This window comes from Talpa occidentalis, unplaced genomic scaffold (genome assembly GCF_014898055.3).
Source record: "Talpa occidentalis isolate TD23 unplaced genomic scaffold, MPIMG_talOcc4v2.1 talOcc4.18, whole genome shotgun sequence".
In the NCBI taxonomy this organism is placed as follows: domain Eukaryota; kingdom Metazoa; phylum Chordata; class Mammalia; order Eulipotyphla; family Talpidae; genus Talpa; species Talpa occidentalis.
The window spans coordinates 15,759,258-15,830,910 of NW_023601851.1; the positions used below are offsets into that span (position 1 = coordinate 15,759,258).

At 47.9% G+C, this 71,653-nt stretch overlaps 2 long non-coding RNA genes and 1 pseudogene across 2 annotated transcripts; 2 read left to right on the forward strand and 1 right to left on the reverse strand.

Moving 5' to 3' along the window:
• Positions 1-25,244: 25,244 nt before the first annotated feature.
• On the reverse strand, positions 25,245-27,610 carry LOC129146184 (uncharacterized). Its single transcript, XR_008552700.1, has 3 exons — positions 27,511-27,610; positions 26,672-26,784; positions 25,245-25,336 (listed from the first exon to the last, which is right to left on the reverse strand). It is a non-coding gene; the product is annotated as an uncharacterized LOC129146184 (long non-coding RNA).
• A 19,087-nt stretch (positions 27,611-46,697) lies between these two features.
• LOC119250728 (SH2B adapter protein 1-like) lies at positions 46,698-52,611 on the forward strand (annotated as a pseudogene).
• Positions 52,612-56,797: 4,186 nt separating this feature from the next.
• LOC119250731 (uncharacterized) lies at positions 56,798-57,563 on the forward strand. Its single transcript, XR_005126414.2, has 3 exons — positions 56,798-56,835; positions 57,153-57,170; positions 57,505-57,563. It is a non-coding gene; the product is annotated as an uncharacterized LOC119250731 (long non-coding RNA).
• The last annotated feature ends 14,090 nt before the right edge of the window (positions 57,564-71,653 follow it).

The following is a 71,653-nucleotide window of genomic DNA, read 5'->3' on the forward strand; positions in this document are numbered from 1 at the left end:
CTGTGGGCAGCTTCGCAACCCAGCGCTCAACCACTGCACCATGGGGGAGGCCCTACCTACACACCTTCTTTCTTAGACTTACCCTATGCAGCTCTTGCTGCAGAGGCCATGGATTTCCCGGAAACCTGTGGACTGAGAGTGACACAGTCATTGCCCAGGCACTTTAAGCAAGAGGCCTGCTGAGACACAAGGACTCTGCTTCTCCATTTCCTCAGTTTTTCTTTCCCCACGGCACTGGCCACAGTCACCTGCAGAGGTTCTCAGAGGCATGCACTTCCCTCCACAGCAGAGACCTGTCAGTTCTTATTTAAATATCATATCACATAAGGCTCAGAATCCTAATACATGCAGCAAACTCCGTCTCATCATTGTGTCCCACTTTACCTGCTGAGCAATAGGAAAAAAGTTCTGCATCCAACCTGTGCTATCAGTGTTACAGGCTTTTCCAAAATCCTTCTGAGAGCAACACCCTGGTATTCTCACCGCACTCCCTGGAACCTGTGTTTCTACTTTGTTCATAGCAGCTGCAGTTTTTACGTCATGTGTGATTCTCAGCTACATCACACTGTCGTCGATTCCTTTACTTTCCTCCCAACGATTCCCACGAGAAGGTGGAACTGCACAGGTCGCACTGCTCCCCAAGGTATGAGCCCCCAACCTGGAATTCTTGGTGCCATGGCTTTAGAAACCACCACCTCAGGTTCCCCCTCCTATGTCACAGAACATCCCATCCCACGCTGAACAATTTCTGGGTCCTCCTCAGCATCACAATGACTATGTGGGCGGTCACAAGGCTTGCCCCTGAAACACTACTCATGTTCTAAATAACTCTCCAGTCAACACTGCTCTATCCCTTTTGAGTTAAGTCACCTGCTCAGTGACATCTCCAATAGCAATACACAGCCTCTAGCCCAGACTGCAGAGGGAACTATAGATATGACATGTCAGTGCAAGCCATTCACCTCACCTGAGCTCTGAAAGAAAAGAATTAATCTCTGTAATGATGTGTATGGAGCACACACACAAAAACAACATCCTCCACAGCTTTACCTCTCTATTAAAAAATGTATTTATTATATATTCTTTTCTCAGAGTGTATAACTTAAGAAAGCAAAGATCATTTCTAGTGAGTACTGTTGCTCTCCCCTCTCACAGAAAATTTACCACTGGCTAAACTTCCCATGAACATACAGAAAGAATAAAAAAAAATCCTGAACAGTTACCTAAAGAAAACAGTCTGTGAGAATACACTAAGAGAGAAAACAGAGAAATGTGATAACTGCAGAATAATCCCCACAGTATCAGAGACTGCATACTGGTTTAAGTACATAGACAACCATCATTAAAAGAGCAGGACGAAACTCACAAGAGAGCAATATTTGGGAACTGAATAAAGATTCAGTTTGATATATGCAGACACACTGTCCAAGGTTGGACACTGGAAAAGCACCTCAGTGTGTCCAATATCACTGGCCTCTCTCCCAGCCTCCTCTCAGCCTCCCGGCCTGGCAAGCACTGACTGACCTGAGAGGTCCCGGCTTGGGGGATCGTCCACAGACCACGGCTATACTCCCTGCTCCGACCTGATGCTCTCCTCAGGATCAGGAACACAATGCCCTGTGATGAGAAACAGCGTTGGTCTTCGATCAAGTTCAACTTCAGTCTTTGAAAACTAACAAAAGCAAAGTGAAGAGCTGTGCAAAAGAGGTCAATCTGAATCTTTCCTTAAAAAAAAAAAAACAAAAAAAACCTAAAACTGAAACACCCACAATGTACACTGTCTGCCATGTTCAACCTCACCAGCACTCAGTTTCATAAGCAAGTGCATACTTATTGGTGCAGAAGACAGCACTACACTCGAGTGTTACACTGGCGCTTCCTCACCTAGGGACACCAGGTGACTGCAGGTCTCCAGCATCACATCCCGGTACAGGGTCCTCTGAGCTTCACTCAGGCACTGCCACTCCTCCCAGGTGAAGTTCACAGCCAAGTCTTCAAATGACACCGTCCCTTCTGAGGGAACATTTCTCATCTCAGGGCCGGCAGCCTGGGTGAGACAGAGCAAGTGCAAACACATATTATTTTGTGGGTCTTTGGTCTTGTATAGGATGTACAGAATTCTCAGTTGAAAGAGTCTTGCCTCTATATTCACCCGTTCGGTACTAAAAGCTTACCTTATAAATTTGGAAGTGTCTATGATTCTAAGAATAAAAGGATGAATAAAATTTGCTCCTTGAGGAGCTGATAGCCTGGCTGGCAGGTGTAACAGACACACACCCGGAATCATGTGCTAAAGGAGCTTCATAACAAATTAAAAGCATGTGCAAATTTGTGACAATATTTTACTCCTGTGACCTCAAAGCCTGGTATCTCCAACTCACAGTAAACAAAAACTGAACCCGAAACCAGAATGTTCAAGCAATGAGGGGGGAAAAAGCACAGTTAAGAGATGTTCAACTACAAGCAAGTATAAACCAGACACACACTACGGGGGGATGGGGGGTGAAGTGGGTAGGGATTAGGGTCAAAATAAGGGGAGTGGGAATTGTATGGGGACTATAACCAAGATGAAAATGCATACCTCGTGCAAAAATGAAAAATAATGTAAAATATATATAAAATAAAATTTTAAAAAAGATGTTCAGCTGACAGAGTCAGAGAAGACAGAACAGGTCATCACTTCTAAAATGGAAGGACAAAGGGGAGGAGAACTCGGTAATAACTCGGTGGCTGAGGTACGAGGGAGGTTTTCCTAATATGCTGTCCGCATGACGGGCTGGTAGACACTGGTATTCCACACATAACTGGACATGTGTGTGATAGATCAGGAACTCTAAGCTGAGAACAGAAATTTGGGAATCAGGGCCCTCCCTGGTGGCTCAAGAGTTTAAGTCTCAGTACTATGAAGCTATCAGCAGCTGCTGCAGCATGAATTTAATCCCCACCAGGAAGCTAACCACAAGGCACGGATCTCTTCTGTCTCACCCGCTGCTCCCCTCAGGAGTGTGATTTGTCAGTCTGCCTGTTCTGTTCCCCACTCTGTCTCTGGTGAATCCTCTCACCCCCTGCACCTGTGGCCTACACCTGAGCGTTTATATGCATACATAAAATAAATATTAAAGAAAAGAAAGAATTTGGGAATCTCCAGGATATTACTGATAGTTTTCATCACCGTAGGGGAAAACACAGTGACCAGAACAAAAGGTATCAAAAGAGAGGAAAAACAACTAGAAGAGAAAAATATTTCTTTTGGAGAAAGGAAAAAAAATAGATCATAGCAATGAAAGAGTTTTGAAAAGTAAGATATTCGGTATAAGAAAACAAACATCTTAAGAAATCTGTAAATTTATTCCATCATCTCATTTCCTGTATAGAAGAAAAATCCTATGTACCTCCACATACATATAGAATAGGAACCCATAAACATAAATTTCTATTTGTATTAGCTAAAAAAGGATTCAGAGGATTTTTCCTCAACACAAAACAAGTCCTTGACACAGCCACAGGTGACATCAACATTCACAGTGAGAGAAGGGCTAACAAAGATGCTCACTGTCCCCTATTCACAATGGGTTTGGGTGACACTACGTAACAACAACAACAACAACAAAAAGACAACATACATAAAAATGGTCATATCTAGTTATAATCCATTCTTGGAAAACCAATGAAAGCCACAGTAAAGCGACTCTGGAAAGGAAAACCCAGTGAGCAGACTGTGAGTATAACACACACCCGTGTTATACAGGAGCTCCTGTACGCTGCCAGTGAAATGACAACAGTAAGCAATGCATGTAGCGGAACCAAGGGCAGAGACTCCCTGGGATAAACAAATCTGGAGGATTAAACAATGAAGTAAACAAATGCAAAGACACAACAGCATCCAGGACACGATGAGCCTGCTGCACTGACAGCAACTCTCGCAAGGTAACCCGGCACATCCCAGTTCTAGGAAAACAAAAATGCATTTTTCTTTATAGGCTCATTGACGAAAACGCTAATATGAGAAATAAAACAACAGCAGAGAGAAGGTGGATGGCTCATGTCTGTGCACAGAAACTCACAGGACCTCCCAGCAGGAGTGGGCTCAGGATGCCATAAAAGGACCGTATGACGAAATGGGACAATACAATCCCCTCGCGCTTTCGACCCTGTTCAAAATGGAAATGCGCAGCCACGAGGAAAGGACTGGAACACACAGCTCTGAAAATCACATACCCAAGCGGGTCCTAACACATGAACGTGCTCAATACGACCAGTTACGAAGGAAAAACGAATGAGAAGTACAAGAGACGAGATTTTACATCTGCTGGGATCGCAATGATTTAAAAAGAAAGAAAAGAACAAGTACTGGCAAAAATTGGGACCTGGCTCCCTTGCGCACTGCTGGGGCAAACATAAATGATGCAGCCAGGAGGGAAGACAGGAAGGTGATTCTTGGGAAAAGGAAACTCAGAATGACAGGAGGACCCACCCCCACCCCGGGGTGTTCACCAATAGCAGGGACAGCAAGGATGGGCAGAGACGTCTGCTCACCTACGGTCACGGCACCACCAGTCATTACAGCCCAAAGCAAAATCATCCCAAGCCTCAGCTGATGGATTAATGGATAAATAAGACTGGTAGATACACATAAGAGAATATTAATGGGCCTCACAATGGAACTGAACAATGACACACACTACAATATGAAGGGACTCCTGTACGATACCTATGAAATGACAAAACAGTTAACAAGGCAATATCATAAGAGATTCACCAAGAAAACAAGGTGTAATAAGACTCCATTCATAGAGGTCTGAGTTGTCAAATTCTTGAAAACAGAAAGTAAATGGTGGACACAGGGGCTGAGGGTCAGGGCAGTTGGGAGCGAGAGTTTCATGAGTACAGTATTTTATTGCTGGGAAATGAAAAAAATCTGGAAGGTGGTGACGGCTGTATAACACTGTCAGATACAAAATGCCAAAGAACACCACATGCAATAACAGCAAAAGGAGACTTTTTATTTTACATTTAAATAAAGGGTCAGGTCCTCCCTGGTTGCACAAGGGTTAAGACACAACCTATGGAGCTGTCCGCAGCCACTGCAGCACGAGTTCAATCCCTGGGCAGGGAGCTACCGACATAGCTTGGTAGACCTCTCCTGATTCACCCACTGCTTCCCTCAGCCTTGTATTTCAGTCAGTCTTCCTGTTCTGCCCCCAACTCTGACTCTGGTGAATCCTTTCCCCGCCACACATCTCTGGCCTGTACCCCAGATTTTGTATGCATAAATAAGTACACCTTTCAAAAAATGAATGAATGAATGAATGAATAATTAAATAAAGGGCCAGGATTACTAGGAAAAGGAGAAAAAGAAGCAACAGTCACGCTGGGCAGAAGAGCAGCCAATGCTGCTCCCCACAGTGCAAAGGTTTATAAAATGAAACACTTGCATGGTCACAAGTGACAGGATAGCTGCTAAAATTAGGTTGTAAAATATAATCATTCTAGCAATACTCTATAAACATTCTATCAAAATTAAAAAAAAAAATCTACCATTAACCATAACTTCAGCAAAAATCATACATATGACTAACACACACCCCCCCCCACTGTACTCCAGACTCGATGACAGAAATGTGAAGCTCCTTATTAAAAACTAAATTTAGGATCACTGACATAAACTCCCACCAACCAAAGGTCAAATGATGAACATTTGCGCTACCTGGTTTTACTCAACGAGTGTGTGTTATGACCCTTGTTCAAACGTGTCCCACTGACCCGAGTACTTTCTCCCCCGATCTGAGGTATCACCACACACTGGCCTGTCGGAGGCAGAAAAAGGAGCAACCTCATCACTGGGAAAATGCATCCATCAGGTTTGGCCAAGAGTGAGAACTGTAATGTGAAAGAAAGTGAACACACACACACACACACAGCAGTGCTGTTGTTAGCAACCATTAAGATATTAGGTAATATTGAAGAGTAACTTGCATTGGATGAAACTGAACTCTGGAATAGAGAAATCCCTTTCTGCTGGCAGGAGACCTGGGCTGAGAAGGATCTAATTCCACACGGGAGGGCACAACACAGGACGAGGTTTGCATGTTGCATGAGCGGCAGCTGCCATCGGGCCAGCTACAGGCGCAGTCAGGTGGGAGCCGAGCCTGTGGCAGGAGGACTGGGCAGAGGCCCACGCTCAAGTGTAACTGGCAGAAATGGCAAAACACAGCTGACTGACTCACTAAGGAGAAGTGCAGACTAAAGACGGGAGACCAGATCGCAACACAGGGATTAGCTACATTCAGGAGCACAGGATACTCAAGCACTCAGGGACATGGAAAAGAAATCATCAGAGAGACCATGACAGAAGCAAACACAAATAAATGTCATCTTCCGAAACACTGAAGACGGAGGAAAACTCACCAACACATACCACGAGGTCAACATTGCCCTGATCCCCCCCAAAAAAAGACAGCATAAAAGGGAAAAATAGACCAACAGCACCAAAGAACATAGAAGCGAAAATCCTCATCAAATTCCACCCGACTTAATACAGCAACATGGGGCCTCCCTGGTATATCAAGGGGTCAAGGCAAAGCTCTATGACACTATCCGCAGCCCCTGCAGCATGAGTTCGATCCCCAGTCAGGGAACTTACCCACACAGCACACCTGACCTCTCCTGTCTCCTTGCTGCTCCCTTTAGTAGTGTCTTTCACCAGATCTGCCTGTTCTGCTCCCCACTCTGTCTCTGGTGAATCCTCTCACCCACCGCATCTCTGGCCTGTAGCCCAGCTGTTATATGGGTAAATAAATCAATCTATAAAATTCTAAATGGATTAAATACTGGGTGATGTAGCTGACAGAAAATATAGGGACACACTAAGGACAGTTGCCACAAAGTGCACTAGGGAACACAACCCCAACACCAAAGGAAAAAAAAGGCAAAAATCAACAAGTGGGACAGCACCAAACCTAAAAGCTTTCATGCCTCAAAAGAAACCAACCCAAAAACTGAATGGCAGTCTACAGAACAGAAAAAGAATCTGCATGCCACACATGCGACAAGGGATTCATTCCAAAATTTATAACATCCCCAAATAATCTGATGACTCAATTAAAAAAGGACAAAGGGGGGCCGGTGGCCTGAGAAGCTGTCCACAGCCTCTGCAGTGCGAGTTCGATCCCTGGCTGACAGGGAGCACCCATATGGCACAGCACATCTCTCCTGACTCGCCCGCTGCTCCCCTCAGCAGTGTTTTTTTAGTCAGTCTGCCTGTTCTGTTCCCCTCTCTGTCTCTGGTGAATCCCCTTACCCCCTGCACCCCAGTTCTTGTATGCATAAATGAACAAATCTCATTAAAAAAATGGACAAAGGAACTACATAAACTCTTCTCTAGAGAGGGAATTCTGACATCCTAGAGACAATAGGAATGTTCACCTTAACTTACTGTAAGAGAAATGTAAATTGAAAGCACACTTAGATGCCACCTCACCCTCTGAGAAGGCCCAGATAAAAACTAATGGATTTACACAAAAGGGGGGTGGGGGTGGGAATTGTATGGGGACTATAACAAAGACAAATATGATTACACTGTGCAAAAATGAAAATGATGTAAAAATATATAAAATAATATTTTAAAAAGTGAAAGATGAAAAAAAAAAAAACCCATATGGAATGAAGAACGCTGGAGAGGGTGCAGAGAAAAGGGAGCGCTCACCCGCGGCTGGTGGCCATGACAGTCTGAACAGACCCTGTGGATGAGGGTGCGGAGGTTTCTTAAGGAAATAGAAACGGAAATTACATGTCATCTGCAATACTTCTACACACTATCCTCACGGGAAAACTGAAACACAAAAAGATTTATCCCACCCGGGAGCAGAGCAGCTCTGTTCCCAACTGCCCAGTCATGGCCCAACCTACATCCCTTCAGCAGAGGCGGGGCAGGAAGGGCGGAGCACAAGCAGGGGAGCACTGCAGGGCTGTGAAGAAGGAGCAAAGGGTCACAATGAGGATAAAATGGGTGGGCAAGGTGGTGATAGTCTGTTTTTTTTTTAAGAAAAGATTTATTTAGGGCCTCCCCGGAGGCGCAGTGGTTGACAGCTGGGTTGCGAAGCTGCCCGCGGACTCTGCGCGCTGGTTCGATCCCCGGCTGCTCCCCGGCCACCTGAGGAGGGTCCCACATGGCGCGCGGACCTCTCCTGCCGCCCGCTGCTCCCCTCAGCAGTGTACTTCGGTCCTTCTGCCTGCTCTGCTCTCCACTCTGGCTCTGGTGAATTCTCTCACCCTCCCGTGCTTCTGACTGTACCCAGTGCATGTATAAACAAAACAAAAACAAATAAATAAATAAATAAAACATGGCTCTATTAAACAAAAAAAAAAAAAAAAGAAGTTCACATATAGTCTAAATAAGACATTCAGATACTAAGCTACATTTCATCAAAATCAAGATTCAGGTATTTAAGAAGCATCTTGACCTTCTGATATCTGGATCACAAAGTCGGCGTTCAACGTAAAGATGCTGTGCTTAGCTAATGTGAACGCACAAGAATTCCACGCTGTTATGAAAAGCTCACCTGCTCTTTCATCACATGCTTGTGAAGATTTCTTTTGGCAACAACGTCCAATAATATTCATGGCTCTATTACTACCATGAAGACACATGAGGATATTAATAAACTGTTAGTGTATTTCCTGAAGGAGAAAATGATGAAATGAGTTGAACTTCAGCACGTTTCCGTGTCTAACTTTTATGCCCACAATGAAGTCCACGACTCCTCTGGGTGATTGAGATCAATCTCTTCAGTCAGCCACAAACAGCATATCCATTTAGATTTTCTTCATTCAAGATACATGACACCATCATAAATGTACCCAAGCAATTAAGATGTAAAGAAACTCATCACCTGGAGGAGGGTCCCTTAGATGTTTGACGCACGAAAGTCAAATACATGACTCCACGTACATATCAGGAGAAAGCAATAGAGTGAAGTGATTTAGGGCTGAATTTTATTCATCAGGTCTCTTCACAATATCTCAAGTATGGTTGATAAAAAAGGACATAGAAAATAACTATACAGCTCCCCACATCATTGTCTTGAACTTTTATTTACTTTTTTTAAAGATTGATTTTATTCATTTATGCATACAAGGGCACAGGGGTAGGCCAGAAGTGTAGGGGGTGAGAGTATTTGCCAGAGTCAGAGTGAGGAGTAGAACAGGCAGTTTAACTGAAATACACTGCTGAGGGGAGCAGCAGACCAGACAGGAGAGGTCTGCCACACCATGTGGCTAGCTCCCTGGCGGGATGGGAATCAAACTCGTGCTGCAGAGGCCACAGATAGCTTCACAGTGCTGTACTTTTAACCCCTTGCACCACCAGGGAGGCCCACATTTTCCTTTCTCACAGAATATCACTTCAACAAAGCAAAGGCCACTTCCATGATTACTGTTCTTACCACGACATAGAAATTTTACCACTATCAAAAACTTCCCATGAACATACTGAGTGAATAAACAAATGCCTGAAGAAGTACCTTAAAGAAAACAGTCACTGAGAATAAACTAATAGAGAGAACACAGAAAATGTGACTACCGCAGAATAATTCCCTGCAGTATCAGGGACTGCATACAAGTTAAATCCGACATTAACAAACATTAAAAAAAGAGCAGGAGGACATCTAGGAGAGAGCTGTGTGTGGAAACTGAATAAAGAATCACTTCAATAAATGCAGATAAACTGTCCAAGGTTAGGACACTGGAAAAGTAGCACAGTGTGGGCAACGGGGGAAAGAAGGGAAACCAGGTGTGGAGCAAGACCCCGTCCTGGGACTGAGAATAAGGCGCAGGACCCGGGGTGTGCACGCACCCTAACAGCGGGCACTGCACAGGGCGACAGCCAGTGTTTTGGACCTGACAGCCCTGGAACTGAGACCTAGAGTGCAGCATTCTGGGGCGGGACCCACACAGCTGCGGGCAAAGAGACAGGTGAACGCGCGGCAGACACAGCACCCAGCTTGAACGACAGCCCCTGTGTTCAGGTGCCCCCCCCCCGCCGGGGAAAAGCACAGGTCAGCAAGTGCAGGTCTCTGGCGCCACCCGGTGACCAGAACAAAGCCACCGAGGAGCTGATTCCCTGCTGGAACTGAGCAAACCCAGAGGGCGGGAACCGCAAGGGGCAGAACCCAGCAACAGGACATCAGCGCCCTGGTGGCGTTTTGGCTCGCGGTGCTGGACTCGGTCCGGTGACCATATGTCAGCAGGTTGACTCTGTGTTGAGGACTCTCCAGGCCAACTATATGGAACTTAAGCATCTGTGCACTTCTGCGATCTGCTGGGGGTGTGGGGGTGTCATTCCTGAATCCAATTCCCCCAGATACCAAGGGATGACTATAAAGTTTCTGGGGGCTGAAAAGTCCTACATGGATTTTCCACCGCCCAGGATCACCGCCCCAACCCCATGCTGCTTAAGGGTCAGTCAACTGTAAAATCAAAACCAATCATGATAGCAGAAAATACATGTGGTTCTGCTGGCAGGACAATCACAGACACTGCTACTACAACTGTAATTTGATGCCACGATTAAATAAAACACTACATTTCAGTTAGAATTAGGGAAAATCAAGATGCATTTTACCTCTTCCTGATTCCATACTCCTGTCTGATGGAAGGATAAAGGCAGAGTTCAGTGAACAGGGAGTGTTCAAGGTGGGGAATCTGAGCAGGTTGGAGACCAGCTCCAGCTAGATGTCCTGTCAGGGATCTCAGCAGGAGAGGAAGGCTTTGGTGAAGTTTTTCGGAGGACTGAGGGGAAGTGGAGCCAGGTAGGAGTGAGGAAGACATGGACACCTTCCTTCTCTTGTGCAAGTATCTCCTCCTGAGGGTCTCAGCAGGTCTTTCTTTATACCTTAAGGCCAGCAGTGAGATGACATCAGCATAAGCATCAAAGCAGAACAGAGACCATCATTACATATTTCCTCATGAACATACAAAGACCCTCTTGATCTCATACCACAAAAGGACACTTCCTTAATCTGATTAAGAAAATCTACAGGGACAATGACTCCCCTAGGTACAACTCTTTTTCTAATGTAATCCATTGTCTAAGACAGTACAATGTTCAGTAACAATCAATCACCCTGTCAAACCTTCCTAATTTAGGAGTGGACATGAAAGTCCATTGTTATGCTAAAATCAACCCATTCCCTAGTACTCAATTCCTCTAGCCCATTATCAATTATTTCAAAGTGATCTAAAGTAACTCATCAATACTGTTTAGTTCTACAGAAATCTAACTTTCAACTAGAAATGCTGAACCTCCACACAAGCTGCACAGTGTTAACTTTTTTTTTTAAAGATTTATTTTTATTTATTTATACAAGCACTGGGCACAGTCAGAAGCACGGGAGGGTGAGAGAATCCACCAGAGCTGGGAGCAGAGCAGGCAGAAGAACCGAAGCACGCCGCTGAGGTGAGCAGTGGGTGGCAGGAGAGGTCAGCGTGCCATGTGGGACCCTCCTCCGGTGGCCAGGGAGCAGCTGGGGTTCGAACCGGCGCTGCAAAGGCTCCAGGCAGCTCCGCAACCCAGCCCTCAACCGCTGCGCCACCGGGGAGGCCCACACACACTGTTAACTTTTCCCATACAACAGGAGATGTACTGTTGCTGCAAACAGGTACCCCCCCCCAGGTTAGGCTATGGTTTCCAAGCACAGCTGGTTCAGGGCAGCTTGTTCTCCAGAGTTCACAGGGCCAAAACATTTCTTTCCTAACTATATCTTTAACAATTTTTACTTCTTTTGTGACAGTTCATGTGTAAGAACAATAAGCCAATTGTCACCTGGGTCCGATTTAGGTTTTCACAGGCCAATGAATAACTAACTTACTTCAGCATTAACCAGGAACAAAGAGGAGTAATTTAGAAGGCTTTGCCTTGGAGACTCCCTAGTTCAGATCTTCTTTGGGAGGTGCAAGGACTCCCGTCTTCTGGGAAGTACAACTTTGCCTCTTCGTGGGAGCACAGGGACTCCCCGCTTCTCGGGGGTCTCCCCCAAAGCCCGGACCACGTCAGGAGACAGCATGGGAGGCACAGCCTGCCGCAGAGCAGGCTGGGGAGGATGAGACCTAGCGATAGAATAAAGAGGGCTGCCTTCACCTCCTCATGCAAAGAGGAGGATACCAATGTACAGAAATGTCCGGAAAAACAGGTCCGGAGGCCCATGTCCGAGGCCTCAGTTCCAATGAACGAAAGCAAGAAGTCATTGTAAACAGGTGGGGGACACACTTGGAGGCCACAGGCCAGCTGATGAGAGAGAAGACCCAGGAGAGGTCTGAGGACAGAGCAGGGAGGCTCAGGACAGCTGAGACCAAAGACTGACACAGCTGAGGCAGGTCCACTCCTGCTGGGCTCTTCCCAGGGATGTTCTTCATAAATGCTCCGGTGCAGTGGCAGGTGATGAAATGTTACTCAGGGATCAAGAAAGACAAACTCTCGCCATCTGTGGTAACAAGGATGGAGCAGGAAGGCTACCCTAGCCCATGGAGTCAGAACGAAGAAGATAAATACCGGATGGTCTCACTGATATGTGGAATATAGAGAAACAAAAAAAAAAATCAGGAAAAAGACAAAGCTAGCAAACTGACCACAGAGCTGAGGTACAGAGCAAAGGAAGGAGAGTGAGGGGGGCAAGACAGGAGAGGAAAACATAGTGATGGTTCACTGGTGATGTGGTGGTGGGAGAGCTATGGGGACTACTAAAATAAAAAGAAATGCTCTGGTGCTGAGTGAGGTCTGGAGGCAGGGCATCTGAGAGCTGAGAGGAGACAAGAGGCTGCCTACACAGAACAGCCTTTGTGACTGATGCCTGAGGGGAAAGTTTGTGCAGGGGCCTGGGTTAGGGGACTGATGGAAAGGGTGACCTGGCAGGCGACAAATACTTGAAGACTGCAGGTTTGGGAAAATCACAACTGGAAAGCACCATAAAGGGAGGATGTGATCCAAGGTCCACCTGGGGGGTGTGGCACTCCATATATGGTTGGTTTAAAATTCTTCTAGCAAACGTCAACAGCTTGATAGCTTTGATCAGCTCTAGAAGTGGATCAGCCAGACTTTTGAAAGTTCCTGTAAGAATTCCTCCCTCATTCCTTCTCATGTGCCATTCCCCTCATGCAAGCTGTTCTCAGAACACAGATAAAGGCCCGTCAGCCAGAGAGGAACCATATTCCAGACATCTCATGTAATGCTTACTTATCTCCAGAACCTTCCATGTCTTAGATGTGCCTTTCATCTGTTTCCCCCTGATCCATTTACCCTTGGCATGGACTCCAGGTTAGCTCCTTCCCTCTAGTTCCCATGCTGCCTCCCATCACCTCCAGTGATCCTCTTTTCTCATCTCTTCAATCCCACTGCTTCCTCTCTAATGCATGTAGTTCTAGCACTTCAGAGCCAGACTGATTCACAGCTGCTCTTCCCAGATACTCTTTGGTTCCTGAAGAAACCTAAATGTCAAGTCCAGATTCCTTAGCCCAGCACACTGAAGATTGACCGACTTCTCCAGGCTCCCCTGTGAACTCCCACATACCAGGTGAGCAGCCTCAGAAGACCTAGAAAGACTGGGTCACAGGTCTTGTTCCCACCAATAATCTCATTAGCTACTATTCCTGGTTGTCCTTGATTTTGGGCTCACAAGTGATTCACCAGGCCCAAGGCAGTCTCAAATAGCCCTTGTCTGATTTCCACCCCTCAGTGTGCTTTAAAAGGATATTAGAACTTGGGGGAATTCAAGAGTGAGGACTGCTAAGCATCCGCTGGCTTTGTGGACATAGTCCCTATCAGCTGCTGTTACTAAGGACCCCTTGGTGTTCTTAAAAATTGTCCAGTATGTCCTTCTTCCAAAGCATTGATTGCCAGTGTGCACAGGTCAGAGACAATGGGACTGACATACATAGATGTTCTAGAACATAATTCTGGAGTGGAACCCCCATCAAATTTGAGCACAAATATTGATCAAGAAATGAATTAATCTGCAACTGCTTGAGAAGCGCTCCTAACATTTTTTCGTGTTTCATTTTCACTCAAGGCCGAAGGGAAAGTTTGGTTGGATCCAAAGAAGTAAGAACTTGAGTAAAATCAGGAGAGAAATGTATTTCCGTAATCAGGATGGCATTCAGAGGAAGTCCAAACACCAACTTCCATATGGTGATCTTATCTTTCCCAGCCTTGGCTAGACCACATCCCTGCTGCAGAAGCAGTCACAGGTCAAGTCACCTCACAGGAACTCACCCAGCAGATGTAGACTCAGAGATCGTTCAAGAGGAAGCCTGAACTTGAATGAACATGACAAAGGACTCTGAATGTTGTGCATCAGCATTTTTGTAGAATGTAGAAGTTTTGGTCACACGCACCGTACCACACATACCTGGTTGTGACTTAGCCCAAATTCTGTGAAATGACATCTTTGTCATCTGTTGTCTAGAGTTCTCTGACAATCTTCTGGCAGGGGCCGCTGGAGCTGCGAAATGTAGAGACGGCCCAGGTATATCTAGGCAGAGGGATCTTTTCTGTTTAGGTGAGATTAAGGTAAACATGGGTTAATAAAGTGGGAGACTACTACTTGGAATGAGGTAAAGTTCTTCATTTCCATACAAAAGTCGACATATTCCAGGAGGTCTTCACTGTTCTTGTAAGAAGTGCTGGAAGCCACTCAGAAGGGCCACCCCTGAAATTGGGAGCACTCCCTGTCTGTCCACTTTCCTCCCAGGGAGAAGCCGGCCCAATGGCTGCAAAGTCTGCAGCCACATTGTGGAGCAGCACACCTTTCTTTCTCTGCCCTCCACCCTAGCTCCAAAGGGGAACTGAAATGCAGGGTGAACTCTTGATCTTTTTTGTTTAATGAGCTCCCACTTCCACAGCCTCTGCAGTAGAAAAACGGAGGCAGCGGGTGGAGCAGAGTCCTCAGGCAGTGGAGCCCTAGGTCTGGATCTAGGATTGGGGTGGGGGCAACCTAAGGAGAGCTGGCCTCAGGAAATCCAAAAAGTAAACATGTGAATTGCTGTCCCTGCTCTCCCTACTATAAGACAAGTCAGAGAGAACTGTTCACCTTACAATCACAATGGGAAAGTTTAAACAGTTAGTTTTTTGGGTACAGTCCAGCCACAATTGAGTTTCTAAAAACATTCAGTCAGCTACAACAGCTCAGGGAATGCAGTCCATAGCAGGTCTGAGTTCTAGCTGCAACTCGTACACCAACCAGCCAGGACCTCAGATGAGTCACTTCACCTCTGAGCCTCCCTCTTCCTATCAGAGAGCCCCCAAATCCTGGTATGAGCGCAGTGTGACTTAGAAATCTGGGTGACAAGTGGTACCACTAAGAAGTACTGTAACCTTGACCATCATGTCACCTCCCTAGGATGTAAAATAAAGGAACTGAATATGCTGGACAGAATCCAGGGCAAATGGATTCACTTTCTCCACAGGATATCACTGGCCACAGCTGAAGTGACCCCTTCCTGGCCCAACCCACCAGAATAAAGACAATCACATCAGAAACCTAATGTATAAGCACAGACCACATTCAACAGCTTCTGCTATGAGACAAGATAGTTAAAAGCGGATAAAGGTATGAATTCAATATACAGCTAGCAACTAAATCACAAATGAACTGTAAAAGCTCCACTTCCTGAGAAAAGGCATATTCCCATGGGATACACCCAGACCACCGAGAACACATTTGACAGTCATTGGTAATAACCGGCCAAGAACATTTGAAAATCCTAAGTCTGAGGCTTGCTGCATCACCTACACTCAAAATCAACTTGGGAAGTCAATTTTTCAAGGAGTTTAGCGATATTTCTGTTTCGGAAGGGAAAGAAAAATCAACTCCTACTTGCAGCTCTCTCACTAACCTTCTGGAGGAATGTGAGTGTGGCTTCCTGCTCAACAGGAGGGTGTTGACAGAAGTGCTGAGAGCCCCATGCAGGTTGCAGTGAGCCCTTATCACAGCTGCTCCACAGGGCAGGAGGGCAGCCCCCTACCAAGTCCGCAGGGAGTGCTTTCCTGCCCAGGAGAAGTACAGAGTCACAAATCCTTCTACTAGGGAGGCAAACTGGTTTGATGGAGAGGAAAGGCTTTGGAGTCCATTTTGCTTAATAGCTGTGGACTTTCAGCAAGTTGCTCTTCCTTCAAGTCTCAATTTTCTCATGTATAAAATGGGTCCAGCAATACCCACTACTGAGTGTGGTTTACAGATGAATGAAATCACAGATCTACAACACTGCACACAGTAGAAAAATCAAGAAATGTTGGCGCAAAGGGGGGTTCCTCAATGGCTCTCTGCAGATAAAGTGTTTGGGAGGAATTGTCTTGAGTTGCAGAGGGCCAAGGTTGCCCCTGAAATGTCCAGATACACCTTAGCTAGGTAATGAAGGCCAGGCAGACTAAGGAATGAGGCTGGACTCTGCAACACCTCTCCCATCGTGGAGAGACTGACAGTGATTGCAGACTCTCCAGAAGAAAGCTCAGAGAATCCAAACTTTCCAAATAAGCCCAGTGCATTTCCAAACACTGGACACCAGTGGATACCAGAACATCAGACTTACACCCACTTTCAGGATTTGGAATTTGGGATCCCTGTGAAAGCAACCAGTGGCATCAGCCATATTGTCAGTACTAGAAGCAACCACACGAGGCAGAGAGTAAACCAGGGAATGGCAGAACTAGATGTGAAAACCTGAAAGTGCTGCCTCCATCCCACATGTTCCTTGCTACATCTTAAAGCCGAAAGGCGCCGGATTATCACCAGGAGTTAGTCCCAGGTCAGTCAGTGGATGTGCCCAGACACCTAAGGGCCCCAGGCCCTAGGAGAAGGGTCGTGCCGAAACTAGGGTCCCGCGGGCCCCAACTTCACTCTGGGGCTCGACTTCACTCCGGGGCTCAGGCGGGGCGCGCGGGCGCGGGCAGGAACACGCAGGTGCTGCCGGCAGGTGCGCGGGGCTGGCACACCTGGGCGCCTCCCGCAGGGCCGCCAGTCGGGGAGTTCCACCCCGAAGGGAGGAAACGGCCCGTGTCTGCTCCGAACACCGCCATGGACGCGTCGGGAGCCTTTCGAGGGGCAACAGGCGCCTGTCCCGAGCTGGGCACCTGCTCGGGATTCCTCAGCAGGGACCGCAGACGCGCCAGACCGGCCCTCGAGGGAGAGACAGGTGGGCCCACTGCGCTGTCGGGAGGGGGCGCCATGCACCCGGCTCCCAGGCCAGCAACACACCGCGCACTCGCAGCCCCGCGTTGGCGGCATCCCAGCCTCTGGGCACCGGGCAGAGCGGCCTCTTCTCCACCCCTGCTGGGCCCCCGCATCCTCCACAGCCCGCCCCACCGTCCACCTGCAGCTGCCCCAGCACAGTCCAGGGACACGGTCCACCTTCCTCTGTCCAACCGTCCTCGCGGTTGGACTTACACATCGTCTCTAGCTATTTGTTACTTCAAGACATGGCTGGTGAGTACTGTCATACTCGAAGATTTTTTCTGCATTGGAAAGCATCTCCTCAGGTCATTCCCCCCAAAAAGACCGTATCCAGCAGTCTACACATTCCAAATGCACAGCTCTCTGCAGGAGGATGGCACAATCTCATTCTTCTCTCAGGAAGGAGTGGGGGGGTGTATCGCACCGCACCGTGGCCAACATGTCCCTCCAGGTGTCCAGGGCTGGGAGCACCCGGTCCACGAGAACCAAGGACACAATGAAGTGTCATTATAGACAAGAAATATTTCACTACTTGAGACCTTCAACAATACGCAGCATTGGCTCCGGAGTACAAATAAGGGAAATACTTAAAACCCCCTGAATTTTCGAGGGTGAACAGAGGACTCAAGGAAGGAAGCGAGCAGAACGGCCAGATGCTCGCCGGCACACGGTCTCTGTGCACCACAATGAGATCACATCACGGGTCTCCACCGCAGCTGTGCCTGCGGGAGCTGTAGCCACCGAGCAGGGGCAAGAGGGAGGTCTGCTAGTGAAACCTAGGGGTTCTCAGCCGCTCCCCTCCTGCCCGCGGGGCTCCAGCAACCATCCCTTCCTCAAGACTCTTGGCCAGATCTTTTTAAATTTATGCTTTCTTTAAAAGATTTATTTATTTATTTATTTATTTATTTATTTATTTATTTATTTATTTATTTATGGAAGTATTAGGTACAGTCAGAAGGGCAGGAGAGTGAGAGAATTCACCAGAGTGGGGAGCAGAGCAGGCAGAAGGACCTAAGCACACTGCTGAGGGGAGCAGCGGGCGGCAGGAGAGGTCTGCGCGCCATGCGGGACCCTCACCAGGTGGCCTGGGAGGAGCCGGGGATCGAGCTGGCGCTGCAGAGGCTGAACGTAGCTTCGCAACCCAGCGCTCAACCGCTGCACCACCGATGAGGCCCCTTTTTATGCTTTTTCTTGATGCAGCAGATGGCAGACCCTTTCTACAGTGGATATTCTGGGGGCTTTGCGGTCCCCCCCCAACGATAGGACTTTTTAAATTCCCAATTTCGACATCACGCCCCCCAGAAGACGAAGGAGGTGAGTAACAGACACAGAACCACCCCCGCACGCACTCGTCTCTCCACACTCTGAGGACCGCCACACGCCACACTCCGAGGACTGCTGCCTGCACGACCCCTGGGTCGAGGGAGGACTGAGAACCCAGGAAGAAGCGCGCAGGGAGGATGTGCCCGGAACAGGCTGACGCTCCAGAGGCGCCAAGACCTTCACAGCGCGGGGAGGACACGAGGGTCAAGGGGGCGCGAGGGGGGGACCCAGGATGGTCCATCCCCGCACGGAGCGCCCCGCGACGGCCTGACGGTGCCGGGGCCACCTCTGCCAGGGCGGTAGGAGCCCCCCTCCGCCGCCCTCGGCTTCTTGTCACCCGGTTTCCTCCGCGGGCGGCACCCCCTGCCCGACCCCCGGGCCTCGCCTGCTGCTGTGGAGGGAATCCCCCGTGAGCGCCTTGAGGACATTCACGCCCCTGACTGAGGAATCCACCTGTCGAGGGCCGCCTCAGCACCCCGACTCCCCCCTGCCCCGGAACCTCCCCCCCCTGTGAGTTTGGGACTCAGGCCCCAGGAGGCAGCGGCTCCAGCTTCCCCGGACGGCGTCCCTGGAGGGCCAGGAGCCGCCGGAGCTGGCACAGGGCTCGCCCCAGAGGAAAAACATTCCTGGGCTACTCAGCCTTTTCACAGACTTCACGTGTCCTTCACACTGTTTCCTCAGCTCACCCCGAAAGGCCACCGAGCAGGGTGCACAGAGTCACGGCGAGTCGGCGTGGTTTTTACCTTTTCCGGGAGTCTTCTGCTGGCCCTTACTGTGTTGAGTGCAGTGTAGGCAGGAGTTCAAGCAGATCTACTTGCACCAAGTTTCTGTCTTTAGGAAGTGGGGGCGCTTTTCCAGGGTGTTTTTTTTTTTTTTCCCTTCAAGGGAGCTTTAATCGCTTTGAATAAATACTCCCTTAAGTGGCCAAAGATAGGAGAAAGAACACTTTGATTGTTAAAGAAGGGGAGGAAGAGAGACCTGCCCTATAGAGTGACTCCCCTACACATTAAAAATAGAGAGTACTTTAATAAAGCCCTAAAATGTCAAGATTTGTTCAAGATAAGACGCTTCTTCTTATATCTTGGGTTGCTTCAGCTAACTTTGGGTTCTGATAGTCGAGCGGTTGGTGGGTTGTTTGGAAGTGGAAATGTTCATACTACTTGCAACCCCCCTTCCCTTTTTTTTTTTAAATTAAATTGACATCTGCACTGCCTAAGAGCAGCTGGGTTGGTCTTTCTGATACCTATACCCTGTTCTCTTCTGGGTTTACTTCTCCCTCCCTGAAATCAGGTTAGCAGCTCTTTGACTTCTCAGGATAGTGGCTGTAAATGATGATGAGACAGAAATTTGGCTGTTGATAATTCCTGTTCTCTTTTCCTTTTCGGTTTCAAGGTGCTGTGTGCATGGACAGGAGGAGAACAGGGAGGACTGAGGGAAGGCAGGTGGGGTTTGCCAGGGTGGTAGGTCGAAGCTTTAGTGTTCTTGGCTTCTGCTCGGGGTTTGTGTGTACGTGGTTTGAGTCTCAGATTCTTTTATTGCGAAACCGGGAGTAGCTTGTAGAAGCTGGAGGTCATTTCGGCAGGAAAAATGACTTTGCTGCATTGCTGTTTATTTTTATTCTTTGAAATCGGGGATGATTATTAAGATTTCTTTGAAATTTGAAAATCGTCCCTAATTTCTACATATGTATTTAAAAGGAATTAGGGAGTGCCTCACAGTAAGTTAAACTGAACAGTGAGTATATGTGTATGTGTACAGTGCACACATTGAAATTGGTGCTAGCTTACACTACCCTGTCATCAATTTGTACACAGAATTTGCCTTCTGGTGTGCAAGAAAACCCTTTTATGGACTTAAAAGTTGTTTCAGTAATGGCCATCATGTGACCCTGGGGATAAAAATGCAGAAGTAAGTTTTACGTTACTTTACTGACTCTTTTTTGAGTTTTGTATGACAGATTACAAAGAATCTGACTGCCCGCATTGTAGCGGAGACCGATGAGACACTTATGCTTGACTTAAGCACTAAACTAGATATGCCACTTGTCATTAGACTTTTATATGTATGTGCATATAAACTCTCAAACTTTGTATGTGTTGATCTGTTACCTATGTTCTCTTTAGTCAAGAATAGAAAGGCAGAGATAACTTAGAAATTTGCTGGTTTTCTAATAGTGACAACAAAATAATTGCCAGAAAGCTGGTATTTTGCAAGAATATGATAATGAAAAGTGGACAAGTCTTTTTAAAAGTTAAGGATTTTATTAAACTCCAGATGTTTCTTGTAGTTATACTTTAGAGTAGCCTGCACAGGTAGTGTGTATTGTTTGATATCACAGCCATTCCTGTTAATGATTAACTGTCTTCAGGAGATTCTAAATCAAATGGCAGTATTTAAGAGTTGTTATAATTAGTTTGTTGTGTTGTTAGTTTCTCTTGGAATAAAAAATTAAGTTGTTCTAATCTTGGAATAATTTTATTTAAAAAAAGCTGCATAATTGTCAGAACTAAGAAATGATTATAGGTACATTACTGTTAACTATACTATAGACTAATTCAGACTACTGTCCCATGATTCAATCCAAAATACTGCATTCCATTTAGTTGCCATCTATGTTTGCTTTAAATGGTAGTTTTCCTTTAAAACTGGCAGGTTTGCACAAAAAGATGACCCCTCCCCTCACAGAAATTTTTAATTTGTTGGTGCTTCTACTGTTTAAATTTTGTACTGAAAGTGTAAAGCCCTGTATCTATTTAATTCTGCTAATAAACCTTGTTGGCAAAGATTTGCTATTTCCACAGACCAGGTTTCAGTGTAAAAGTCAGGAATTTTGGTTTTGAATGTTTTGGTAGCAAATCAAATTGTTTGATCTTTGCTGTAGCACTCATTAATATTTCTGGTCATTGACACTGAACTCATATCACTTAATAGGGAACAGATTGATCCAGTATTAAGCTCCTGACTGTTTTTCATATGTTGTCTCTTTTAAGCTTCACAAGTGCTGGGGGAGGTACTTGTCATCATAATCTCACAGTTGAGGAAAGTTAAGTGTCTTACCCAAAGTTTGCAGCTAGTGAGCATTAAAATTCATATATATAGGACCTCCCTTGGTGGTGCAGGTGGTTGAGCACAGCACTGTGAAGCTGTCTGCAGCCTCTGCAGCGCAGGTTTGACCCTGGCCTGCGAGAATCCCACATAGCACAGCAGACCTGTGCTGTCTCACTTGCTGCTCCCCTCAACAGTGTATTTCAGTCAGTCTGCTTGTTCTGTTCCCTGCTCTGTCTCTGGTGAATCCTCTCACCCTCCCGCGAATCTGGCCTGTACCCGGGTTCCTGTATGCATGAATAAATAAATCTTAAAAAAATTCATATAGAAATGTCTAAAACCCTTGTCCTTTCCAATACCTTTAGTATTATTTTTGTCCCCAGGAAACAAATAGTCTGTTTGAAAAAATAAGTTGGTTAGATATGTTTTTAAAATAAGCAACAACTAAATTTATTCTTTACAAAATACACAAATAAATAAAATGATTGATTTCTAAAATATCATCTTCCAATTCTGGTGGCAAAGGGAAAATGGAGTTGCAATTAGGTTGGCTGTGACAGAGCTGCCAGAGACAGTCATTTCCCAACCAGGTTCATGGGCCACTAGGATCCAAGAAAGTGACAGAGACGAGGCTACTGGGTCTTGCATTCTGGCATGTCAGACCCAGAGGAGGTGAGCCAGGCACCCGGCTGAGGGGCCACATTCTCTGCTCCGGTGGTCTGTTCTTCTGAGGGAAGAAAGCAAAAACAGAAACAATCATATTAAAAAATACACAGAACCAAATACAACTGGGAGTGGAAAGGATGCGAGGAAAGCAGAGATAAGAAAAAAGGAAAAAGGCCAGGTGCCCATTAACTTCCTCTGGCTTGGCTAAGAAGCAATCCTCACGTCGCCTATTTTGGATAGATGTATCCCACTCTCTCTCTCAAATTTTTTTCACAAGTAAAAACCATATCTATAAAATGAAGTAAACTCTTACTTGGAATTCAGTAATTTGAGATTCAAAGTGATCAAATAGATGATTTTCTTTTGACTTACTTTTAGAAAAATAGTGTGCTAAATAAAGAGTATGTGTTTTAGAGACAATTTAGCCACCTTTGGAAAACTTTGAGACTTTAGAAAGCTCGCTCAGTCTCCTCTATTGTTTAAAAATAACACTCATGGGCCTCCCCGGTGGCGCAGCGGTTGAGCGCTGGGTTGCGAAACTGCCCGCGGCCTCTGCGGCGCCGGTTCGATCCCCGGCTGCTCCCCGGCCACCGGAGGAGGATCCCACATGGTGCGCAGACCTCTCCTGCCACCCGCTGCTCCCCTCAGCAGTGTGCTTCGGCCCTTCTGCCTGCTCTGCTCCCCGCTCTGGCTCTGGTGAATTCTCTCACCCTCCCGCGCTTCTGACTGTACCCAGTGCATGTATAAACAAGACAAACAAATATAATAAATAAATAAATAAAAACATGCCTCTATAAAAAAAAAAAATAAATAAAAATAACACTCATTTTTAAAAGTTATTATACTTATTAAAGTAAATTGAGTATACTTGGTTTTAATAATTAGGTTGTTGAGATAATTTAGATTACCTTTTGTAATTAAAATTAATGACTGACATTAAACAATTTTTAGACTCATTTTATAAATTCAAGCTGGAACTATGTCCTTTAACTCTGAAATGTCAGTTTTTGATTTACGTATTCCTCCAGGCTACTTTTTATTTACTTCACTTAATAAACAGTACCAGAGACAGTCATATATTGATAAAATGACAGGCATTTTTATTTGTTTGGAGTAATTCATATTTTGCACGTGTTGCCTCTGTCACTATCAGATAACTCAGATTTTCAAGCCTCCTAAAATCTCACGTGTGACATAGTCCAAGCTCCCTGTGTTAGCCAGTGGACAGTTCCTAAATGTTTGTTAAATACTAGTTGGGGGATATACCCCCCAAAATGTCCTTCCTGTCCCCCTCAGAGCATGTCCAGCTGCTGACATGCTCTAACTTTGGGGTGTAATAGATGTATACGGCCTCAGACCGTGCAGCTGTGCTCAAGGCTTCTCCTGGTTCAGCAGCCCCTATCCTCAGGCCCAACAGCTGCTGCAGCTCCCGATGGGTGAGGCACCGCCCCACAGGACTCTAGCTGCACATATGGGTCATGTGACAAAGGTTGTGTCACCAGGAAGGTGACAAGAAATGCCTGTTGCCCAGAGCCTCCTGCCTCACCCCATCCTGACAGCACTCATGGGGAGGGTGGGTCCTGATCCCCTTTCTGCCCCATGCACTGATTTTACTCTCACATTTCTCTCATCTGTCCTCTCATGCTGTGTCACTTCCTGCTGCACCACTGCCACACACTGCTGTCACCACTCACTGTTCAGCAGACAGCACAGGCTGTACCACCTACAGGCCTGGGGTCTGGCTCTGCTCTCGGCCCCAGGTCCACCTGCAGAGGCCTCTGTGCTCTGTGGCCCTGTTTCTGCCCTCCCACTGGGGCCATCACCCACCTGTAGGTTAAATAACTCATGGTAATGCCCTTCAAGGAGCATTCTGTTCCTTTCAAGGAGCACCTCTAGTATACCTAAAACAAAGGTGGTGACATATCTCCTGGCCCCTGTACTCTAGAATTTGTCCTTTTCTGGACTTCCCTGTTGCTGGACTGCTCCCCATGAGGGCTGGCATCATGGCTGGTTCTGCTCTTCAGTCAGTGTCCATCAGGGCTTAATGCCTGACACACAGTAAGAGGCCAACATATGCTGCTGACTGGGTGAATGCGTAAGTGCACAAGTCGCTGTCTGGCTTGTGTAGCAGGAAGGACATGAACACATGCCATGGAATTAGTAAGAAAGGCCTTTCCAAAGAAACTATTTTGTTTATAGGGCATTGTCTTTATGTTTTTGGGAAAAGCTGAGCATTGAAGAGGCAGAATAAAGACTGGACTTGGAGTGAGACATGGCCACACAATAGTGCTATGGGGAATCCTCCTGCCACAGGTGCAAAGGGCACAGGCAGCTGCCCAGCCATGCCCCTCGGGAATTTTTGGTGCGTTTTCACATGGGACTGTGGGCACGACCCTTGCACTAAGCATGTGTGAGAAGAAGGTTGGGTGGCCCCGCCCTCTCGTGGCCAGGGCATTGGTTCAGGGAGCGGCCTGCCAACTAGACAGTGGCCAAGTCCTGTTGCATCTCTCTCCCCATGTAAAACGAAAGAGACAGAATGTGGGACAGGGTGGGCTGAGGACTGTTTACGCAGAGACTTGATAAGCTCTGAAACTGCCCACGCTATACTTCCAAGCAGATGCACAGGCCAGCATGCACTCTGCGTGCCCAGCATGGACAGTAGCTCCTGTCTACATATGGCCATAACCTGTGAGACACAGGTCACGCTCTTAGGAAGGCTGCTCCTGCCTTTAGGGCTTTAAGTCAGAGCATCTTCACCATCACAAACAACTAAGACTGCAAAGGTAAAAATTCATATTTTTCAAGACTATACAGTGATAAACAGTGGAACTATGTCTACAAGGAAAAGTCTGAGGAAAAGACCCCAGGAACACATCTTAGAAACTGTTCTGTGTCCGGATCAGGCAGGTTTACCGAACAGTTAGGTGCAGGAGTCTGAGAGATGTCAAGGGGTTGAGACGTAAATGGAAAGCCTCTTCTACTTACTTGAGGTATCTTGGGCCTGTTGATTTCTTCTAAGATTTTCTCTCAGTACCCGTATAACTTCTTTTTGATAGTCTAAGGTGGCTTTTACAGAAGTCATCCTAATAGAAGAAGAAAAGAAAGACTTTAATGGCAGACTAAAAAGACCTGTAGACAAGAATTTTCTGCTGAGACCATCACAGTGACAGAACATCCCCAAGAGGCAGGAGTGACGTCCTCATGCAGCTCCTGCAGGGGAGGGGGGTGGTCCTCACATGGGGGCAGGGACAACATTCTTAACTACTAGCTGGTACTGAGCAGTATATCTGGAGGGACCATGACGCCATTAGATGTTTACCATGAGGTCCTAGAAACAGCTAGAAGGCTCAGCAATTCCCTAACAGTTCCCTTCCCAGGATGTCAGGGAAGCCAACACAGGCTGTGGCCTGGAATGCGAACTGCTGATCCGCAGTGCTAAATTACAGGGCTTCCTGTCTTTCTCAGATAGTATCTTTTTTCAGATGCTCTGAAAGTATCTGCTGACTCTGAGCTGTAAGTCAAACTGCTTTTCATAATTAACAGGTGCAAATGCCACTGAAACCAACAGACTTAGCAAGAGGAAGGCTAGTTAAGTGAGACAGCACCAAGGTACAGAGAGCCACTTTGGGGCAGATTAGTTATCATTAAATATTTATCAGAGGTTTAGGGAAGAATAAAGAGTTGGGGGTCAGAAGGGCTTTTAAGAAATGCTCTATTACTGGGCCTCCCCTGGTGGCGCAGCGGTTGAGCGCTGGGCTGGGAGGCTGCCCGCAGCCTCTGCAGTGCCGGTTCGTTCCCCGGCTGCCGGCAAGGGTCCCACAAGAAAAAAAAAAAAAAAAGAAATGCTCTATTACAAATCGAGCTTTGACTATTAAGGTTAGGACCAGAGAGATTCAACAGTTTGCTGAAGTGATACCTTAGTAAGTGGCAACATCTCCCTTCTCACTCAGTTTCCCTGCCTGCTTAGTATCTTTTCCTGTGCTGCTTCACCAAGGCCACGGGCATGCTATCACACAGCACCGTGCATAGACAGCCCTAGAGGAGACTGTGCTCCTGGAGACAGGTGCCACAAACGACAAGGAGGTACAGCCCCCATGTGACACAACAGAAAGACCAACACAAACCTTAGTCAACGGCTAAACATACAATAACACTTTCAAGCCACACAAGGACTGTTCTTGAGCTGTTACTATGATTGATAAAAAAACACCCCAAAGCACAGTGTTGTTAATTGATCACAATTGTCATTAGTTGAAGAATTTCATATGCTTAAAATCTGGATGTATTTGTTTCAAAGAAACAATTAAGAGTATCTTCATAAACCTTATTTTAAAAAGTTAACTAGTGCCGATAAATTATATAGTATAGAAGGGGGATTTAAGTCACTTAAATCATGTCCGATTAAGGCAAAGACATACTCCTTTTCAAACTCCTTGGTGAGTTTCATCTTCTCCAGGTCTACTTTGACCAGCTTTGTTTTGAGATCTTCAATTTCTTCTTTATAAGGTTTAGCTCCCAAAGCGGCCTTGTCCTACATTTTTTAGGGAAGACAAAGACAAAGATGATTTTAAAGTAGTTTCAAAGAATCCCCTTTGAGTGGGTAGGACCATTTAAGAACAGCCAACTCCAAATAAATGAAAAACAGGGAAGATCACTTAACAGCAAAACAAATAACAACTAGACATTTCATGCGAAGAATTTCTAAAGCCGACATGTGGTTAGAGAACATACAGCTTTTAGATCTTAAATTCTTTTCCAAGTAAAAAATGATGCACCTGAACAAAATGAAACCAAAAGGCTGAAAATCATGGAGTGGTTGGTGTCATCTACAAGCCCCCCAAGTGTTTTCTCCGCGTGGACACCTGTATCCATCCATTTATTTGTCATTCACCTGCTCCCAGAAACACTTTAAGATCCCCATGTGCAAAAGAAGCGGGACCTGCTCCATCTCACTTGCGCCCGGTCTCTCTCCACTGGTCCCACAGCTGGGTCCCCACAGCTCTGCTCTAGCTCGGAGTCCTCCCCAGCTCCCTAAGTCATTGCGCATCTCGGGGTCCCAGAGGCACCTCTCCTCTGGGTGCTCGGGCCTGAACCCCAGAGTCATCTCATTTCTGGCAGTCGTTTGCTTTCTCAGTGTGAGCACAGCCCTTCACACAGGTATAGGGCGATGAGCAACAGATTGGAGTGCCAAACCTCCCGCCACATTCAACAGTAACAGCAAAAACCTTTTTTTTTAAATGAAAAGAGCTTAAGTCACCTGAAGGGCTTGCATCATTTCTTTTGTTTTCTCAAGGCATTCATTTGATTCATTAACTTTCCCTTGAAGTTTTGCTATCACATCAGTCATCATCTCAAGTTCTTTCTGAATTTTTATAATCTTGCTTTCTTTATGCCTCGCGCTGTCTTTAGCTTCACACAGTGAGGCTTCCAGCTCCTGAATCCTCTATGAGAAACATATACACATTTAAGACGGAATCACAGTAGATGAGTTTGAGACAAAGACAGTCGCATTTAGGTATTAACTTTTCACAGACTGCGTTAACAAAGGATAGAAAATAAGGCAAGTATCTATCTAGAAACTGGTGATGTTTGGATTAAAAATGCCCAGATTTTGCCTTCTAATGTTTATTTTATTGACTGGTTAGCACACTCCCATTTCAACACTCACAGAAAGCACTTTTGCCAGCTGACTCTTTAACATGTATAGTTCACATTTCCCTTTATTTTTTTATTTTATTTTTTTTTTATAGAGGCATGCTTTATTTATTTGTTTGCTGGTTTGTTTGTTTGTTTTGTTTATACATGCACTGGGTACAGTCAGAAGCGCGGGAGGGCGAGAGAATTCACCAGAGCCAGAGCGGGGAGCAGAGCAGGCAGAAGGACCGAAGTACACTGCTGAGGGGAGCAGCGGGCGGCAGGAGAGGTCTGCGCGCCATGTGGGACCCTCCTCTGGTGGCCGGGGAGCAGCCGGGGATCGAACCGGCGCCGCAGAGGCCGCGCGCAGCTTCGCAACCCAGCGCTCAACCGCTGCGCCACCGGGGAGGCCCTTTCCCTTTATTTTTGAGTTAAATTTTTCAAATTGAAAAATACAAGAGAAAAATTCAAAATTCATTCAAGGCATATAATGAAGAGCAAGTTTCCCGAGCTCAGACCCAGCTGACCCTGATACAATGGCCACTGAGTCCTCCGGGGTCCCCTTCCTGAGATGCCTGTGCTTCCTGGGGCGTGCTGCACGCAGCTCACCAACACCAGCTGCATGCACAGCTACACAACACACACCCTGCTCTGTTCTTTTTCACTTGAAAAGGTATATTCTAGATCCTTCCATTACCGGCACAGATAGCTCTCTCACGTTTCTGTTTTTATGGGCTTTGTGGAGGTACCATAATTTGGCTAAGCCATTATGTAATGGTAAATATTTTAGGTTATTTCTAGGTTTTTGCAAGTCAGAAGTACTTGAATATAGTTACCTGACTTTGCTTGTGGGTGACAGAGTATTTACTTGCACATACATGGAGGTTTCCTGGATAAAGTCTGCGTTTTGGGCCCACCTATCATTTATTTTTTTTGACTCAGGTAGGAATCCAGGCTTGCTTTATTCCCGATGGCTGGGTGGTGGTCTTGAGCCAACAGAGAGGACCAGCTCTTCCCCATGACAGGGTTGTCACCATGACCAGGACCCAGTGCTCAGGCTAATCTAGAGGCACTACTGCACACTCTGCTCTGTCCTGACCCCACACGCCAGGCTGCTCTAGCTGGGAGGCCCAAGCAGCAGCATTTTGCTCTGTTCTCCGGAAGGCACTTCCTTGGGTCGCTGAAGAAGGAGTTTCCCTGTTTTTTTATCTTACTGCCTTTGGTTAGTTGTGTTTCATATTTCTCTTATTTCCATCTCTACCAGCTGAGATGGACAACTGACCAACAAATCCACATGCTGTACATTCACATTCTAGTTTCCACCAGCAAATGATCATTGAACTGTGGTCAATGTTAAAAAATGACATATGATTATTCGTGTTGCCCACCAAGTCATTTTGTGTGTTAATAAAATAGTGTGCTTACTTAACTACTCCCAGGTTAGGGAGTAGTGACTGGACCATTCAATTAAAATACTAATTCTTAGACACAGTTAATCTGCATAAGAAATATGTTGCATGTTTAACCTCTTAAAGCTTTATTTTGATTAAGAATGAATTTATTTTTCCCTTTAAACCAGTTCTGTATACAGACAAGTTATAGTTTCATTGGAAGTCATGTGATTTTGGAAATTATAATCTAAGATACTGCAAGATAGTTCTGTTTTATAATCCAAAGGGCAGATCTTACATAATAGGACTATATGTAAAAAATAAGACACACATGGTACGTGTTTCTTAACAGATACATTCAGTGCTATAATTTTTCTCTGAAATGTTATACAGATGCACTGTGACTGATAAAACTGCTATTGAAAAGATAAGGAATCACATACCTCTGAGGTGGGCTGTGGGGCTCTGGCTATAACATGATTCTTATCATCTTGGGGAGCAGGGTTGACAAGGGCAACAGATGTCTGGGGGATTTTCAAAGTTTTGTAGTTTTTAAACAGTTTTTCATTTATCTCTTTCATTGATTTCAGTTTCTGCTCCCATTCTTTAGCGACAACAGCCTTTCTTACCTCAAACTCTGTTGATTCATTCATTATAGCCTAATGGATAGTGAAAACACAATTCTGGCTCTAAAATTATAGATTACAGGTATATGTTGAAATCCATTATTCAGAATGTTTTAAGGGCCTCTCCGGTGGCACAGTGGGATGAGCGTAGCACCATGAAGCTGTCCGCAGCCTCTGCAGCACAGGTTCGATCTCCAGCCAGCCAGGGAGATTCCCACAAGGCACAGCAGATCTCTCCTGTCGCACCCGTTGCTCCCGTCAGCAGCGTATTTCGGTCGCCTGCCTGTTCTGCTCCCTGTTCTCTCTCTGGTGAATTCTCTCACTATCCCGCACCTCTGACCTGTACCCCAGCTCTTGCATAAATAAATCTTAAAAAAAAGAAGAAAAACCTGTAGGTTGTAATTGAAGAGGAAGTGATATTTAAAAAAAATATATATTCTAAAACAAAACTTCAAAAGAATGTGAATTGTTTCTGGTTTGCATTGGTTCCCACAATTTCAGATGGTGGAAGCTGATGATGCAAATTAAAGAATAAGGACCAGGAGGCCTCACTGCTTTGCAGGATGACAGTCTCACTATTAGCTCAGCACTGAGGCGTGGGAGGACTCTGAGTTGTGCAGGGAAGGCCATTATCTATGTCATGGCTAAAAACAGAACCTTAGAAGACATCAGATAGCATGTCTGATGGGCCATCTGACAGCTGATAAGCTTAACGACTGTCCTGCTTCATTTTAAACCTCAGTGTCTATAGGGAAAAAGGTCACTGATATTTGGTAAGTGATGTGAAAACCCTGCATTCCCGTGTGGGACAGTAGTCAGACCCCAGCCTCTGTGACGTGGGGGACGGACTGAATCCACCCTCTTTCTGCCTTTGCTCTTACTACGAGGACTTGGCTGTCACCTGGTGACTTTATGTTATTTCCATCAGACGTGTCTGCTGGGTGGTATATGGCTGGCAACCTGGACTGTCCTGGGGTCTGCCCAGCCTCACACCAAGCAAGCTCCCAGTTTCCCTGCCTCAGACAAATGCCTCCTATCTACACTGGGGCCTCAACAGCATAGAAAAATCAGTGATTACAGAGATGATCTTAAACAGACATTGGATCTATGCTTTTCTTTGTTGATCATGCACTTTTTTTGGGAAACAGCCTATTTATTTTGTTAGCTTTGGGTAATCAATGAAGAGGATTAACGACCCTTGGGAAAACTTTAAAAAAAATAAAAACTTTATTTCCATGGGATTTAAGTGTATTTTCCAGATGAAATTAAAGTGTCGGGAAAGAATCACCCAACAGGTGAACGCACAAATCCAGTCCTGGAGGCACTGGTGTTGACCCAGCTCCCTACTCCAGTTGCCTACTCTGATCTCTGCCTATTTCACCAGGTTGTGTGGGGGCAGGGAAGACTCCAGAAGTCAGACTGGGTGTTCTCATCAGAGCAAAGTGAAACAGAAGAGTGAACTGACTGTGAGCAGCCTCAGGTCTTGGGAATCTGTCCCTGGGCCGACCACCCTGGGAACAAAGATCCACATTTGACCCACCAGGTGGCAGGGCCAGTGCAGGCGATCCCAGCAGCGGCACGGACATAGGCGGGGCCCCAGGGCATTTGAGTGGCCGCCAGCTGGTCTGTGTGGCCTCCCAGCCTGCACCATGCCTGCACCCACATCAGCTGTCATCACGGGAAGGCTCACTGCCCACAGGAATGACATGTGAGGAAGGGTGAGGGGACTCCCCATGCGGAATCTGAGGACAACACACCAGGGTCCCTTCTCCATGAGGATAAGCCCGGGGCCTGAGTGCCTTAAGGAAGCATGACCTGTGAGGGGGAATAGGCTTTACCGTCACAATTTTTTTCAAAGCATAGATGAAAAATGAAAGAGCACAAACTTAACGTTAAGTCCTTTTAAGAAGTAAAAAATTGGAGCAAACAACGAAAGAAAGAAAGAACACAATAAAAATTCCTACTTACAATTATCTTGTTATTATAAAGGTTATTCACTTGACTGGGCCTGTCGTTTTTTCTCTGGATACCATTTTTAAGCTTTTCTGTGTCAACATGAGTATTTAACCACTCTTTCAAAAAGTGGGTCATCACTTTCCTATTACTTAGGACTTCTTCAAATTCAGTATTTATGTTGTGGAAGTTATTTTCTGTGAGATCACTGAGAATTTCCTGGTGAAAAAAATTAAGCAACGAATAACCCAAACATGAGTGAAGTTTTAAACCAAACACCGTAGTCAAATATAAAATAAATACCATAAAAAAGGGGAGAGACTACAATGCTGAACTGTCATTCTTACTAGTCTGAAGTAAATACAATTCTAATTTATAATTCCGTACTTGGATGATAAAACGTTAGCATTGAAGGCTATGGACAGGGCACGTCTGCTATCCTACCCCAGGGCTGAAGCCCGGGGCCATGTGAGTGTGCCCGAGGGCCGCAGTGCTAGAGGAGCCAGGCAGCTGTGCATGCACACACAGGCCTGTGGAGGGCCAGGCCTTACTCTGCAGGGACCACAAGTCATCCCACATGTGGTCACTGTGGCCGAAATACCAGATTCTGAGCAGAAAAGAAATCCAAAAGCATATCCTGGGGTTCCAGGAATCTGCACTTGCTGACATGAGGTCAGTTTTCCTATGCTGTGGGATTCTGAAGGAGCTAGTCCCCTTCTTACATTCTCTGCACTTGGCCAGCTGCCGCTTGGTGATGTACTTTCAATTTCTGATAAAAGAAAATGGCCCTGAGCACAGGATAAGGTAACTTTCTCCCTAACTAAAAAGGCTAAATGTCTGAACCCATTTTAAACAAACTATACCTCAGCATGTAGGTCCAAATTCTCAAGGTCCCCTATTTCTATGGATGGTTTGTCACAGTCTGGCTGCAGGTGCTGTATCTTAATCAGCAGCTCATTTTGCTTTTCCACTTCATCCACAACAGCCATTTCAAATTTATTGATGGATTCATGGTTTTCTTCTTTGATCTTTGTGATGTGACTTAGTACAAACTTGGGGAAAAAACATTACACAAATTGGGATTGAAGCTTTCGTCACATTTAGATGAAATAATTCTATTTATTTGTCTTCCTTTGCTTTCCTTTTCTAGGTGAAGTAATTTTAAATCCTCGGGACTGTGAGGTGGGACAATATCTTCTGTTCATCCATACCCCCTGGTGAGTGAAGTGGCATGGAGCCTCCCCCCACCTCTTCTTAGCTTCTCAAGGGAAGACCTTCTGGGCTGCAAGTTCCACGTGCCTGACTTCCTACTGGACCTGCCTCCAGGATTCAGTTTGCCTAAGATGTCACGTGCCCCTTTCTCCAGAAAACCACCTTTCTGTTTCTTTTTTTTGGCTAATTACATCACCAGTGGTCCACTCTTCCCAGCTGGGCACCTGAGGTTCCCTTTCAGTAGCCCCTCCCGCCCGCAACTGGGCAACCACCAGATTGGGCAGCAACCGTCACCCATCCTCAGATGCTCGGCTTCAAGGTGACAATGGTGACAGCGCCATCTGTGACATGGACCTTGAGAATGTGCTATGGACACCCAGCTGCCAGACGTGGGGGCATGGGGTATTGGCCCCTACACCTTCCACTCACAGCTCCGCTCGCCTCCTCCACAATCACTGTTCCCAATCTGGCGACAGGTCACCAAGAGCTGGCTAACGTGGGTGGAGTGTCCAGCCCATGCCTGCTGTCAGAGTTAGCTGCCCTTCACCTTGACACAGCCTCCTGAGCTGCATGGGACACCTGTGCGTGGCTCTCTCCTGCCCCCAACTTTTCTCACCTTGAACCTCTGAATGGCTCTCTCCCACTGCACTGCAGTCTACTCTCCTCTCCTCACCTTCACTGTCACCTCACAGGCCCACTATTTTAAGCTGCGAGGCATTTCTTGAATATCTTTCATACACTCTCTCCCTATGAGCCTTGCCCTGTGGGGCAGCACCCTCGACTCTGCTCCTGCCACTAGGCTGACCTTCCAACTCAGTTCTCTGTAGAGACTCATTGAAAATGCCAGTATGGTCAGCTCACTGTCACCACTGAGTCACTGTCAAGTGAGGTCCTAACCCGATGGCCCTGCCTGGGCCCTGCTGTCATCTGTCTCCTGTCTCGTCTCCAGGAGTGATACACACCTGCACACCCTCCCGTCACCACACTACCCCTGCCTTGTGATAGACCAGGAGGCATGGAGATGCTGTGGTACTGCCCTGAGTGCCCGGTGGCTTGGGGAGTAACCCTCTCCCAGGAGGTGGGGCACACACCTGCCTCAGCCCACATGAGCTCCCGGTCAGCAGTGAGACAAGGCAACCAGTGGCCCACTCTGGATGCACAGCAGACCAGCGTCTGGACTGAGACGCACAGCACTGTTACAGGGGTACCAGTAAAGGAGGCGGTACCTCGAATTTCTTTATGACCCGGAGGAATTCCATGGAACATCTTTGGTTTGCAGCGAGAAGATTTTGAATCTCTTTGGTTTGTGGAGATGGAAGCGGGAGGTTTGCTTTTATTCTAGCTGAAAGCTCTTTTTGGGTTTCAATTTCCTTCTCCAGGTGAAAAGATAATCTGCTTAAGCATTCATACTGATTATCCATCTCTGGGTATTTCTTCAGAAGTTCCTAAAGAAAATAAGAATTCATTCAAGAACTCACTCTCATTTAATAATGAATAGTCCCAGCCCGAGAACTGTAACAAAATCTGTACTTTAACCCTTTCTGTTGCACAGAAATAAATTAAGACCTGTGTGTGGAGGGAAAAAAAAGAAATTATTATTGTTGATTCTGGAAATAATGTTAATATGGAAATTTAAACAAATTTATCAAAGAAAACCAGGTTATCATTTTGACCATTGTTATCATTTTGATGGCTGTTCTGTTTTAGTCTTCTGAAATCTGTGATTTAAATAAGCCTTTGCAAAATCTGTAGTGAACTCGGAATGAGGTTCTAGCTGAAGGCTGATTTCTGTGAGAGCCGGCAGCGAGGTAGCAGATCAGACAGGTGAAGAGGAACCAGACCAGCTCCCTGCCAGTCGGGGGGCTGCTGCAGAGGCTCCTTCCTGTTACCTGCCTGGAATCGGGTTCCCTGAGGTTTATCAGAATAAGGGGTCAGGTTCTAGCTCTGCCACTTCCAGACTGGGGGTCACGGGTCCATTATGACAAAAACAACAAGAGCAACAACAACAATAATACTAGTAATAATAATAAAGACTACATGGTCACCACAAAGTCACCTAGCAAATCAAGTACAGCAGCACTGTGTAATTTACTTAAAGTACGTACATATATTCAACGTGTGAAATACACAATACATCACAGCTGGAAGAAATGCTGGAGCACACCTGGAAGTGCCCCAACACCCATGTTTTAAACTGAGACAGGGTCAAATCCTGACTCTCACAATCTTTAGCCGTGTGACGGGGCCATGCCTCCCCTCCTGCACTCGCTCCCTCGGATGTGATCTCCTGCTGTATTGGTAGAGCAGAGTCCAGCTCATGACAGAAAGTGGCTGCAGGGGGCTTGGGTGTGGTGGACATGCAGGCTGAGGCCCACAAGCCCAAACGTGGGGGCAGGCGGCAGCCTGGGGAGAGCAGGTGAAGTCAGGCAGGTCAAGGTGCTGGTGGCATCGTGAGATGACCCGCATGGCTAGTGCAGGTGCTAACAGACAAGAGGCCCTGACAGTAACCATTCTCTTTCCACCAATGCAAGGTAAAGCTTGCCATTCCCTGACCTGGGATGCTGGTGGCCCTGCCTTGGTTTTAGGATCAGCTGCACCATGGAATCTGACCTGTGGCAGCACCGCAAACAACAAAAGACGTCTCTAGGGATCAGGCAACAGGAGCCTCCTGGCCTCACCCTCAAACGATCACCACGTCCACTGCCAGCTCTGGGTTAAGCCACGTTCTCTCCACCTGGACATTGAGTTGGTCTTCCTGCTTTCACCCCGCCTTTCTCAACAGCAGATAGTCACATCTACGATGGTCCGTAAGGCCTGGGCTCCGCGTGGTCAAGGCTGCCACGGGTCTCCACCTCTCCCAGAGGAAAACCCCAGGTCCTGCCTCCTCGCTGGGAGTACAAGCCCTCAGGTCTCACCAGCTGGGCCCTGCCCAACTCCCTGCAGCCAGCAGGCAGCCTCTGTGCTGTGTCCAGGCCCCTGTGAGGTCGATTCTCTCTCACAGGGATCTGCTCAAGTGTCACCTTTCAGTGACACTGCAGCCACAAACCACCGTGTGTATGTGTGTGTGTGCGCGTGTACATGCATACTCACACCTGTGCTAGATTACCAAATTAAGGAAAATATTGACCGTCTCCTATTCATTACACAGACCAGTGACTCCATTTTAGGCTTTTAGAAAGGAATAGCTATTCACCTGAATTTTAATAAAGACACTTACTTTTATTCTAAAGCACTTCTCTCTCAGGTTTTCTGTAAGGTGTCTTCCATCACATACTGACGTTTTTCCACATTTGACCACCACTTTGTGGTTCTGCTGGTCCTGCTGTGATACAGAGAAGTAACAAGGCTTCAGCTGGAACTAAGTTCACACATAATGTCTAGTCATATAGTGACCTGACAGTTTTTTTTTATCATTTCAATAAAGGAATGAAATGATACACTTGTAGCTTAAAAACATTGTTGATACGGTTAGAGAATGAACGACAAAACAAGTGTTTTTGGAGGCAGGATTTATTCCTATGACCTTCAGGGTTACGAATTAGATTTTCTATTTGTCCCTGGTTCCTACTCTTCCAAGTCTCTGCATTAGCATAACTACCGCCAACCAACCACACCCCAAACAGCCCACCTCCCTGCCGGGTCCCCAAGTCTGCGCTCGGCCTCCCCAGCACCCCATAGCACAGAGCCCACCTCCAGACGGACTGAAATCCTGCTGGCCAGCTCCTCCACTGTGCTCACTACAGTGCCCGGAAGAATGACTAACGTTTAAAACATTTCTGTGAATTAAATTTCATTATAAAATCAGGCCCCAAATTAAGATGGTTCCTCAGAGCCTGACATTTCTATTGAGATTGCAGGTGATTTATGAGAAATAATTTTTATAGGTTTCATACAATTTATTTGCCCAATTTTAATGTTATTTTTTAGAGGGTCCAATTAGGTTTTTAAAGGTAAATGATTCCAAATGTCTCGGAAAATGAGACTAGAGTTTCATTTTTATGTTCTCCTTGCCTTTGAACTCCACTTACAAGCCCCTCTCTCTGCCAGCAGAGGGAGAAACTGGGTCTTCAACCTTTGGATATTTCTCCATTGGGAGTAATGCTGAGTCTTGGTTTAAATACCTTTTTGAAAGTTACATTAAAAAATAATCTGCTTGGGCCTCCCTGGTGTCACAGTGGTTGAGCACTGGGTTGTGAGGCTGCCTACAGCCTCTCCAACACCGGTTCGATCCCCAGCCGTGGCGAGGGTCCCACATGGCGCGCATACCTCTCCTGCCGCCCACTGCTCCCCTCAGCAGTGTACTTCATCAGGCTGCCTGCTCTGCTCTCCCCTCTGGCTCTGGTGAATTCACTCACCCTCCCACACTTCTGACTGTACCCAGTGCTTGTATAAATAAATAAATAAATCTTTAAAAAAATAATCTGCTTGATTTAACAAATTGGTTCTTAAAGGAAAGTGACCTCTGAATGTTTGTACTTAAACTGTTAACGAGCCTTCCAAACTGAAGGATGCCACCCCTATGGCATAAGGTTCTTTCCTTCCACTTGCTTCTTACACATTGGCATCAATGGCATGGCCATTCTCCCTTCCCCTCCACCCAATTCTAACCTATGACCCAGACCAGCTGGTTCTTTCTCCAAAATGTATTGGGAATGTGACCATCTCTCTCTAGCTCCGCTGGCAACAGTGTGGTTCAACATGAGGGTCACCTCTCCCATGATGCTCTGCCAACTCTGTTATTCTCAATATCTGTCATTTCCATCCTCCCCACAACACCAAATCAAGCTTTAAAGGTCAATCAGCCTTTAATCCTCCCTCAAGGACTCCTTATGACCCTTAGAATAAAACCCAAACTCTTAATTTTTTAAAAGATTTATTTTTATTCATTTATGCATACAAGAACTGGGGTGTAGGCCAGAGGTGTGGGGGGTGAGAGGATTCACCAGGCACTGGGGAGCAGAACAGGCAGCTCCACTGAAATGCACTGCTGAGGGGAGCAGTGGACGAGACAGGAGAGGTCTGCTGTGCCATGTGGGTCAGCTCCCTGGCCAGGGATCAAATCCATGCCTTAGTGACTGGCAGTAGCTTGGCAGTGTTGAGACTAACTCCTGCTCCACCAGGAAGGCCTGGTGAATTTAAATGGGTGAATTGCATGTCAGAAGAATTGTATCTCAATAAAGCTGTTATAATAATCCGAAAACATTAAAAATAAATCCAGACTCCTCCCTGTGGCCCACAAGGCCTGAATGACCTGGCCCCGCCCAGCCCTTTGACCACGTCTACGGTGACTGTCCTTTCCTCTCCGGCCACACCGGCCATCCTGCCGACATCTTATAGTTGTTTCTACCTCAGGTTTTGGCAGTTCTTCCCTCCTCCTGGAATACTTGTCCATGTAGCCTGCCCCGTGGCTTGTTCTTCTCATCATTCATGTCCCACCTCTTCCACCTACAGTGGCCCCAAGTTACCCTCTTTATCAGTTGTCCACTGTACCTGAATATTCAAAATTACCTCATTCCCCGCGCCCCCAGCTGATGACAGGCATCCTCTTCTACCCCCAGTAAGAGCTTTAAGCACAGTGCCTTAGGTGAATAGTGTTTGTTAAAAGAACTACATGTTGAGTCATTTCACTTGAGCACTTGTGTTGGGCTTACAAAGTTTCCCAGTGTTTTGGATGGAAAGTAAACTTAGTATTCACATTCATTTTACAAATAAAGGTGAGCTACTCTAACTTTTTGTGTCTCTGCTTTATTATCTACAAAGTGGGGATGGAGTGAAGAGGTTAAATTATGTGATCTCTAAGATTTCTTATAGCATTAACTTCTAGAAAAGTGAGTTCAGGGCTGGCTTGCAACTTAATGGAAAATGGGGGACTAGGGCCGAGATGAGACCACCTCTCTCTGACTCCAACATGTCCCTCCTCTTCCATCTCAGTGCCAGTCAGTAGACTTTTTGGAAGCGAAAGGGCATCCTTGACTCTCTTCCTCAGAAATCTCTCTGGACATTCTCCTTGGTACTGCACTGAGCTGACCAGGTTGGCATCAGACTTCTCCTGGCCCACTGGCTCAGTCTCCTCTCTACAACCAGTCCCCACAGCCCCAATCTAGACCTGGATGCCCTTGCAAACACGGAACCCTACCACTTGAAGGGGACTGGGGACATTCCAATTGGGACATTTCGTGAATATCACAGAAAAGCTACTAAGTAAAAGGCATTTGAGAGGTGCCTAGGTGGACTGGCATGGCTTTCTGAGGAGGCCACACTTTGAAGCCTAAAGCGGAGGGTGGAAGAGTAACCAAAGTGAGGGCTTGGGCTCAGAGGCACAGTCAAAAGGAGCTGGATTATTTCGGGCTGTCAAAATGTCCTGACTGAGCAGGTGTGCTTTGGGGGGCAGGATGTCCAAGTCAAAGTACCATGGCTGAATCTGATATCCCAGAAAAGAAGACAGAGGAAGAGAAATCTCCCCCTCTCAGGAACGAGGGAGCGTGAAGGTGACCTCCGAAAGAATCCCACAAGCCACTACTTCCCCTGCAGTCAGAGGCCCTTCATTTTCTTGTGAAGAGCCACCCTTGCCGTGCTCAGTATGTGGCGTTCAGTTGGAGCTGAGTCCATCCCAGTCTCAGATCATGGTTCTATGAGCCCGTGTTTATTAATAAGCATAATCCCACCATCGTGGTCATAACTGTTGGTTCAAGGTTCGTATTGTTTCGATCCTGACTGGTATACTGAAGTCCACTTCTGGCACTAACTGCCCAGAGTTAGCATGAAACCCCCAAGTTCCAGATTCAGTCCTCCACAAGACTACCTCCAGTTCCGATACCACCTGCATTCTCACCAACTGCTGCAGATCTGGGAGTTTCCCATTATGACCTTTGGGTTTCAATTTTGCCAGTATAGTTCAGGAAAGCACTACACACATTTATACAACAAAGCATACAGCCAAATAAAGGGACAGGTAGGGTGAGGTATGGGAGAGTCCAAATGCTCTCTCCCCATGTAATCGGGGCCTGCTACCCTATTGGCACATCAATGTAGTCCCCAATCAGGAAGCCCCATTGAGTTTCATTATCCTGAGTTTTTACTGGGGTCTCATTAATTAGACATGATTGATTAAATCATTGCCATGTGACTGGACTCCATCCCCAGGACCTCTCCCCTCCATGGAGGTCAACTTGGCATGAAATTCCAACCTTCTAATCACAAGGTTGATTTTTGTGGTGACCAGCCCCCATCCTGAAACTATCTAGGTGCCTGCCATGTGTTACCTCCTTAGCAAAAACCCGGGTGTCTTCTAAGGGTTTCATGAATAACAGAAACATCTATCACTTGGGAAATTACAAATATTTTTAAAGCTCTGCCATATGGGTTGAAGATGAAATCCTTATTACACAACAGCAGGTCATTGGGTTACCCAAACTAAACTGATGGACTCAACCCTGTTGCATTTGCTGGAGCTATTGGGAAAGCTACAATCTTTTCCAGCTAGGGTTGTTAAACTGGTAAATTGTAAGCTTGGAGCTATTGGTAGCCATCTTGCTACCTATGAGGGGACAACCTGTATGAGAATGAACACAATCCAGGGGAAAGCAAAGCTGAGAGACTGGGGCCATGTTCAAATAGAGGTTGTTTGAGACTGTGTGCAAAGATGAGATCCCCTTCTTTTCATATTTATTTATTTTTTTATAGAGGCATGTTTTATTTATTTATTTGTTTATTTGTTTATACATGCACTGGGTACAGTCAGAAGCGCGGGAGGGTGAGAGAATTCACCAGAGCCTGAGGGGGAGCAGAGCAGGCAGAAGGACCAGAGTACACTGCTGAGGGGAGCAGCGGGTGGCAGGAGAGGTCTGTGCGCCATGTGGGACCCTCCTCCGGTGGCCGGGGAGCAGCCAGGGATCAAACCGGCCCCGCAGAGGCTGCGGGAAGCTTCACAACCCAGCGTTCAACTGCTGTGCCACCGGGGAGGCCCTCTTTTCATATTTAAACTACATTAAATTGGGCTTTCTCTTACTTGTAGCTGAAGGCATCCTACTGCATCCGCGGTTCCTGAGGAAGAAGTGTTTCTCCCTTTCATATTAATACCTTGGTTTAACCTGGGTCCTGGCTTCTATCCTTCCCTCATTTCCCAACTTCACTCCTTCATTGACCATGCTCTCCACTGGTCCCTTGTCCTTTAGACTTCTGACATAATTAGGTCTCTAGCAGGATATAAACAAACAAGCAAACCTTTCCACCCTCTCAAGCTACAACCTGCCCTATCTCTTTCCTTCTCTTTTTGGCCAAACTGTAGGACAGCTCTGTACATTCTTCCTCCTAATTTACCTTCTATTTTGTCTTCTGCACCCACCACTTCCTAAATTTATTCTCACCATAGTCACTCAGTCACTATAGTCATTAGTTTTTTCCATAGGAGACAATGGCAGTGCTGTGGATCCCTTTTTATAATTTCTAATATGTACAGCACTACCCCATCCCACACACACTCCCAGCACCCTGGTCTTTGATGTGTGAGTTCTCATCCAACAGTTAGAACTTGAGAGTATTGAAAGCTTTGCCTTCAGTGCCTGGGAATTAAAGTAAAGGGTTGAAGGACTGAAGAATGTTGTTCTATGAAATGCCCAGCTCCCTTGCTTCCAGGCAAATCTGAGATAAAAATTACATCTGGAGTACTCCTGCAGGATCAAGGTAAATTATTCTCTGCCTGAGATTACAAACTTGATTGGTTTTCTCTGCTTCCCTTTCTCCCATTTCCTCACTGATTTCTCCTGTTAGAACTTAAAAAAAAAAAAAAATCAGTAGCATACAAATCCTCATCTCAGGGTTGGATTCTGGGAAACCTTACCCAGACACCATTTCAGCACGTCCTATTCCTCTCTCTTGGTCTAGTTTTAAATTTGTTTGTTCCCTAGAATTAGGACCTGTGCTCTCTTCTCTCTACACATATTATATGGACAATCTCACTCATGTCCGTGCATCGACTATTATTCATGTCTGATCCCCACTGAACTTAGTGCAACTCAGAGTGTAAATCATCTGCTGGACAGCTCCACTACTTGTCCATAGATACCTCCTATACTACTGTCTAATAAAGTGGTCACCAGGGCCTCCCTGGTAGCCCAAGGGTTTAAGCACAGCACAGTGAAGCTATCTGCAGCCTCTGCTGCACGAGTTCGATCCCTGGCTGTCCAGGGAGCTACCGAAATGGCATAGCAGACCTCTGCTGTCTCACCCACAGCTCCCCTCAGCAGTGTTTTTCAGTCAGTCTGCTTGTTCTGTTCTCCACTCTGTCTCCGGTGAATCTTCTCACCTCCTACACATCTGGCCTGTACCCCAGTTCTTGTATGCATAAATAAATTTTAAAAAAAGTGGTCACCAGCCATATGTGGCTAATTTAAATGACAAATTCATTTCCTTAGTCACACTAGCCATATTTCAAGTACTCAATGGCCACATGTGGCTAGTGGCTATAACATTTCAGGCATTTTATTGGACAGCTTAGACACATTTCCAAACTAACTCATCATTGGCCCTTTCTGTATTCCTCAACTGTCTGTCTACTAGAAAATGATAGGCTGACTACGAAGAAAAGGTTATCAGGGAAGAGGGGAATGACAATAGAAATAGAGTATTTTTCCACTGAGATCCTCCTCTGAACTGGAGAGATGGATGATACACTGTAGGGTAGGCAAAAGATATCAGGTTTTTCTGCCCTCCCACCATTAGGATGGATGACGGAACCCTGCGGTCCTGAATGCATGACTGATGGCGGGCACCTGGAGTAGGGTGTGGGCATGCGTAGGTAGGTACACCTGAGCTAAGAGACTGGTTTATAAGGGTGGTGCAGCAGAGTGCGGTGTGGTGGTGGCGCGGTGTTGAGGGTGGAGGAATGCAGTGGAGTATACGGAGGACGGCGACTACAAACAACGGCGAAGAGCATGTGGCTGCTAGAACCGTTAATAAACCTACCCGGAATGGGTTGGTTGCACTACATACAACAAGATGGTGATGAAGACTTTAACAAAGGCCATCTGTGAACTGATGTGAGTTTGGTTAACACAGGGATAGGGATGGAGGGTTAAGGCTGACTAGGCTAGAACTTGCCCTCACACAATGAATTTTTCCAACTCCATCTGGCAACCTCAGTCCAGAACATTCTTATATGAATCAGGACATTTTATCTCCAATCTTTTGGGTCACTTGCCTCTGTGTTCCAGGATGACTACTTGACCCAAATTAGTTAATGTCAGTTCTGGAAATTCTACTGAAAATGTCAGAAAAGAGGTATATTCGTTTTACTAGAGGACTTGTTTGGAGCTATGAGGACTTGTTTGGAGCTATGAGAAGCTATCTTACCAGTATGAGAGGGCAGTGTGCCTGAGAGTAAAGTCAAATGAATGGGGAAAGCAAGGCCTGGTGACCAACCACAGGTTCCTGGAATTTTTTGGTCTTTTTATTCAGCTGTTTTGAAGAAGCTTGATAGACTCTGGATTTTTAACTTGCTTGAGCCAATAAATTCCCTTACTGCCTAGGCCAGTTGGAGCTGGGTCAATGAAAGACCGAATTGATGGAGGCTTTCATCACGCTCATTTCAAATACCCTCTTTACCATAATGATTCTCAATGTCTGTATCGGCCTGGATGTCTCCCTTGAGCTTTAGACTGTAGGTCCACCGTCCTGATATCCCACACCCATCTACAACTGACCTCATTATTTCTACCTCCCGTATTTATTTTAGTGATGGAACCTCCAGTTCCTTCCCTCAAAGAGGCATTGATAGTAAGCTCAGGCTCCGCCTCCTTGAGGGGGGCCTCACCAAGGTCACCCGCGTCTTCCCTCGCCCCGCTCCTTGGGGGCGGTGTCTTCGAAAAGCGGCTGGGGCTGGGGGCCGGCGCTCTAGGCTGCAGCGGGCCCTTCAAAAAGCCTTCTCATCTCGCTGGTTGTCGGCAGCCGGTGGCTACTCTAGCCGTCAACAAGAGCTCGGGACTCCGACCCTAAGGTGGCTTCTCTATGGTTGACTTCTCTCCTTTTTCCCGCATTTTTTCCAGGAATACGTCCAGCTGGGATGCAGCCTCTTCACAGGGCTGCTGCTACAGTCCCTTTTAGGTGCAACTGGTGAAGTCGCTGAGTCCTCAAGACTCACGCCCTCCCAGCTCTCGCAGGGTCTGCGCAGAGGAGGGTGGCGGAAGTGAGCGCGAAGGGGCCGCTCTCCCGCCCTTCTTCTCTATGGTCGCTTCCTTTGGTGACAGGAAATGGGGTCTTGGCGAGTGCGCAGAAGCGACCTGGGCGCTAGTCGTGGAGGGAGGGGGCAGGGAGCGGGAGCTGCCGCCGCCGCCGCTGGAGCTAAACGCGGGAAGCGAGATGCAGGTGGGACCGGAACCGGAACCCCCCTCTTCAAGTACCTCTTCCCTCTCTGCGACCCGGCCCGGCGCCTGCGGGGGTCCCTGGGTGGGGGAGGGCGTGGGGGCTGAGGCAGGAGGGACGCCCGGCCCCCGAGAGTGCAGCCGGCAGGGCTGATCCCGAGGAGGCTGCGGCCCGGGAGAATGGGCGGGTAGAGGGTGTCCAGGGAGGAGGGTCGGGTCGCAGTGGATGGACCAGCAGGCCGGGAGGGTCCGAGCCGGGAGCGGAGCCTGCACACTCCACCACCCGACTTTGGGAAATATCAGAACTGAGCCAAGAGGCAAGTGCACTGGGAAAATGTGTCTGAGTCCTGCCTGGCAGAAGAGAAACTGAGTCACCAGCTCAGGAGCCGCAGGGTCAGTGGGCCTGAAGGGGGCTGGGTCTGCCTGTGGTGCAGAGGGTTGGGTGGGCCGGCGTGAGCTGAGGTGGCCTCTGCCTGGAGATTGGTCTCTGCTGTGTCTGCACCTCTTGGCTCGGTTCCCCTGTGCTCCATGATTCTTGCACCTCCTGTTTTTTTCTCGTTGGCTTGGAGTGGTTCCTGTGATTGGAGCCATCTAAGTGTGTAGGGCTTAGGGCAGGAGGAGGGGGAGGGGTGGATGACTTTGAGTCTGAGCTGGAGTCTGAGGTCTTTGAGGATTTAGGGCGATTTTCCTGAGCTGCCCTCACCCCAGTCTTGGAGCCAGTCATCTTCCAGTGTAATATGGGGAAAAGCTGTGGGCTAGCCACATGCCCAGCTCCTCCACCTTGGGAAGGCTTTCTCTGTTAGAAAATTGGAACCCGTAAAGATAGTAATAATGGCAGTCACTTATTGTGTGCTAACTTTGTGTCAAGTGCTGACGTGTTCCATTTAGTTCTCCCAACAATTCTATGGGTTAGGAATTGTTAGATTTGTTTTGTAGATATGAAAACCGAAGCTCAGGAGGGACATATCATTTGTTCAATATCACACTGCTAATAGGTGGCAGAGCTGGAAATTCTTCCTAAGTCTGACTCCAGAACCTATGGCCTTAATTACCGTACTAACCAGCCTTTAGGGCACACTCCCCAGCAAGAGAGGAGGGAGATGGTGATAAGTCCTAGGGTCCCAGCTCCCTGTTGTTGTTTTTTACTTTGTGGCCATCAAAGACTTGCCCTGATCCAACCCACAGTCTTTCCTTATCTGATGCTGGTGTCTCTGGCCCCAGCCTGAAGGGCACCAAAGAAGTGGGCTGTGGCCATTCCAAGTGGCATTCCAAGAATGCCACACAGCTCTTGGGTGCTAGATCCTGGGATCAGCTTTCAAGACAATTGCTGTTTTAATCCATCATTCATCCATCCATCATTCTTTTTTTTTTTTTTTTTTTTTTTTTTAATAGAGGCATGCTTTATTTATTTGTTTGCTGGTTTCTTTGTTTGTTTTGTTTATACATGCACTGGGTACAGTCAGAAGCGCGGGAGGGCGAGAGAATTCACCAGAGCCAGAGCGGGGAGCAGAGCAGGCAGAAGGACCGAAGTACACTGCTGAGGGGAGCAGCGGGCGGCAGGAGAGGTCTGCGCGCCATGTGGGACCCTCCTCCGGTGGCCGGGGAGCAGCCGGGGATCGAACCGGCGCCGCAGAGGCCGCGCGCAGCTTCGCAACCCAGCGCTCAACCGCTGCGCCACCGGGGAGGCCCATCCATCCATCATTCTTAATGAGTAACCTCCCTACTCAGAGCTGGCCCTCAGGGTGCACGAGGCAGGATCTGTCAGCTCTGCAGGCCAAGCTCCCCTGAGGGCTCCCTGAGCCAGGCAGTGAGGGGCCAGTGGGACCATGACTGAGGCTGGTCCAGCCAGTCCCTGGGGTCATGGACTATGCAATGGGAAAAACAGTAGACTTGGAGTTCTTAAAGTTTTCTGAGCTTCAGTCTTATCTGTTGTAGAGGTTACTAAGTCCTCTCACTTGGAAAGGTAAGAGCAACACATGGAAAACATGTAAGGAGTCATTGTAGAGAAGCGAGGTGCGGTGAAAGAGATTCCTTTTTAGAGGAAGGTGCTCCACGTTGCTCCTGGAACCAATGCCAGGGACAGTGGGCTGGGAAGCAGCAGGATAGTGCAGGCTAGACATGGGGAGCTGCTTGACTGGGGTGTGTGGGGTGTGAGGACCTGGGAGGGAGGCAGTTTGATATCCTTCCCCGGGCTCTCTGAAGACTCTAGAGCAGAGTACGGAGTCTGGCTCGGGGTGGGGCTGAGCCCCCAGTGCCACCTCAGCAGTGACTCTGTATGTGCCTCTCTTCCTTCTGCAGCTGCTGCCGCTCACCCCGTGTCTTCTGGCCGCTTCCCACTTTGCTGCCCCTCCCCATAGGCTCCCTCTCTCCACCTCCTGGGGACCATCATGAATGGTGCCCCTTCCCCAGAGGATGGGGCCTCCCCTTCCCCTCCCCCCTTGCCACCGCCCCCTCCTCCTAGTTGGCGGGAGTTCTGCGAGTCCCATGCCCAGGCTGCTGCCCTGGACTTTGCCCGCCGTTTTCGCCTCTACCTGGCCTCCCACCACCAGTATGCAGGGCCAGGCACTGAGGCCGCCTTTTCCCGCCGTTTTGCTGAGCTCTTCCTGCAGCACTTTGAAGCCGAGGTGGCCCGGGGCTCTGGCTCCCTCTCACCACCCATCCTGGCTCCCCTGAGTCCTGGTGTGGAGATCCTGCCACATGACCTGTCCCTTGAGAGCTGCAGGGTGGGCGGGCCCCTGGCTGTGCTGGGCCCTTCTCGATCATCTGAGGACCTAACCGGCCCCCTCCCTTCCTCGGTCTCTTCCTCTTCTACGACCTCCTCGAAGCCGAAGCTAAAGAAACACTTCTCCCTCCATTCAGTGGGTCACTCCGTCCGTGGTTCAGTCCGTGGCATCCTGCAGTGGCGGGGGGCTGTTGACCCTCCTTCCCCAGCTGGGCCCCTAGAGACCTCAACAGGCCCCCCAGTCTTAGGTGGAAACAGCAATTCCAACTCCTCTGGTGGGGCTGGGACCATTGGCAGGGGACTGGTTAGTGATGGAACCTCCCCTGGGGACAGATGGACTCACCGTTTTGAGAGGCTGAGACTCAGTCGGGGTGGGGGGACCTTGAAGGATGCAGCAGGGATGGTGCAGAGGGAAGAGCTGCTGAGTTTCATGGGGGCTGAAGAGGCAGCCCCTGACCCAGCTGGAGTGGGCCGGGGGGGAGGGGCAGCTGGGCCTACCTCAGGGGGAGGAGGGCAGCCTCAGTGGCAGAAGTGTCACTTGCTGCTTCGGAGAGAAGGAGGAGGAGGAAGTCGCCTGGAATTCTTTGTACCACCCAAGGTGAGGTCTGGTGGGGGGGTGGGGAGCGAGTGACTGAGCCACCAGAGTGGTGGCTGGGCCCTGCAGATAGGCCGGGAGGCTTGCCCGCCCTTGCACATGGCTCTGTGTACTGTTTTTAAAGCTTACTCCTGGCTTTGGGCTAGTAGCTGTGGGCAAGGACTAAAAAAATAGTCATTTGCTTGAGTCTAACTAGGGTGTAGAAGGAAGGATGGTTTCTGTGCACCAAATACCTGCCCTTCGCTCCCTCCCAACCTAGGCGTCCCGGCCGCGACTTAGCATCCCCTGCTCTACTATCACTGATGTGCGGACAGCCACGGCCCTGGAGATGCCTGACCGAGAGAACACATTTGTGGTTAAGGGAGGAGCCCTGTCCCCCTGCCCTCTTGGGGCACTTGTGTTGGGGAGAAAGCTGTTAGCAAACAAACAGGGGGCATTGGTGGAAGAAAGTGTAGGTGTCAGGTACCCTGAGAGTGTGTCCCTGAGGGCCACGGCTTTTCTGGGAGGAAGGAAGAGCAGGAGGATTCTCTGGTTGTTGGAGGAAGATGAAGGTCTAAGGATCCAGAAGTGGCCTTTGAACCTCCTCTTGTTCCTGTAGGTGGAAGGCCCTTCAGAATATATCCTGGAGACGGCTGACGCTCTACATGTAAAGGCCTGGGTGTCTGACATCCAAGAATGCCTGAGACCAGGGTGAGGAACTTGACTTCTGGCTGTGAGAGATGCTGGGGGCGGGTGTGGGGAGCAGCTTTGTGCCTCTCATCTGGTGACTTGTCTCCCAGCACCATTTTTCTGTTGTGCAGACCTTGCCCTGCTACCAGTCCTCGTCCCATGACCCTCCCTCTGGCCCCTGGGACCTCATTCCTTACAAGGGAGAACACAGACAACCTGGAGCCGCCTTGCCTCAATCACTCAGAGATTCTGCCCAGCCAGGATCTGCTGCTGGGCCCCAGCGAGAGCAACGACCGTCTGTCACAGGGTAAGGGTGGCACCTTTGTACAAGCCCAGCCTCTGTTAGGCCCAGGCCCTCTGTCCAGACTCTAGGGCACCCCAATCCTGCTTCTCAGCTGCCTACTCCCACTTCCATCCCCCAATGTTTTATCTTTTGTTCCTGAACATAGGAAGCCAGTTAGAACCATCAGATCACCACCACCATCATCTGAGTCCTAAGCAAACTCCTGTCCACCCGTCTGTGCCCAGCCTGACCCGCTTTCCCATAAGTCTTGTACAGGCCACCACTCTGGCTAGACATTTCTCCAAGCTTCCAGAACATTTTATAGATGTCTTTGTTTTGCTCTTAAACTGTGTCTGCCTGTATTTGTGCCAGTATTTCTCAGCTGACTAAATGCATGCATGTCCTGCTCACCACATAAACTCGCAGCTCACATTACAAGACTCGACTATACCTTTTCTTCCTGATCCTCTGGTTCAGCTTCACAGTAATTCAGCTTCATAGCATGCAGGCTGTATTCAGTGAATGAACAAATGAATTAGAGAATCTGAGCGCTAAAATGAACCTTATAAGTTCCAATCTCCTTGTTTCTCAGGCAGCTAAGACCTTGTGGTGGTAAAGGGGTGGACATGGCTTTTTTTGGGTCACCTGAGAGTCACTGACAAAGACGGCCTACGCCAGCCTGATTGCCGAGTGGCTGTTCTCTGTGTTTTTTTCTACTTAGCTCTGAGCACTGACCATACCTGTAGGCCTGGACTGCCAGTCAGCAGACACTCAGGAATACCCTCGCACATGCCTTGCCCTGCGTTGGGCAGGGTGGGGAACACAGAGATGCCTGAGATGAGCTCTGTGCCCTCCATGGGCTCACAAGACATCCAAGTGGAAAGAGGAACTCGGGCATAGAGGCCTTGGGGGCTCAGAGGGGTAGGACCCTGGTGGAGTCAGGCTAGACAGGGAGATGAGAGAAAAGAGTGTGGCTTGCACGAGCAGTCGTCAAGAACAGAGACGTGAGATGGGGAGAGCCCAGATTTGGAAAAATCATATGGGATGACTGGGCTCAAACAAGGGATACATGAATACAGGCTGACTGAAGGTCAAGTCAGTTGAGTTGGGATTCCTAGGATTACTAGCCCCAAGAGTTGAGGGCATTGTGCTGTAGGCAGGAAAAGGACCTATTTGTAAAGTGAAAATGCATGTGGGATTCTACCCCCACTTCTGCAACAATAGCTGTAAGTTCAGCTAGTGATGCAGAGAAGGCATAGGCGCGTTTGAGGCGAGGACTCCTCTGCAGTGACTGCAGTTCCCTCAGCACTGCAGGAAATCTAAGTTAGTCATCAATAAACCCATCAGGGGTCAATAAAACCTAAAGAAGGACCCAGCACCCTGGCCAGCTGACTGGGGGTCGGCTGGCTGGTGGTGACGTGTACCCAGGCAGAACAGTCCTGCCAGAGGGAGCTTCTGGAGTTCTCAACTCTGCTCACTCCCGGTTCCCCCCACCAGGAGCATATGGTGGCCTCTCAGACCGCCCCTTGGCATCCATTTCCCCCAGTTCTGCCTCTATTGCCGCCTCCCATTTTGACTCAATGGAACTACATCCCCCAGAGTTGCCCCCCCGAATGCCCATTGAAGAGGGACCCCCAGCAGGGCCGGTTCATCCCCTCTCAGCCCCTTACCCACCCCTGGACACTCCGGAGACAGCCACAGGTACCAGAGGTGTGAGTGTGTGTCTGCCTCCAGACCCAGCTGCCTGCCTCCCTGAAGCTATCTTGGCCTCCTGAGGCACCTGCCTGGGGGGCGGGGGGGTAGGGGTGGGAGTGACACACAGGGGAAAGCAAGACTTTTTTTTCCCCCAGGATGGGGGAGGCATCCCTGATCCCAGTTTCCCTCCCTCTCTCCTTCCTGAAGGGTCATTCCTGTTCCAGGGGGAGTCAGAGGGAGGTGAGGGGTCCAGCCCCTCTCAGGGTATCCTTGGTTCCACGGGATGCTCTCTCGACTCAAGGCTGCCCAGCTAGTGCTGGCGGGAGGTGCCGGCTCCCACGGTGTCTTCCTGGTACGACAGAGTGAGACAAGGAGGGGCGCGTATGTCCTCACTTTCAACTTCCAGGGCAAGGCTAAGGTGAGTGACTAGAACAAGGCTGTGTTCCATGCAGCGAGCTTGCAGGCGGCGCGGGCACACTGCTGTCGGGGAGAGCGCTCTGTAACTGGCAGGGGCTTAGACTCCCGCTTCACCTGGCTCCTCCTACCCTCAGCACCTGCGTTTGTCGCTGAATGAGGAGGGTCAGTGCCGGGTCCAGCACCTGTGGTTCCAGTCCATTTTCGATATGCTCGAGCATTTCCGGGTGCACCCCATCCCTCTGGAGTCTGGAGGCCCCAGTGACGTTGTCCTTGTCAGCTATGTTGTATCCTCCCAGCAACAGCAGGGTGAGCAGAGCAGGTCTGCAGGGGAGGAGGTGCCCATGCACCCAAGAAGTGAGGAGGTGTGTGTGCCAGAAAGATGGGGAGGGGGGCTGTGAGGAGGAAAGTGCTGTTAGGGGAACAGGGTGGAGAAGGCCCCAGAGTGTTGGGGTTTTGGAGGGAAGAAGCACACTGAGAGGATGTAGGCTGGCAGAGGGCTCCTGTGGGAGCCAGGGAGGAAGCTAAGTCGGGCGGGTCATCCCCATTCCATCCAGCTGCTCTGTGCCATCATTTGTCTGTCTCCTAGGCCCATCCTCCCGGCCTTGTCTTTGCCCTTCTTCACACCCTTGCCTTTGGCCTGCCCTTCTTGGGGACACTTGGGCTGATCCCCTTCCCCCCCCCATGTCTGATGTCCCTGTCTGATCTCTCCCTTTTCCCCACCCCAACATCCCATCTGACCCCACATTGCCCCTCCCCCCCCAGGCCGGGAGCCATGCAGGGGTGTGCGAGGGAGATCGATGCTACCCCGATGCCTCCTCCACCCTCATGCCCTTCGGAGCGAGTGACTGTGTGTAAGTGTGGTCCTCCTCTCACTGCCGCCCATGATACATCTTCCATGGATGGGGGGTTGTCAGGAGATGGGACGTGGGGTAGATAGCACATGGCTCCTGGGGGGATGAGCGAAGGGAAGGCCGCTGCAGGAGCTTGCCTCCATCCACAATCAGTCTGTCTTCTTACCATTCCTGTCTAGAACCAAACACCTCCCATGACCTACCGCAGCCCCCTGAACCCCCTTCATGGACAGATCCCCCACAACCTGGGGCAGAAGAGGTGTCGGGGGCGCCAGAAGTGGCGGCAGCAACCGCTGCAGCAGCCAGAGAGGCAAGAGAAAGAGAAAGCGGGCAGTGGAGGGGTCCAGGAAGAGCTGGTCCCTGTGGTTGAGCTGGTCCCCGTGGTTGAATTGGAAGAGGCCATAGCACCTGGCACGGAGGGCCAGGGAGTCTCTGGATCTGGTGGGGATTCTGGGGTGACCCTGATGGTGCAGCTCCAGCAGTTTCCACTAGGGTGTGATGGAGAAGAAGGGGGCCATCCCAGAGCCATTAATAACCAGTACTCCTTCGTGTGAGGCACCCCATCCCACTCTTTCTCCACTCTTCTTGCTCCCCAGCCCTCGGTTGGTGAGATTGGGACTGGGTAAGGACAAAGAGGAGCAGTAGGAATCCCCTCCCACATGCTTCCTGACCCTTGAAGGCCAAAGGCATGTATGATGGTACAAGAAAAGGTTGACGAGCCCTGTTAACTCCCCAGTTCATACACTACAGGTGCCCTGTCCCCTGGGCAGGGGATTCGGGCTCCATTACCTCCCTGAGGGGCTCTATGGTCAGCCCCACCCCTGGGGGCCATTTCCCCATTAACCACCCCTCCCCAGCCCAAGGAAGGGTGCAGGGGAAGGGCTGTCAGTTATATTAAGGTGGTGGTTGTTGTTGTTTTAAACAAAATGGAGACACATAAATAAAAGGATTTATCTTAGTTCCATTGTGATGGCTGTGGCCAGTGTTTGCGGTGGGGGCTGGGCCATGCGGGTCAGGAAAGCAGCCCACTCAGTGTTGTCAGCGCCAGAGCTACGATGCTGGGAAGCAGGGTCAGGTCGAGTCCCTGTTGCTCTCCAGCCTTGTGCTTCCAGCCCCCGCTCCTCACGGGCTGTGGTGGTGGTCGAGTCGTAAGTGCAGAGCCGGACCCCTCTTCTCGGGGTCTCTGGGCAACTTCCCTTAATGGGACAGGATGGTGAAAAGCGGGGTTTCCAGTCTTCAGGGGCCTTTCCTGCTGTGGAGTCTCTGGTTAAGGCTTCCTACCCTAGGGAGAAAGCAGGCAGGGAGACCGCCGGGAGTGGGCGGCAGGGCCATGGCGTCTGTGTGGGGAGAGGGCCCAGGGCAGGCTGACAGCCCCTCAGGGCCCAGCGGGAAAGCTGGAGGATGGAAGGCAAAGAGCACCTGACTTTGCCTGTTATTTATTCTGTTACCTGGGCAAGGTGTAGCATTCCCCGACTCAGGATACCATGTGGGGACACATCTGTGAAACGGGAGTCACATCTGGGTCGGAGCTGCTGACGTGATTGGCCTGGCCTGGATGATGTTTCCACTGGAGTTCACAGATTACCGGATTCTCTTGAAATCAGAAGATTCAGCCTCAAGGAGTTCATCTTCCACCTTGCCTTTCCACCCACCTAAAAAGTCACATGACTTCTTGGCCCCTGTGGGCATTTGAGTTTGCAGCGCTCCTCTCCTCCTCAGGGCCCTCCATTAAACCCAGGCTCCGCCCTCTGAACTGAACTGTGATTTTGCTCTCCAACAGAGGGCACCCCTGGACTTCCCAGCTCTGGGGTGGTGGGTACCAACTAGGAGGGATGGGGTACTGAAGAATCCTACTTAAAATGCTTGGCCCGCTCACCTCCATCCAGCTCTGCCTCTTACCATCCTGCCTTTTGCTTTCCTTCCAGGTGCCCCCCAGCCTCTGCCCCCACTTCCAGGAGGCCCTACCCACGCTTATGACCTTGCTATTCTGGGCTTTGTGTCCTATTGGGAGATGGACAGGAGACAGCTGGGCTCACAGGCCACCCATGCTGAGGTAGAGTGGGGGAGTCTGCTGGCTCTCCCTGTTTTAGATGATCCCTGGGGCTCCCCTAAACCTTGGCCTCTGGAATCTGGGGATAGGGTTGGCCTTGAAAAGGGAGGAATGGTTTGGGGATCTGGGTGCTGCATTCTTAAAGTGAGGGCAGTAAAGGCGGTGATATCTGTCTCCCTCCTTACTCACACACCCCCACTCCCCAGTTAGCAGGAACTGATCCTCCTCCTCTGGCAGTTCCTGGTGCTGTGAGGCTTCCCCCTTCCCTGAAACCCTGCCAGCTTGCCAGCTTTCAGGGACCTGCCTTCTGAAGATGGGTTGGGGAGAGGTATACAGGGATACTCCCCTACCCCACCAAGATTTTCATGTCTTGGCTAGAGACACCTAAGAGACTTTCCTTCTAAGTCTTTCTCAATGGGTGGTTGAACTGAAGTTTGAAATTGGCCAGTGACTGGCCTGGCTCTGCATTGATGTCCTTCAGAACGTGGCTCCCACACAGCCCTCATAGGAGAGAAGCAAATCTTCCAGCTCTGAAGTTAGAGCTTAGAGACCCTGGGTGGGAGATAGTCAGCTTTCATTAGGCAGCCTTCATACCTGATGGCGATTCTTTGGCAGCCTTTGGCTGGGGCCCTCCCCTCTCTGGCTTCAGTCCCCCTCTGGGAAGTTGGGGGTGGTAGAGATGGAGAACCTTAAAGGGCCCTGCTGGCAGCAGTGGCCTGTAAAGCCTCCTTTCCTGGGTCTCTTGCTCGCAACTTCCTTGAAGCTGTGATCTCTGCAGTCTCTCCTCCATGTATGGGCATTCCTGCTCCTTTAAGACAGTGCCCCTGTCACTCCTCCAGGTGGTGGTGGGGAGAAGCCAGCCAGCCCCAAAAAGCTTGGCACATGCTATGCCTGGCTCTGACCTGAGAAGGTGGGTGCTAGACCAGGTGGAGGTGCCTGTTGATATGACCTGGACACATCCCATTGTCTGACCCCCCTCCCACTAATGGGTCACAGCAGGATTCTGATTCAGGGGAGGGGTTTGGGAACCCTGTAAAGGGGGGGAAGGGAGGGAGGGGAGGAGCACCGTGCCCTTAACTCACCCTGGAGGCTGCCCCTCCCCCAAGCTCAGGGAGTAGAAGGGGTGAGTATGAGGGGAGCTAAATCTTTAAGTGCCAGCCACCCCATCCCTGTTGACCTACCCACTCCCCAAAAGTGGGGTTTCCCTTTATTTTGCCTGCCGTCTTCTGTGTCTCTCGTCTACTGAGGAACTTGAGCACGAGAATAGCAAGCAGCCTCCAGGCCCTTTCCGAGGTCCGTGGCCTCATCATTCAGGGAGCAGGCCGAGATGGAGTTAGGGCTGGAGGACAGGGTCAAAATGTGCTTCCCCTCACTGACCTTTCCCAGGATTCTCCATGAGCCTCTCTGCCCTCCTTGCCTCTCCTACCCACACCCTGTCTACCCTGTCTGCTCCTCCAGCAGCTGCCCTGATAGGAACCAAAAGTCCCTCATCCCCAAGCAGGGGTGGGGCCGGGGGGTGGGGGGCTCAGAGCAGCTGCTTCTCTGAGGAAGCTGACGCCAAGGCCAGCCGCTCAGCAACAACTTGTGGCTTTGCACCCAGCCCTGGCCCCGTCCCCACCCCCTGGCTGCTCCCCCCCACCTCTGGGCTACCCCTTTTCCCACTGCACCTCAGACCCCCTCCTCTAACCCTGCAGCCCCCTCTGCTCCCCCAGCTCTGGCTCTGTTCTGTCCTTTCCCCTAGACCTGCTGAGCCCATTCCTTGGGGCTGCAGCCTCTGCCTTATCCAGCGCCCCCAGGCCCCTCTCCTTGTGCCCTTCCGCTTGTCTCTTCCAGTGGGGTTGAGCACACAACTGCACACCTCAGTACCTTTGACAGATACTCAGGACCAGAGAGCATTGCAGACCACACACCACCTCTGTAAACCCTGGGCTAAAGAGCACAGTGTGGGGTGAGGTGACCCTCAATACAAGACTTGGGGTGACCGTACCCCCATCCTGAGACATCTCTCCCTCTCTGCCATCAGCACATTCTGTAGCCTCTTGGGTTACCCAGCTGCCTGGGTATCCCGTTTTCTTGTACGGGGGGCGGGGGATTCCCTGTCGGGAATGGGGGAACCCTGAAGGCCATGTTCTCAGAGGCTCAGTTAGAGCGATGATGGGGGGCAGTTTAGGGGAGAGACAGGCAGTCCTGGCTTTGATCACAGGGCCTGGACACTAAATCCCTTGTTGATGGCTGTGGCAACCCCTCCCAAGGGTAGAGTTACCATCTTCTGCCCTGTCCCTTTGACCCTCTCGCTCCCTACTTCCCCTTGTTCCTCTAGAGCCACTTCCTCTGGCCCTCAAAGGATGTCCTTCTTCTCTTCGATCCCCTAAAAGTTGGAGTATCTCTGCTAACTTTTCTGTAAAGTAGGTGAGGAGGAAGGAGAACTGTGGCAATAGAAACGGGGTCAGGTTGGGCGAACTGGGAAGAGGTGCCAGGGGAGTGAATGTGAAGGTCTGAGAGGAGTCAGTTCAGGGAAAGAACAGGAATAGGAAATTAAGTGTAACTGAGGAAGTCGAGGCAGTTGGGGGAGGAGTCATAGCAGAAGACAGAAAGCAGTGTTTTTCCCTGCCCCCCTCCCCTGGGTCTGGAGCCACCTTAGCTCCCTCGTGAGTGACATCTCAGGCTGCAGCCCCACTGTTCCCCCTCTGTCAGCAGAAATATCTCTCTCCTGACCCCTCCTGCTGGAGTCTCAGCCAGCCAATCCCTGACCTGGGGGAGGGGGAGCCTGGCCTCCCCTACTCCCTCATAAGGACCTGCGGGGGCTGGGGGGTGGCCGGCTGCTGCAAGTGGGACGGGGGTCAGAGCTTCGTGGAGGAAAGAAAAACCTGGGGGGGTAGGAGAGAAAAGGAAGAAACACAGACAAACAGGCAGGTGGACACACTGAGGAAGGCCCCCCACGTGTGGACACACTGAGGAAGGCCCCCCTAGAAGGAACACACCTCCCCTGGCCCCCAGGAAGGGAGCACAATGGAGGCCGCACACTCCAAGACCACAGAGGAATGTTTGGCCCATTTTGGGGTAAGAGAGACAATAGGCTTCACCCCGGACCAAGTTAAGCGGCATCTGGAGAAATACGGCCCCAATGGTGAGTGTCCCTTGGGGGAGACTGGCAGGGCCCTCTCATAGCACTGTAGCACACACACATGCACACACGCAGATGCACACAGGGGCGCTCCCTCCAGGGTACCCCAGGGAGGAACTGGCTCATGGTACAGATTGCAGGGGAGGGGAGGGCCCTGAGACTCAGAGTTTGGGGAGGTTTTATGGGATGACCTTGGTGAACCTCAGGTGCCCTTTTGGTGGCTTGGTGCCCTTACTTTAGGCATAAGTCCTGGTGGTGGTGGTGGGGTAGTATTAGAATGAACCCCAAATGAATATGTCCTTTTCTGTTTCCCTGGGTAGAGCTCCCGGCTGAGGAAGGTAAGTTACTGGACTCCCTGAGTTCTCATCAATGACCCCCGTCTCCTCTGTACCCCACTCCCTTCTCCCTACGACTCCCAGGACAAACGGCCCTCCCCACAGGTTAGAGTCTGGCTGGGGGCACAAGTTTCCAGGCACTTTCTCTTTGAGATATCCAGCCCTTGAACAACTGCCCATCACTTTGGGAGCCTGTTTTTGACTCCTGGCAAGTTCCCTCCACCCTTCTGTCGGTATCAAGGTGCCTATCACCCCATTCCTGCTCTAGGCTGGAGTCCCACACGTTCATCCTCTAGACCTTCATCCTGGGGGGCCCTCTGCTCGCCTCTTCCCCCAGGGAAGTCCCTGTGGGAGTTGGTGGTAGAGCAGTTTGAAGACCTCCTGGTGCGGATCCTTCTCCTGGTCGCTTGCATTTCCTTCGTAAGTGCGGAGAGGCATCCTGGGGTGTGGCTGGGGTGCAGTTTGTGGGGATCTGGAGAGTCTGCTGGGGGCTGGGGGTGTTGGACTCATCAGTCCTCTAGCCCAAAATCCTCCACTACATACCATAACTGAGGGAGGTCGGGGGCCGCTGAACTGCGTCCTCCTCCACCCTCCCCCCACACCCTGCAAGCAGGTTTTATTTTAAGCTTTAAGGGCGTTCTCAGCCAAAACACTGAAGCTAAGCCTCCCCCGCAACTTCAAGGGCTTGGAGGGCTCAGCCTGGTCTGCCGCTCCCGGGCCACCACTATTCCCGGCATGCCCTGGGGCACAGGCTGCACTCCGCCAATCCCCAAGCCTCCCGGCCCCCCGGCCCCGCCCTCCCGACACTGATTGGCTCAGACAGAGACCAGATGCACTGTGACTGACAAAATGTGTCTCAATGGTCCCAGTAAACGGGGGCGGGGCGGGGCGGCGGGCCGCGACTCCCCGCGGGGGCGCTGAGGCAGTGTGTGGGCGCGGCCCCCCCCCCCCCCGGGGCTGCCTGTCAGCGGAGACGCCCGAGACACTGCATTTGCTGCCGCGGGGAGACCCTGTGTGGCGGGTCCGCGTAGGGACCGTCTGTGACTGTGGGCTCTGGAGCCCCTCAGCAGGAGCGCACTGGGGAACACGCGGGAGCCTCAGAAGCTTGCGGTGGGGGTGGACCCCCCAGATCACCCCTGTGTAAGGGACGGTCTGATAAAGTGCCCTCGAACTGCTGAGGAGAGAGGAGTCTCCCTTGGGATCAGGCCAGGAGTAACTTCTCCTCAGGACTTACTGCGCCCTAACTTGTCTCCCTCCTACAGGGTGGAGTGGCAGGGACTCTGGGGGGCCTCTGTCCACCAGCACCACTCACCCCCAGCTGGGGCTTTCTTCTCCGTGGTGGGCCACTGCACAACAGATGGGATTTTCACGAGGCAGGAACTTCTGCAAGAGCACAGGTCACAGGCGAGGGGAGGGCCAGGGAGACATCTGCAGCAGAGGTTTGAACCCCTGCAAGAAATCAGTAGAACAGGTGGAATACCTGCCTGTGGCAGGTGCTGATAGGAGAGTCTTTTGAAGGAAGAGAGGATGTGTGGGGTTATTGAGCATCCGTGTGCCCAGGACTGTACCAGGGATGTTTCGCCTCTTATATAATTCTTACAGTAGCCTCATGAAACGATTCCCACTTAATCATTAGGCATTTTGCCCTCAGAGAAGCCTGGCAGTTTGCCTGTGGTCACAAAGCTTGGAATCATGAAATTTGTTTTCAGAAGTTTATTTGGGGAAAAGTATCAAGGAGAGGCAAAGCAAGAATGTATATTTGTTAATAAGTTGCATTATGGAAGCCAGCCCAGGGCTTTGCAATAGTCTTTGCTCAGTCAGTGTGATTGAATGAGTGAGTGAGGGCAGTGTGGGAATGAGACTTTGCAATATATGATTTTCACTGAATGCCCTGAGTTCAGGGTGTGGCTTCCTTCCCTGGCAGCCCCACGATGATCTTGCTTCTGGATGGCTCCAGACTTATGGGGTCTGGGAGAGGCCTCTGGGTGTGGTCTTTGATCTGACTTGCTCTGGGGAACTAAAGGAGTCCTTCAAAGGATGGGTGTTGGGAGACCACCCTCCCTGCTGCAGAATCCTTGAGGGAAAGGAAGGACAGGATCGCTTTTAGGAAGCTTGATCCACACTGTCCTCTGATTACATGCACCAGCAGACGCTGCTCTGCAGATAGCAGTCAGGACACTTCTACCCAATAGTACCTCTCCACGAGAAGGAGGAGGCAGAAATGGTGCCAAACCAAGCAAGGCTTATTGGGAGAATGCTGTCTGGGGATTGTAAAGGTTCTTCTCCTGATGCACCCTCATCTCTCATAGAACTTTCACTCCACTCGAATCCCAAAGGTGTGAATTTGGAACCAAAGATAGACTGATTTCTTGTCCAAAAATGTAATGGTGAAAGGAGCTAAGCCATGGAATTCACCGCAGAGCTTTCCTGGGAGAGGTTTCCTGTTCCCCTTCCTGCCTTCTTCCACACATCCAAACGCAGTAACGTCCTTCTTTAATAGAAGTGGTTTCCTTGAGCTCCTGGGATTATATAGTGAGAATAGAAAACAGGCTTGTGAGAAAAGCAGAACAACTCAGTTTACCAGTTGTTAGCTTTTCGTTTAACTGGATGGCTGCCTGAAGCTTGGGTGTGGTGCCCACAGCTTAATAGAGAAAACTCTGACAAAGGTTTATATTGGTTAAACAGCTCTCCATTAGAGTTGTTGATAATCCCCTTTCAGTTCAAACCCCTCTTATTGGTTTAACACACCAAAATAAACAGGGATTTTTTTTAACAAGAAAATCAGAAGGAACAAGCCTGCACATATGATCTTTACTCTAATTCAGAGATTTGTCGTTGGTATTTTATTCTTAAACTAATCTTTTTACTGAGAGCTCTTGGTTTCGCACTTGCTCATGACCCTTGAAAAATTGCCAGATGACCACAGGTGCCTCCCAAATACTGGACCTTGGATGTCACACTTCCTTGATGTCTAGTATTGGGTAAACATTAAGATTAGGAAACCCTGACAATGCAATCTCTGTCCTCATTACGATATGCACTACAAGTAAAATCATTCTAGAATAGGTGTAAAGGATGTTACCAAGTGGCCTTGTTGGCTCAAAATATTTTTTTTTTCTCCAAAGGGAAATAAATGGGAAGATGATGTCTCACCAGATTTTATTTGTATGTATACAAATATCTCTGGATTTTACTGTCTGGATTTTTCAGCATTTGATCTTACACATCTACTTTGACCACATTCTTATGGTTTTCTTCCTTCCACATTTGCCATCTTTTTGACAGTGCTTCCTTTTCCTTGACAGAAACGGTAGGACCTTCCCAGGCCCTATTCCTTCCCCCCCACCGGTACACCTTCTCCGAAGTGGATAATATTTCTGCAAATACTTTTCTTTTCTCTTCAGCTACAGAATCTATTATTTTCCAGTCCCACATGCTTTTCTCCACAAGCGTACCCCAAGTAGCACTCTTGATTTCTGCTCTCTTCATTTCTCAAGTTGATTTATTCATTTTGCTGGGGATATCATTATCCATTCCACCCCTCAATGTGAATGACCAAGTACTTACAGTAAGTGCTTACTAGCTTTGGACAAGAAACCAAACCATCACTGTCCAGCTGGAGACATGATTTTTTTTTTCATTATAACATCCCCCTTCATCCTTCCTCCCCTTCCTGCACTCCTCTCAGAGACCCACCTTTACTAAGTGCTACCTGCTTGCCAGGCACAATGCTAGGTAAATATGAGTGTTCCTTGCCCTTGAGGAATTCACATAGAATCAGTTTGAACTTCTCTCATAATTTACTGTAAACAGTAAGAAAAGTAAGGAGGGAATTACAGCTTTATAAAGTATCTGCAGGAATCAAATTTGAGTATGCCTTTTCCCAGGCATCCCTGAAACACAACTGTTGTTCTGTGCCTTTAACATTTTTAGCCCCCTTGCTATTGCCTTGCCAAAATTACTTTTGCCCATATGCTTTGAGTGAGCTGGCCACACTCTTGGCTTCCTATCATAATAATGACAGTACCTTATATATCTGGTAACATGCTACGATTTATAAAACCCTTAATAACTGATCTCTCTTTGGTTTTGGAGAAATGATTCATCCCACTGGGGTCTTCTCACTAAAACAACAGTGTATTGACGACTGGCTGACTCTTGTCCTCTCGCTGACTTTTCTCTCTCCCCTCACCATCCCCTCTGCTTATCAGACTTATGGGTCTCCCAGAGGGAAACCCCCAGTGATTCACTACAGTCACCACCTACCAGCTCTTACACTGTGGAGAAGAGTTTTCAGTTGTGTCCAAAGGCCAAGCAGTGCACTCGCTGGTCAGCCTTGGGATTATGAGCGCGATGCTGTTTCCTGACTTCAGAAAATCCATATCTATCTTGGTTTTTCTCTCCCTGGAATTGAAACTCATATTCCCTTCTAAGCAAATATTTTAAGTATACGATCTCAAACCAGTTCTTGGGACTGGTTTGAAAGCAGGTTTCCTCCCCTGTCTCTATCCAGCACCAGGCTAGCTTTATAGCATGTAAGCTGTGCTCGAGTCCCCATATAGCTCCATGCCTTGGCATGTGCTTTTACCTCTTCCTGGAATGCCTTCTCACCCCCCTCCCCTTATCCACGGGGTTAACTCCCACTCATATTTCAAAATTTAGCTCAAGCAACACTTTTTTTTTAATCCTACACTTATGCCCTCACAAATGCATATACTCATACTGCATTCTCACAGGCTGAGTGAGGTTCCATTTTTCATTCTATCAACAGTTATTAAGCACCTGATTTGTGCCTGACACATAGTAGGCCGCACTCAGCAAGTGTAGAATCAACAAGCAAGTAAATCTTGATAATTAAGATGTAATGAGTGCATTAAATAGACTGAATCTGTGCTTCAGGGACCCAGAGCAGAGAGCAGGGAGTGCCTCTCCATCTTGCTGGAAAGCTCTGCTTGCTAAGTGCAGTCACACCAGCCAATCACGGAGGGTGTAATGTCCCTTAACTGTTTCTCTGCTTCTGTGGGAAGTCAGCATTGTAGCTTCTCATGAAGATTCAGCCGGGCCTCCAGTGGCTAAAGATCATGCCATAATTTTGTACTCATGTATAGTAGAGCTTTGTGGGCTTTCAGTAAGTATTAAATAACAGCAGGACCTCCCTCATGCCTCGTTCTATTGAGCTGAGTCCAGGAAGACAGTTTTACTCATCTTTAACCTTTCTGCTTGGAAACCCCAAAAGAGCCCTGTGCAGTTGGAGTGACTGTGTCTTCTTGGGCTGCCTGAAACCACTGGTGCTGAATAAATAGGGGAGAAACTCTCATAACCCCCAAGCAATCACTTTTAGTTGCTTTTGAGCCTTCCCCAAACAGCTGCCATTCCCATATCAGGAGTCAGATGAAAGCAAGTAAAAGTGCTTTCCATTTAGCATGCGGAGTGAGGAGACTCCTACCTATTAGAAGGGGGTTGCTCCCTAGATGCACACCTAGAGTCTTTAAGAGAGCTTGGGAAGAGAGTTTCCCTAGCTGCCTTCCCCTTCTTTGTTTCTCTATCAGCTCCTGCTGTGGAGCAACCCCACCTTTTCTTACTCCCACCATTTTCCCTTATAAATAATCCCACTGTGTCATAAGCATGTGCTCTGCAGAGATTCAGTGTGTCTTACACACACACATTACAGGTTGCCCACATATGCCTCACAAATATATCTAGACAGACTTCTTTTACCTGAAGAAAGAAAGATTCTGGCTGTCATCTGTTTCAGTTTCCTCCCCATTATATAATCAGCCCGATTCTACCTTTCTGTCCACCTGCTCCAGCCCCCACCCCTGAGGGATTAGGCATAGCACTATGAAGCTATCCACAGCTACTGCAGCACAAGTTCAATCCCCTGGCAGGGAGCTAACCTACACAGTGCAGCAGATTTCTCCTGTCTCACCTGCTGCACCCCTCAGCAGTGCATTTCAGTAGATCTGCCTGTTCTGCTTCCTACTCTGTCTCTGGTGAATCCTCTCACCTCCCGCACCTGATATAAATAGAATAACTGTAAAGTAAATTTTAAATAAAAAATTGAGGACTGTGTAAGCATACTGTTATGCTCCTGATTCTCTCATTTATGCCATTCATTATTAATTCATGAATTCAGTAAATATTAAGATACTAATCTGGTCCAAATACTTTACCAAGTGCAGAGAACATGGAGGTACTGTTGGCACTTTAGAGTTCACTGAGAAAATAGTCAGATTATAGTAATAAAATGCCATTCGCGTGCAAATAAAGAGCTTGGCTGTCAACCCCTCCAGCTCCTGCCCCAAGGCCATGGTCTACCTTTGAGGTTGATCTGTATGGATGAATCAGTGGGTTCCTTTGCTCTTTGACTTCTGCTTGGGTTCTTGCAGCTCCCAGATGTACTGAGGTAATATATGGATTGTTTTTAATTAAAGAACAGTTTGATGAATAATTGATACTTTAAACCTCGCTTTTTCCTAAAAGCAGGAATTTTCTCTGACATTCTTCCCCTTGTTCTCTTGTCAAGCAGGAAATAAATCTCTATGTAAAAGATACTTTCCCTACGTAGAAAGACACCCTTGTCATCAGAGATGTGGATGGAGACTATAAACCAGTTCTGCTTAATTCACTTAATTAGTTGTTTAAACCATAATTCTCAAGAATATCTTGGTTCTGTCCTTCAAAGATTTATCGCTTCTTCATCTAAAAACTACATAAACTGTTTTGGTTATTCATTTGGTTCCATATCTTATGGACCTCTTTGCACACAAAAGTAAATTTGTCTTTTCTATTGCTAACCTCTCTTTTGTCTGTTTATTATTGAGTCAGCCAGAGGAATCAAAGGAGGTAAGGCGGAGATTCCCTGAAAATTTTTCCCCAAATTACCCATTTGAATGTACTCCTATTTCCTGACAAGCTCTGTGAGATAGTTTATCTCACATAGTTAAATAAAACTGGCCAAATAAATGATATACTGTGAGATTGCAGAATAAGGAATCCTATGGGGAAATCCAGAAAGTCTTCACAGAGGAAGTGGTGTTACCAGAATTTTAGCTTGTCAGGTCTAGTCTCCCAGCCAAGAATTGATCCCAGGCTGTGGTGGCAGCCTGGATCACCAGTGGGTTGGTGTCTAGGAAAAGAAATAAAGTAGGACTCTCAAGCTGGTAGAACCAGGCCAGGGAGAGGAGAGGGGCAAGGAAACCAAGTGGAGTTGTGCCTCAGGGAATATACGCCTTTCCTTCTGAAGCTCCATCAGTCTCTTCGTGACTGGCCAGGTTTTGGTGGTCTCACTCATTCTGCCTTGTTGTTTCTGTGCCCAGAATTACGTTTTGCATCTCAGCCCTTATCTTAGAGTACTTTTGCTTTATGTCCTTGTCCAGAAATGTCCTGTTGCCCTAGTATGTGTGTGTAGTGGAGAGAGTTGGGGTGGGGGTGCGGGGAGGTTTGATTAATCTCCTTTGGAATTTGTTGACCTTATCCCTGGAGCCTACCTCCAAGGCTTTTTCCTCTTCTACTCTGACCCTAGAAGCTATCTTGCCCTTTGGCTCAGTGGCTCTTGAGCTGTGTCTTTAAGGCAGTGTAGCAGTTCCTGAGGAGACTGGGAAGAGCTTTAGGATAGATGGAACATAGGCAAAAGATGAAAGAAAGAAAGACACTAATACAATTTAGGGGTGGATTGTGAAAGACCTTTTAGTTCCTATAGAGATGTTGGTCTTAATCCAAAAGCACTGGGCAACAAGGTATTTTGGTATGTTTTCAAGTAGAAAGTAAATGACAACAGTATAAGGCAGTGTTTTGCAAATATGATTATTATATGCATCCTCTTGAGGTAAAATGGCGATTAGCACAATGGCTGCAGATTCCTGCTTCCCTATTCAGTATTTCTGAAAAACAGCTGTGGACATTTCAGAATAAAGTGGCTCAAACCCTATTAGTTTAATCCAAACCCTTTTAGTTTATCTCATACACTAGTTGTAAAACTTCTACTATCTTATCTAACAGAAGGTAAGGAGTTGGTAGATTTTGTTAAACAATTGGCCAAATCTCATTGAGTCCTAAAGCAAGCAGATGGCTTCTAGGGTCAGAATAGAATAGGAAAAGCCTCAGACGAATAAGAAAGGTTCCAGAGATAAGGGCTACAAATTTCACAGGGGGCTAATCAAAGCAGCTAGACTAAGGGCATCAGGACATTCCCAAACAAAGACAATAAAGAAAAATGACTCTAAGAATAAGGTCTGGGACACAAGACCTGATTCTGGGCACAGTAACAGATTGAGTGAGATCCCTAAAACCTAAGCAATCACAAAGAGTCTAATAGGGCTTTGGAATAATTAGGAAAAGAAGGTGTATATTCCCTGAGGCACAACTCCACTTAGGCTTCCTTGCCCCTCCCTGGCCTGGTTCCACAGGTCTGGGAGACCACTTTATTTCTCCTCTTGTTCTTCTTTTCTTTTTAAGATTTATTTATTTATGTATTTATACAAGAACTGGAGTACAGGCCAGATGTGTGGGAGGGAGAGAGGCTCCACCAAAGACAGAGTGGGGAACAGAACAGGCAGACTGACTGAAATACACTACAGAGGGGAGCAGCTGGCAAGACAGGAGAGGTCTGCTGTGCCATGTGGGCATCTCCACGGCTGGTGGGGACTGAATGGGCACTGCAGAGGCTGCGAACAGCTTCACAGCACTGAGCTCACCGCCCGCGCCACCAGGGAGGCCCTGCTCATTTTCTTCTTAATAAACTTTTTCTTATATTCCTCTAAACAAATTTGCTTCTTTTTGCTTGCTTGCCTGGACATCAGGGAAGTTCCTGTTGTGGCTTTGTGAAACACCAATCTATGGTGGGCTCATCGCTGCCACTGCGCAGCCTGGGATCAATTCCTGGCTGGGAGACTAGACCTGAAAACCTGAAATCACAGTATCATCACCATACCTATAAATTCCTGCCCCTTTTGTTAAGCAAACGTTGTCAAGCCACCCCCACCTCCCATCTGTGAGCTCCAGCCCCCTCAGACTAAACGAGTATTTATATCAGCAGTCTTAAGGCCCAAGGCTCTATTCCCCTCTGAATATTCTTGCACTCACTCTGTATTTTCATGCACAATAAAGCCTCACTTCTAACTGACCTACTCTGGCTCCTGCATAAATTCTTTACCGCACAGAAGTCAAGAAACTCGAGGTCCCTCAGCACCCCGGGACCCATCACTTTTATTTTTTTTAATAGAAATATTTTTAGAGGATTTTTCAGGGTTGAAAAATTATTTGTGTTATATATCCTACATGTATTAATTTTAGTAATACATAAATTTCTTTCATTTACAGTTTTTATAAAACTAAAGAGCCAAAATTAATTTACATAAAACAAAAAAACCATATGAATCTAAAATTCATTTAACATTAATTTAATGTGAAGGATAGTGTTTTGTTGACAGAAACTCATGAAAAAGATGAATTTCATTAATCATAAGAGTTCAACATGCCTATAAAACTGTTGTTTTATGATTCAATTTTTCCACTTCTTTTTGCTATTCAAACTATTGTGCTCATTCATCTATATAAAATTTTCTTCATTGGCTATATTTTCTCCCTCAAAACTTAATTGCTTAAACAACTATTTATTATGCATATGTATTCTGAGTTAGGAATTCAGAATAGTAGGAATATTATTGGAATTGGGAATAGTAGGAAAGGCTTGTCTTCTGAGATATCTGGGGGATCTTCAGAGAAGATTCGATGGCAGGAGGTAAATAAGATGTTCACTCCTGTAACTGATTCTGGTTGTTTGACTGGAGCTTGATTCTGATTGTTTGACTGGAGCTGATTGTTTGACTGGTTTCTGATTGTTTGACTGGAGCTGATTCTGTTGTTTGACTGGTGATTGACTGGAGCTTCTAGAAATTCCTCAGCCTCAGTTTCTTCATAGTAAAAGACTGGGCTTATATGACAGCTCAGAGCTCCAAGTGTCCCTTACATTTTCTGACCTAACTTCAGAAGTCACACAGTGACTTATCCTACTGAGTACAGTGACCAAAATTTGTGCATATTCAGGAGGAGGGTACAAGGGCCCTGTGTCTCAAGAGAGGATCATCAAAGAATTTTCATTCACTCTAAAAAATCACCAAAGAATATGATAATTTATTGTGCTAAACACAAATACACAAATGAGACACTAAGTAAACCTTTTGTTTTATTGTTGATCTGGTCATCATCTAAATGATTCCGAATATACTTCATGGTAATAACTTAGATATTTGTCTTAGTCTCCGAAATTCATAATTAAGTTCCAAAACAGAGAATAAATGGGTGCCTCCCATTTTAGATGGCTGTCTGGTAGGCCTTAGGTACACTAATTAAGACTTAAGAAGTTGCCAAATAGTTTTGCTTTTGCTTTTCGATGGAAGAGAGAGTTCCAGGTAGTCCCCCTGGAGAAAAACTTGTTAGTCTGCCACCATAATGCATGCCCAGCCAGGCCAAGGTGGTGCTCTGCCATATTTGGACATCTACCTGTCTACTTCACCGGCCAGTTGTAGACTATGCATCCTTGACAAAGGGCCAATATTAAAGACTACTTGTAGATCACTCCACATCCTCTCACTCTACCTACTTAGCCACTGTTACGGGGATCAGTTCTACACAGACTTATCAGCTTCCCATAGGTGCAACCTGTTAGCACCTTCTTTGGGACTCTTCATTGTGCCTTATGCTTTTGCCCCAGGGCTTTTCAGGGACCCTCACTTTGAGATCCTATAGAATCAGCCTGGCATTTATGTATGCACAGTGTGGAGCTTGGGGAAAATTAATAAATGCCTATGGAGCAATTTTTGCAAAAGAGGGTGGGAACTGATGGATCAATGTTTGCCCTGCTAATCACCTGGCATCATTTTGAGATGCATTTCTAAAGGGTCCCTGGAAGTTCCTGTGGTATTGAACCCTGGCCACTAGTGGTGGTCAGTTTATAAGCCCATCCATTTATTGACTTTCTCTCCCTTGACTTCATGCTCCTAGATCTTAATCCTTTCACCCTGGACTCACTTTCCAAGTGAACTATCCTCACGCAAGCCTTTGTTTCAGGCTCTGTTTTAGACATTCAGACAGAGTCCATGTAGCTGCTGGATGAATTCATATTGCAGGTGTCCAAGGAATATTGTCCCAACCAAGATCAGTTCTGGGGGAAAGGAGAGGTGTCAGGACAGCCAAGCTGAGCCTCCTGTGACCCAGACTTAATCTTTCTTTTCATCTCAAGTGGTTATCTGTCCATTTCTGCCGTGTGTGCTCTTAGTGGCATGGAAATGAGGTGACTACATGTGTTCTGTAAACCAGAGCTCCATTATCATTTAAAACATTGATGTGTACTAGTCAGTTTCCAAGATAGATCCTAATGATTCCCGCCTCCCAAATTCATGCCCTGTATAGTCCCCTCCACCTGTATGGGACTGAGCTATCTAACCAGGAGAATATTGAAAATGTCCTATTCAAGGCTAGGCAGGAAAGATAATATGTTTTCCACTCTCTTTGACAGAACTCTGAGGGAAAACAGCTGCCATGTCATGAGGACATTTAGAAAGCCCTATAGAGATGGTGGAGATGTGTGTGTGGCAGGAAACAGAACTCTGGCCAATGGCCATCACCAACTCTACAACTCTAGAGTCCTATACTCCTACTGTAACAAATCACCACAAACATAATCACTTAAAACAGACAAATTTGGGGCTTTCCTGGTGGCTTAAGAGGCTAAGATGAAACCTATGAAGCTATCCACAGCCACTGCATCACGAGTTCAATCCCTGGCCAGGGAGCTACCCACATGGTACAGCAGACCTCTCCTGACTCACCCACTGCTCCCTTCAGCAGTGTATTTTGGTCATTCTGCCTGTTTCTGTTCCCCACTCTGTCTCTGGTGAATCCTCTCACCCGTACCACCTCTGGCCTGTACCCCAGTTCTTGTGTGCATAAATAAATAAATCTTAAAAAAAGACAAATTTATTATCTTATAGTTATGGAAGCCTTATGGAGGCCAGAAGTCGAACATCAGTCTCACTGGGCTAAGGTGTTGGCAGGGTTTGTTCTTTCTGGAACTTCAAAGGGGGACTATCCTTGCCCTTTTCAGCTTCTCAAGACCAGCTGCATTCTTTAACTCTTGCGCTCTTTCTTGCATCCTTTCCATCTTTGCTTCTGCCTTCACATCTGTTGCCACCCCTAATCCTCCTGCTTCCTTCTTATGTGGACCTCTGTGATTACACTGGACTATATGAATACTCCTACTACATTGGATTATATAGATAATCCCATCACCTCAATTGTTTTAAATATTTAAGGGGAAAATATCTCTTAATTTTTTTATATTTCAGTTATTGTAATATTTGATTAATTGTACATTATAAGCATCTTAGAATTTTTTGCCAATGTCAGGTCTCCATCTTGCTCTCCACACTGCTTCCTTCCTTCTCCAGTCTCCTGTCCAGCTTTTGTCCTCCCTGCTCAGCTCCACCCTCCTTGGGTGAGGCAAGACCTGTAACTCCCCTTTTCCTGGGCACCACCCTGCTACATAACCACAACAGAATGTTTTTTTAAAGGTTTTTTTATTTATGCATACAAGATCTGGTTTACAGGCAGTAGTGTATGTTGTTGGGGGGGGTGTGAGAGGATTCACCAGAGACAGAATGGGGAACAGAACAGGCAGATTGACTGAAATACACTACTTCAGGGAGCATTGGGGAACCAGGAGAGGTCTGTTGTGCCCCATGGGTAGCTCCCTGGCTGGGGATTGAACTCATGCTGAGTGGCTGCGGACAGCTCCACAGGCTGCATGCTAACCCCTTGCACCACCAGGGAGGCCCACAACAGAATTCTTAAGAATGGTTTTAAAAAAATATTCTATGGTTACATTTCACCTGCCAAGGAACAGGGGGCTAATTGAACCACTGATTGCACTAAATTTTTTTATTAGCTGTGGTTGGCTGGTTCTGAAACTGAAAAGGAGTTGTGTACATTGTGGAAAATATGAACATTAGAATAAAATACAATAAGGAACAGTGAACTGTGATTTTTTCATCAAAAGAGAAATACTTTCAGTGCTTGCCTGGTGGTACAGGAGTTAAAGTCTCAGCACTGTCAAGCTATTGCCAACCACTGTGACCTGAGTTTGATCCCTGGCCAGGGAGTTGACTCCACAGGCAGAGCAGACCTCTTCTGTCTCCCTGCTGCTCCCCTCAGCAGTGGATTTCAGTGGATATACCTGGTGTACTCCCCACTCTGTATCTGGTGAGTCCTCTTACACGCTGTCCTTTGGCCTACACCCCAGTATTTGTATGCATAATAAATAAATCTTTTTAAAGAGATAATTTTGTGTGTTAGCTTACTTTTTTCCTCATAATTTTCCGTATTTTGAACTGTGAACTATAAGACCCATGTGTATGGGCAGAGACTATAAACGTGAAATTGTAGAATTACAAAATGAACTCGCATTAGCTGAGTGAGGAAATGTACAACCACACTATATCATCATTTCCTCACTAATCTTCCTCACGAATGTGTGTCTGTCATTATAATTATTTTCCTTGCCCGTCATGACAATTCATCACCTAAGTGTGTATCAATAAATGCATACTTAAGACACAATTTTAATTTTGTCTGGTATTTAAGATTTGAATAAATCATATTATGTTTATATCTGGAATAGCAATATGCCTGCAATTTTATATCTTTATTCCTTTATTTAACATTATAACATACATGTTTTTCAAGTTATTGAAAACTATTCAGAATTATTGTACCTAATTTCTACATTTGCTTTATGTATATAGTGTAATATATTTTAGTGATTCCTGGCATTTTGATTTAGAGTGTTCCCAAGGATTTGTTAGTATAAGAAATGCTGGTTAGCATTTTACAAATAAAGATTTTTATTTGTGTTCAAACTGTTACAGGGAAGCCCCGACACAAAACAGGGTGCCTGACTGTGGGTCCTCACCCACACGCTTAAAAGGATTTATCAATACGCTACTGCAGTACACACAAAAGGTTAATAAAAGGTTTATTTACAAGGGAAGGGCAATGAGGAAATGTACAACTCAGGGAGAAAAGTGGGACACAAAGTTTAAGTGTGTCCTACCTGATCCGCGGATCTGGAATCCCAAATGGCACTCTGAGTGCTGGCCGCAAGCCAGGAGCCATGAAGCCAGGAGGAGAGGGAGCGAGCACCCCAAGACCCAACCTGGCTGCTTAACTCCACCCTCAGGTCCCAGCCACCTTCTCTTTGGTGGCAACGGGATTCGCCTTTCCCAATGTCTTGATGGCTTTGGTCTGGAGTGGGGGTGGAGTCCACAAAGCCTGCATGGGATTAGCTCAGGACATCCTTTCCCCCTGACAAAATCATTTCCTTAGGTCATTTCCCAATTACTATTGGGGATTACTATTGAATTACTGTTTCTTTTAATACATACACATATAGATAGTATTCCAGATTCTGATATCTAATTCAAATTTCC